This window comes from Pygocentrus nattereri, chromosome 21 (genome assembly GCF_015220715.1).
Source record: "Pygocentrus nattereri isolate fPygNat1 chromosome 21, fPygNat1.pri, whole genome shotgun sequence".
Classification (NCBI taxonomy): domain Eukaryota; kingdom Metazoa; phylum Chordata; class Actinopteri; order Characiformes; family Serrasalmidae; genus Pygocentrus; species Pygocentrus nattereri.
In genome coordinates this window covers 31,794,080-31,866,168 of record NC_051231.1, presented here as the reverse complement: position 1 = coordinate 31,866,168, position 72,089 = coordinate 31,794,080, and the positions used below count along the sequence as shown (strand labels likewise).

At 39.9% G+C, this 72,089-nt stretch overlaps 4 protein-coding genes and 1 long non-coding RNA gene across 8 annotated transcripts; 3 read left to right on the top strand and 2 right to left on the bottom strand.

Annotated features, from left to right (window-relative positions):
- Nucleotides 1-6,580: 6,580 nt before the first annotated feature.
- On the bottom strand, nucleotides 6,581-8,461 carry LOC108440526. The gene is made up of 2 exons (XR_001858858.2): nucleotides 8,365-8,461; nucleotides 6,581-7,309 (listed from the first exon to the last, which is right to left on the bottom strand). It is a non-coding gene; the product is annotated as an uncharacterized LOC108440526 (long non-coding RNA).
- A 12,133-nt stretch (nucleotides 8,462-20,594) lies between these two features.
- On the top strand, nucleotides 20,595-22,963 carry LOC108440525 (aerolysin-like protein). The gene is made up of 2 exons (XM_017719420.2): nucleotides 20,595-20,725; nucleotides 21,711-22,963. Exon 2 carries the CDS (start codon nucleotides 21,729-21,731, stop codon nucleotides 22,680-22,682), a length of 954 nt encoding a protein of 317 aa, XP_017574909.2. The 5' UTR covers nucleotides 20,595-20,725; nucleotides 21,711-21,728; the 3' UTR covers nucleotides 22,683-22,963.
- Nucleotides 22,964-28,141: 5,178 nt separating this feature from the next.
- LOC108440515 lies at nucleotides 28,142-36,478 on the bottom strand. 3 transcript variants are annotated; one of them, XR_001858854.2, is made up of 11 exons: nucleotides 36,366-36,478; nucleotides 35,287-35,574; nucleotides 34,902-35,204; nucleotides 34,176-34,238; nucleotides 32,967-33,014; nucleotides 32,764-32,814; nucleotides 31,471-31,551; nucleotides 31,314-31,332; nucleotides 29,354-29,417; nucleotides 29,121-29,188; nucleotides 28,142-28,366 (listed from the first exon to the last, which is right to left on the bottom strand). XR_001858854.2 is itself a non-coding variant. In XM_037532471.1 (10 exons), exons 1-9 carry the CDS (start codon nucleotides 36,418-36,420, stop codon nucleotides 29,387-29,389), a joined length of 939 nt encoding a protein of 312 aa, XP_037388368.1. In that variant the 5' UTR covers nucleotides 36,421-36,478; the 3' UTR covers nucleotides 28,142-28,366; nucleotides 29,354-29,386. The 3 variants fall into 3 exon arrangements, 1 of the variants encoding a protein (XP_037388368.1); XR_005129298.1 differs by lacking the exon at nucleotides 34,176-34,238; XM_037532471.1 differs by lacking the exon at nucleotides 29,121-29,188.
- A 22,031-nt stretch (nucleotides 36,479-58,509) lies between these two features.
- LOC108416907 (aerolysin-like protein) lies at nucleotides 58,510-65,968 on the top strand. Of its 2 annotated transcripts, XR_005129272.1 has the most exons (3): nucleotides 58,510-58,583; nucleotides 60,512-64,166; nucleotides 64,333-65,968. XR_005129272.1 is itself a non-coding variant. In XM_017719402.2 (2 exons), the coding sequence occupies exon 2, from the start codon at nucleotides 60,534-60,536 to the stop codon at nucleotides 61,500-61,502; it is 969 nt and encodes a 322-aa protein (XP_017574891.1). In that variant the 5' UTR covers nucleotides 58,510-58,583; nucleotides 60,512-60,533; the 3' UTR covers nucleotides 61,503-65,968. The 2 variants fall into 2 exon arrangements, 1 of the variants encoding a protein (XP_017574891.1); XM_017719402.2 differs by having other exon boundaries at nucleotides 60,512-65,968.
- Nucleotides 65,969-66,755: 787 nt separating this feature from the next.
- On the top strand, nucleotides 66,756-69,211 carry LOC108440524 (aerolysin-like protein). The gene is made up of 2 exons (XM_017719418.2): nucleotides 66,756-66,855; nucleotides 67,819-69,211. Exon 2 carries the CDS (start codon nucleotides 67,837-67,839, stop codon nucleotides 68,788-68,790), a length of 954 nt encoding a protein of 317 aa, XP_017574907.2. The 5' UTR covers nucleotides 66,756-66,855; nucleotides 67,819-67,836; the 3' UTR covers nucleotides 68,791-69,211.
- The last annotated feature ends 2,878 nt before the right edge of the window (nucleotides 69,212-72,089 follow it).

The window sequence follows — 72,089 nt, the reverse complement described above, 5'->3', positions numbered from 1 at the left end:
TACAGCATCAGCGTTAAATCTAATGTTCAGGGAAGGGGCACTTTCCACACACATTTAATCTGACTCAACATGAGAAATATGTGGGGCCATGCCCTGACAAGTTTTTACGGCTATGACTGAGTGATGAGGACAAAGCAGTTTGAGTGGTATAGCACAGTCTCTGGTGGTGGTTGATTTCAAAAAGGAGTTTGTTTATGGCAGGAATGTTTTACTACGTGAAGCTTGCATTAAGTATCATGTTCATTGTGTACAAAGCTAGACCCATTTCATTATACAACAGTAGCATGTACACATGCGCAAGACGTTCTCAAATGTTTCAATTGAATGGCTTGTATGTTAAAAGTACCAGAGGTGTTGACGTGCACCACGCGCTAACTCATGGGGAAATGAAGTTTGGTATGTGGACGGGTATTATGAAAAGGATGGTGTACGAAAAGCCTTGGTTTAACAGGTGTATGCATCACGGTCATGAATGACGTTGCAGTCCGAACCAGCCCCATCTGATGTCAAAGGTGTTGCACAGCGATTTGCGAAAACGGTAACCCCAAGGTAGAGCTCCTTGTTCAAGCATATGGTCTAAATGCACTACAGAGCACCACAGGAAGTCATTCTTACCGGTGGCCATCAAACTCTTACTCCTCCCTCAGTGTGTGATTCACAAAACTCAATACCAAACTGTTCATATGTGCAATAATAACAATTGTGTGCAATAACTCAGAGGGACACTAATATTTTAAATAATTGTAATTGCTTTATATCTGATGTTTCACATTACTAACACAATCACCGCCACCTTACTATATTCTTAGTACTTAAAGTACTTAGTACTTAAACTATATTCTTAAGTACTTAAATCTGGTGTACATACTGTAAATTCTCTATATTGTCTTTTAGTAAAGTGTTTATTTTTACATAAATGGCTGCAACTGTAACAACTGCAATTTTGCCCTGGGATCAATAAAGGAATCTGAATCTGTTAAACAGCTTGTGGGGTCGTTTTTCAATGAGAGGGAAAACTTGCCAGTGTCCGAGTTGTTGACCGATCCAGAACAGTTTTCAGTGCATATTTGGCGATGGGTATGATGAACACTTCGTTTGTGTCTGATGCCACAGCATTGATTCAGTGGTGCTATTCTGCTGGCGACAGCTGCCCAACACGTGATCATGTGTTTCTCGGTGCTTTTTACATCGGCGCACGTTCGTTTAGAGCCATACAATCTGATGGACAGATTAGGTGACGGACTCTTGTACAGCGATACTGACACTGGGTTTTGTTTGTTTTTTTTTTTTTTTTTGTTTTGTTTTTTTTGTTTTTTCCTCCACTCCCTTATGGATACTAAAGCTGTCAATCACTATCATGGGATGCGAGCTGTTGAAGGGTTTGATTTTTGGATTACATCCTCTTCCTTGTGTAATAAGTGGACAATCAAATTCTGGAAACTTTTTGTAAAAGTTGATCGAACACACTGAGGAGTATACATTTATGGTTGTGGGCAACTGCTTTTATATTTTTAAATATTAATTTTGTTCGATACTAAATGACTACACACTTCTGCCACTTATAAGAAATGATTTATGAAATGCTAGCAATAATACTGAGGTGGAAAAGGTAATTACGCAGTATACACACCATCGAAATTCTAAGTGTCATCTACCTAATACATGATTTATTTTAAGGAAAGTCTAGTAGGACAGTTTTGAACACAAATTACCTTGTTGTTCAAAAATCCAAGACATCAGGTCGGTGTGTTGGGTAGACAGATGTACCCTGGTAATAAAGTTTTTCATGAAGTGCTCTCAAAATGCTGTAAGTAAACCATTGTCATCTTATTGAGTGTGTGTGGGGTTTCTATTTTATTTATTATTATTTAGCAAAAACTCACTTTCGTCTCGGAACAGATCTGCTTTCAAACAGTCCTGATGGATCAATGTCAGACTGACTATGTAGAAACCTGCAACTCCTCAAACTTGTATTTAAAGCTAAGTCAGCACAGATGTGTCTAATGAACGTATTTTAACTCTGAAGTGGCTCTTAACAGATTTTATGGTAACATACCTCTCACATCGACACAATACCGTGTTAAAGAAGAAAAGATCTGAGATTTTTTTGCTTATTTAATAAGATTGATCAGAAAGGGGCTTTCTTCTACTGTTAAGTATTGCTTTACTGTTTATAACAAGTTTTGATAAACAAATAACTGAAGTGGTGGAGTTTTTGGTGCCACGACACCAGTTGGACAAGTTGGAGCGAGAACTCGCAGGGGGCTGTCAGACAAATGGTAGAAAATGACCTGGATCCGTCTGTTAGAACTACTTTGGGTAGGAATGATCTTGACGCTCATGAAGGAGCAAGCTTTATGCTGCTGTTTAGCAGAGATGTTCAACCATAGCTAAACAGGGGGATGTGGAGACCAACACGGTCGTTACCACCTGCGGATCATGTTAATGGAAATGTTGACCAGACTGATGACAAATCATTGCTGTTCTTAGAAATTTACCCTCATGAAGCAAGAGGTATGTTTTAGATAATGTCTAAATCAAAAGGCGTGTCTTCTTGAAATGAATCGGGAGAATTTGTCTTGCATGGAAGACCAGGAAGTCCCTAGGTCTTCCATCACAGCACCCCGGCGGGTTGGTGGTGATTGTAGACCGCTGGGTTGGGATGCCTCTTTCTGCCATACCAAACAGACACGTAAGACAAATTTTGTTAAAGAATGAAGTCTTGATGTAGCATAACCAACAGACATTTCACAAACACCTGTTAAGTGTTGACCCCCCCCCCCCAGCATTTACCTCCCCCATTCTAGACAGAAGTAAATGGTCATTTCTAAAATGCTTTTTCATTTATTTTAACATGTACGTTTTACTATGTAAATACATTTCACAGAATAGTGTTAAATCAATGTCTCTCACTGATGTTACATATTTGTAAATAAATGAGTTTAAATTCTTGGTTGGTTTTTTTTTTTTTTTTTTTTTTTTAAAAACAGGGACACAATTATGCACCCTCTTTGAACATGCTGCACACATTTAAACATTCTGTTCTTACATTTTTATATATTTATTTTTATGTATTAACTTTTTTTTCTCAAGTTTTTTTAAAATTTTTATTGTTAGATCAAAACTATTTAGATATCACTACTACAGAGCACGCCCCATTAGCCATGTGGTGTAGAAAAATATTTGGTCACAAGTGGTTGATTGTAAAATCTTGTACTTGTCTTGTTGAATACTGTTGTTAGTGATAATGATTTTTCTTAAAACATCATGCATGACATCATTTTAGGGAACTTGTCATAATCTGGACCATTTCCAGAACTATCAAACACACACAATCTTTACTCGTGTAGGTTGCAAGCCAATGTTCTCTGGTATATGTAAAATATTAGCTATTACACTCCCATTAACTACATGGGAGAACCCAGTCAATGATGGATGAAAGGAGGCCACATACAAACACCAAATGCAATGAAATAAACGCAGACAATGAAGTGTAAAAATCTTTACTTTTTGTAAGTGTTGGGTGGACAATCAACAGAATAAAAACACTTTAGCCAATCCATTCAAATCAAAGATTCAGTTTTGGATACCATAATGTCACTATACACTGTTACTTCCTATGGAAAGCCTTTACAATAAAGCAACCTACTAAATATGTGCCAATGGTTAATATTTTTACTTAAACACCTGCAAGGTTAACTGACAACTAATATAAAAGCAATCAGAACTGATCTTGAAGGAATGTATTAGATAAATCAATGCATCTTCACGTTTTGTGAAGAGCTGATAGCTCCAGCCTTCATAACTGAAAGTTCAACTCAAAGAAACCTGTCAGGCTTTTACTGAGCTGATCATTATGTGCTGTTCCTCATATTACTTCACTGTCATGTTTTGAGGAACGGTGGGGAATCTTTGGGGGGCTGTTAATTGAAATGCCACACAAACTATTTATTGTCCTAAGCCCATCATTGTCTTCATATGTGTTGTCATGAGTCCATTATCACGTGTGTTGTCCATCATTGTCACACTCTTGGATATAAAATGAACCATAAGGTTTATCGAAAGGAGAAAACCAAAGTAGATAGGCGGAGCAAGGGTCGAAATCAAAGAACCAATAAATGGGTCATCTTAGCCAAAGGGCTAACTCTGAGAATCACCAATGAGAAACAAAACAAGGCCATCAGGAAATGCAGCAAGACAACAGCTCGGTATTCTGACAAAACAGTGGCAATGCTTTGCAAAGAGAGTGAAACAGGCACATATACACAAACGGGTGAAAACAATCAGTGTTTAGATTAATTGGATCTGCTGATTTATGGATGATTGGCTGGTGGAGTCACATGCAAACCAATGAATCTTGGGAATTGGAGGTTGTGATATAATTAAAATCGAAATGAGGGAAGTGAGAAAGTAGCCCCTCCACGGAGTCCGAGATGGCTGAGGAACAAGGACAACCTCAGCAATGACCACCTACGCTTCAGGAAGCATCTCAGGCCAAACCCCTGGAGCTTTTGCTGCGCTGGACCGAAGATCCACTCCAGGAATGACCTCTACAATGACCAACAGAAGGACAGACTGGACAGCTTCTAGGACAACCTCTGGGATGTGGTGCTGGATGGTCTGGATGATATTGGTGGAGCTCCTCCACCAAATCCAGATCCAGTACATCGTTAGCAGGAACCCAGCTTCTCTCCTCCAGCCTTACCAGTTCACCAGGTACTGGAGAATCCCCCCTCTCCTGCTTGTGTTTAGTCACCTGCACACAGCATAGACTGGGGAGCCTCTCCTCCTCTCCGACACGGCCGTCAGTGAGCCCAGCTCTGCACCCGCAACATCACCAGTCTTGCGGATCAGTTTGTTGAGTCTGTTGGCATCTGCCACCCTCAGCCTGCTTTCCAGCATGGGTGGAATGGATGGAAGGAGCATTCAAAAGGCTTGAATTGACTATGTCAACAACATGACTACATATTTGTAGTACCCCCCCTAGTAATGAACCACTAGAGACACACAAGAAACCAGCAGCTGCGGGTGAGGTAGAAGGATTAATGAACCCCTACGCTAGAGCATCCTGAATATACTCCTCCATTGCCTTTTCTTCCTCTTGAGTTACAGGGTATACTCTAGATTTAACGGGAAAAGCCCCCTCAATTAGTTCAATAGAGCCATCATATTCATAATGAGGGTGAGGTTTTGGGGCTTTGCTCTTAGTAAAAACCCCTCTAAGGTTATCATATTTAGGGGGAATAAAAACAGGAAGGTCTGAATTGGGACTCTGAATGAATGTAGAGGTTAAAATCAAACTGGAGAACTCAAGACTTTGGTTATGACATAACCAGATATGACATATGATAAAGGGGATCAACTGAGTATTTTATGATCTGACCAAGAGATATTGGGGTTATGCTTATGTAGCCAGGGAATTCATAGAATAACCGAGTAGGCAGAAAAGTGTGAAGCAAAAAAGCTACTAAAGCTAAAATATTCTCCCCATGGTGACATGGTGGAGAATAATCCATTCTCCAACACGATCTCCATCCACAGCCAACAAACGAAGAGATGTTTAAAAGGTTTTGACAGGAATCTGGAGTTGATCCACAGGCAGCTTATAGATTAAATTTCTCTCTGCTCCAAAATAGCTGAAAACACATAGACAGAATTGAGGTTGCACAAGGTCACTGAACTGACTTTGTAACTAACCCCTTTGTGGGAACACTCACCACATTAGAGTGTAGTCCACACACTTTCCAGGGGACAGCGCCAGAGATCGATGTGGACATGCCTGACGGTGAGAGACGAGTTCAATCACACTGCATGGGTTCTGTTTGGACTGAGTCCTTGATGGAGACTCTTCCAGGTCATGGTAGATGCAGTTGTGGATGTAGTGATGAACTGTGTTCACAGACAGTGTTTTTTAGAAGTGTTTCTGAGCTCATGCAGTGATTGCCTCTACAGCATTGTGTGTGTTTTTATTGCAAAGCCTCCTGAGGTCCCAAAGATCTTGGCTAGCCAATTCTGGTTTTTGTCCCTTGCATAAAGAGAATTCTCTGGATTGTCTGAATCTTACAATGATATTATGTGCTGTATATGATGAAATTAGATAGAAAGTTTTTTTTTCTATTTTTACATGGTAAAATAAGTCAAAATAAGTTGGCACTTGAAACAGCTTAACTTCACACAACTCAAATATGACACTTTCTGCACATTTGACCACTCAATATACATTTATTTTCTGACTTCAACATATTTAAAAAATATTTGACCTCGAATATTAGGTTCTATTTTTTTTCCAATGTGCTAAATTCAACAAACGATTGTGATAAAAAGAAATTATGCAGATTATATAAGTGTGTTCTTTGTAGAGGATGTGTTAAATTACTTACACTTAGGAAGCATAAAAAAAACAGCATGTCATTTAATCAGGGGGTGCTCAGACTTTTGTATATGGTTGTATTTGTGTATTGTGTGTCTGCAAAAAAAAATATTAGCTTAGCTTTATTAATTGTCTTTAGATTTTACAGCTACAGAAAGGTGTAGACAATCTTCTGTGAATGCATACTGTACATAAGACGTGAGAACCACATTTAGTCATCAAATCAATTTTTATTCATAAAAGCATAAACCAGTGATTTATCTAATAACACAACACACAGTTTCCGTTTTAGAAGAACTTATTTATCAGTTTGCAATAACAATTGTTTTGAAAAGTTTTTTTATTAATACCATTGATGGTTCGTTCCATCGTCATCAACCCAGACGTTTTAGAAGATGTTATTGAACAATGACATGGAAATCAAATGAAACGTCCAATTATTTTTTAAGTTTCATTATTATTATTATTATTATAATTATTATCCAGAATGGTTTGTTCCATCGTCATCAACCCAGACGTTTGCACCGTACTTCTGGAGCTTGATGTTTTCACTGCCCGTCACAATGAAGGATCGGTCACTGGGAACATGGAAGTTCATGCAGATGTACTTGAGGTAGACCTCTGGGTTGTCTTTATCTTCCACAAGGACGCTGGCAAACAGCTCCCCTTCCCCTGCGAAGTTAGTGAATTCTCTAGGAGGAAGGCGGAGGTAGCGCACTCGCGAGTCAGGTTTAAAAACCATTGTGGTGCTGGTGTTCACCTGTGCCGAGAAGCTGAAGTTTGAATAGCCAAGCCCTGCATCTGCTTTGATCACAAGCTCTTCAAGCGTCATCTTAGTTGTCTGATAGTAAATTCTCAAGTGCTTATCTGTTGCATTGGCCACATGTGTATTAGATCTTGATTGTGTATCCCCCATTTCCTGCTGTATCCAACAAGGACCTGGAATGAAATGATTGAGGAAAAAAATGAATTCCCATGATCTTTGATCTTTGATGCAAATGCCAAAGGGCATTTTCACAATTGCATGTTGGCCAACTTGTGTTAACACACCGTTGCCTCCTAACTTTGTGAGTTTATAACACAACATTTTGTAATTAAAAGCTTTATCTTTAAATAAACTTCATGTACAAACTATGAGAAAAAATTGGTTGAAACTTTAGACCTTGATTAAATCCTGAAACAGGCTACGGGCTGAAACAGCAGAAGCTTCATTCAGATCTTAATAATATAGTTATGATAGATAACTAAAGATTTTTATTAGTTGTGAAAGTCATTGTGAATGGACAATATGCAAATGTGTGGAAGGAGTGACATAACCTCACAATAAAATCACAAAGCTCCTTTCATTTTAATATCAGAAGTAAGACGTGAAGGATTACACGATGCATAATCCCAAACATAAAGAGTTATGGCAATGAACACAGCATAACTGTAAGATGTTTACACTTATTTCACTTCATAATGGTTTAATACTACATGTGAAATGTTTTTTCCCCACCTCACAGACTCTAACCGGAGTTATTGATGTTTATTTTGATTTAGCCGTGAAATGAGTTGCTGGCTTATTTTAGAACACAGAAGGTTTTTAGGGACAATGAATGACAACTGAACTAAATCAAGCCCTGGTTCATCCTGATATAAGAAATAAAGTGCTAAGAAGCTGGAAATGAAATCTGGTGGGTTCTTGAGGTTTTTACTGCGGTAGTTTGGACAGAGCTTGTTTTTCAACGACTCCAGAGAAAGTCATAAATAACCTGTCCAGTAATGACATTGATTATGCATATACTATAATATACAATGCTAGTAAAATATGAGCAACCACAGACCTTCAGTTCATCACTTTTGTTTTAGTTTTTGTCCTGTGGCTCTGCTGTGTTTCAATCCTGCACATTTTTTTTCTGACAATATCTTTGAAAATTTTGCATCTATTTTGTTAATCTGGCTAAACATTTCAGGCACTTTTACTTGTTTTAGAAATGATCAGAGTAACTTACCTTTGTGTCTGCAAGGATTTCAGATTAAAGTGAGGGTGTTAAAGAGCAGACGGGTCGAGTCAAGAACGAGAGATGGTTAATACACGCAGGCTGTGTATTTAAGGCCGAAACGGAGAGGGACGTGGTGGAGGCAAAAGTGCTTATTGGCCAGTCTCGGAGGGCATCGCAGAGGTGGGGGGGCGTATCTGGAGGCATAAAACGTTTTATTGAAAAATTCCTTTTCATGGACCATTTATTTCTGTGATGTATTATGTGCAGTTTTGCCGTTCATACGGTTTATTATGTAATGTCTGAGATCAAAACACACAGTTAAACTCATAAATTCCTGCTCCAAACATTGTATTAAAATGTAAATGCCATGAATCAGAATCTGTCAGCAATTAAGACTTTTTACAAGCCAGATACAAAACAAGAGGAATTTCTTTTGAAAGGACTTAACAATGATGTTTCTTAGTAACCTAGTAAATATACACCAACAGCTTATTAGCAAATATAGCAATGTTCTGTAACTAATAATGTGTTATGCTTCATCACTCATGAAGGAGGAAGAATTGGTTGTTCTTGCAGTAGTTAAGACTAAATAAAGTACATTTACAGAATAACGGACATATTGGCTAGATTAACAAATACAATAACTGCAATGTTAACTGATATAATAACAAATATTGGCTAATATAGGAGCAATCGGCACAGATCTTGAAGGAATGTATTAAATTAATCAACACATATTCAACAACCAGCTTCATGTGGAGAGTTGACAGCTCCAGCTGGCAGAGCTGAAAAAGTTCAAACCAAAAGAATCAAACAGCCGGTCAGGCTTTTACTGAGCTGATCGTTCTGCGCTGTTTCACATAATTACTTCACTAACTTGTTCTCAAGAATGCTCGGGAATCTTCAAGGGTTTTCTAAACTGAAATGCCACAAAAACTCCCTTATAAATCAATGACTAACCAAACTACTGGCAAAGTGCTTTTTACATGTGTTTTACCTGGACCTGGAACTGACTCCACACATCCTGTTTTATCCCCAGCCTTTTTATGATATTGTGCTGTATGTAAACATTACATACAAGTCTTTCGGGTTATTGACTCCAACAGCCGTATTTGGTATCCCTTCAGATGAACAGATGCTTTCCAGGGTCACTGATGATGGTACATGCCCTACTGAGGCAGCGGTGAGTGGCTAAAGATGCAATGATGCGAAGGGCAGTGCCAATCAAAGGCGTTTAAAGGCGTTTCTTTAGGGCTCCCGAGTGGCGCAACCGTCTAAGCCTTGGCTGTGTGATCAGGAGATGGCGAGTTCAATCCTTGGTGATGCTGCAGCCATTCCTAGCCGCGAGTCCAAGAGAGCACAACTGGCATCGCTCTCTCAGGGTGGGTAGGATGGCCCCCCTTCTCCCCCCATCACTCAACACAATGCTCGTCAGCGCAGGTGCCTGTTAGCTGATGTAACAGATCAGAGCGTGTTCAGCTGTCCGATGACGTTGCGTGAGCAGCAGTTTGAAAAGAAGCGGTGGCCTTCACAGGTTTCAGAGGAAGCCTGTGCTGGGCTTCAGCCTCCTTGCATTGATGGATTGTGATTGGAGTGTGATTGGGGTCCTAACTAGTGGGTGAAATTGGAGACAACTACACTGTATTGGGGAGAACATTGGGTAAAGATGTAAATGTTTTTTGTAACATTTCCAAACCACATGTTTTCAAGGTACAAAACAAGACGGGATATTGATCTTTGATCTTTGACAGTCACATTTACTACATGGAAGAACTCATGATAGGCAAAAGGAGGCTGCATACAAGCACCAAATGTGATGAAACAAATGAAGAGCATATTTAGCATGTTTTTCAATCGCTGGGTGGCCAGTTGAGGAATTAAATACACCATTCAGAAGAGATTTAGCTTTAAAGATCTTCTCATACCTCATTTCTTAATGTGACTGTTGTTAAATTAATGTCACTGTATGCTAATGTTACTTCCTTTGGTAACTCTTTACAACAAGGTTCCTTAGAAACCTCGAAACTACTGTACGCACCAACAGGTCATGAACCCACATGCAATTTCAGGAAGTCTTCTTAACTGAAGTACCACTTACACTTGCTTGTGAATGAATGACTAACTGAACTGTTCATTACTCACCAAGTGCTTTTTATTTGTATTTCACCTGCAGGTCTACAAGAAGCCAGATTCTTGACATTTTAGCATTTTAGTGATTTTTTTTTGTGAAATTTTATTGAAAATCAACAAACAAACAAAGGATACAAGTTTATATATAATTCTTTAATTGCCAACAGTGACAATCGTTTTTCCTGTATTATATATGATCTTTCAAGGGTGTGACTGAGATTTTGAATAAATATTCCTTTAATCAGTAATCAAAAATATTAGATATTGTAATCAATAACCAAATAGGTAGTATTGCCTAACAGAGGATATTAATTCTCTCACAGAAGGGTCAGCCTTAGCCTGTCTGCATAGGAGATTCTAGACACTGGAAAGCCGCTGGGTTCACAGAGAGGCCTGTGTGTACTTACTGACCCAGTGAAGAGGGACAGGATGATGTTGAAAGATACAGCAGGATGATAAAAACCTGTTGAAACCAGTTTTTAGGAGTGAGCTCATCATGCGATGGCCAAAGTGATGGACGAAGAGATACACCTATTAGAGAATGAGCTGATATCAAAATTTGAGAAGTAAGGCGAGGGGATATCGCATTACCCCAGATAAATGATATATAAACTGTTGTTTGGAGGTGGGGTCTCTCGAGATCCTGTGCCACCTGATGCTGAAATAAAGAAGTCTTTTTCCCTCTTTCACAAACTCAGCGTCTGAAGGGTCTTTGCTCTTTTGAGAACTTGGACTTGAAACAGTTATTTGTGAAAGTGTTTAGGTGGTATTAAAATATTTCTTTTTATTCATAATATTATGTTGGAGGCCTGGGGTTGAAGGGGATCGCCTTTGGTCCCGACAGGTGTTTCTTTTATTCTTAGTAGCATGAGTGTCCTCATGACAGTAGGGTCTGGAGATCATGTGTATAGAGTGAAATTATGTGTACAGAGTAAGAAGAGTTTGGGGCTCAGGTAGCAGCCCTGAGGAGATCCAGTGCTGACAGCTATTGAGAAGAGACCCTCCTCTCCACTCTCCAAATCTGTGATCTGCTGGTTCAAGAATGTCCAAGATCCAACTGCAAGTGGGAGTGACTAAACCATCGCCAGCTAGATCCCTGATGAAGAAGTTTGGAGTGGTCCTCTGTAGATGATCAATAAACTCTCAAAAGGGCTATCAAGAACATATCAACAAGTGTGTAAATTTACAGTAATGAAGAACATAAACATTCAAATGAATATTTTCTTACAGTTTGTAGGCAGACTGCAGTTATTTGTAATTAATGCACTGACATTAAGTAGATGTGGTGTTGATGTGTTACTTGACTAGCAATAAGTAGATGATTTGTTGACATTACTCACATTAAGTAGATGTTTTCTGGACATTACTCACATTAAGTAGATGTTTTGTTGATGTTACTTACATTAAGTGGATATATTGCTGATGTGTTTCATTATGTTGATATATTCTTGTTTAATGAACAGCTTGTTGAGCACCTAGAGATGACATGTATTATACCTGTTACATGTTCAGTAATGCAGGTAAACATATACAGTTATGAAAGTGGACACTCCAAATAAAGTGAAAAATAAGTGCATTCAGTAAATCATTAACAGACTTTAAACAACGGTTAAACAAAATATTTACATACACAGTTCAAAAGGGTAACAGACCTTCAATGTGTTGTCATTTCAACAGTTCAAAGCAAACAGAAAGCCTTCTGCTCTACGGCATGAAAATGAAAACCTTAGATAAAAGATACAAAACAAAATGTGTCTCTCTGTCTCTCTCTGTCTGTCTGTCTGTCTGTCTGTCTGTCTGTCTGTCTGTCTGTCTGTCTCTCTCTCTCTCTCTCTCTCTGTGTGAAAGAGAGAGGGGTGGTGTGTTTGTATTAGTGTAAATATGCAGATATCATCAACCTCACTTTCTGAATCTGGTAAAAGGAACGTCCACTTCACTTTGGGAGGTTGAACAGCAATGTTTCATGTCATCGATCTTCTCTTTCAAATCTCCTGCGATGTTCTCTTGGCATTTGGTGGCAACTTCCGCTAGTTTCCCTGGCTTGAAGGGGACTGACTGAAACTGCGGTTGGTTAGCAATATACAGCTCAGCTACTGAAGCCAGCTGGGCCACTGCATTTCGGGATACTTTTTCCGTTTGGAAGGCTCTTGTCATGCAAGTCCCTTTTCGGTGTGTTTCAGCAGCCTCCAATAACGCTTCACCACATTGTCAATGCTGTTTGCTGAAAGAAAACAAAACAGACAGACAAGAATATATTAAAGCAATAAGCCATGAAAGGCGGTGCCAACAAAAAATAAAATGCATTTCTTTCTCCGGAAAATAATTTACTATTATTATTAATAAAGAAACTAAGTTCCAGTTCTAAAACTGGGTGCTGTTAATGGACCAATCTTTGAATCTCATGCTGCTTGCATGGACCACCTAATGTGTGCTGATGAAGTAAGAACCTGTTTGTTTGTTTGTTTTTTTTTAACTGAAGGGCTGACAACTTATCTTCTTAACTAGAACTGCGCTGGTCAGCTTGCTAACAGTGTCATCATTAATTTTGGGGACTTGAATGAAAATACTTTTGATATGATTCACTGTAAAATGGCAATATACAAGTCTAAAAATGCTTCAACATGCTTCAAATGTTGCCTTGAGCTTTTTTTAGTGCTTTTCTGTTAGGAAATTGCCAAAATAAGAAAAAGAAGCTCGAAGTGAGCTGGAGCTGCTGCAACAGGCTGCCACTCACACGGCGACATCGTGGAGTCATCTGTTTGTAGTGCTCTTTGCAAAGTATTGCCAACCATTCATTTCTTTGTCTGTTCTTCCCATACTTATGACCTTTTTCTGGCGTCTTTGGATTCTCCTTTTGGTATTGTTGCCTTGGGCTGGTTGCTGTTTTGTCTTTGAGCCACACAGGTAATTGACCTTCTCTTTTCAATTAGCGCCGGTGTTCGCCCGTCTGCTCTTCTGTCCTGACCTGGTCTGGCTTTGATGTTTTTTTTAAGCCACTCTTCATTAATAAACACGCTCTGAAAGCCTTAGAGCAGGAGATGCAGCAAAAAATGCATACAGCAAAATAAATGCAGCAGCTGAACCCCTGAAAATAAACCACATATCGAGATCAGTTCTGTTGATAAAGGCCTCTTAGGAGTCTCACTGGTGTCTGTGTGAAAAGTTCAGCTGTGGTTTTTTCTGACGCACCATGAACCACCTTTATAGAGCAGTGTCAGACAACAGAGCTCCCACTTAACCAAATCACATCAGCTGAACGTTCTCACACTGTCCAGCTGAAACTCTTCCATTTCACTGTCAGAAAGTAGAAGTAATTTTACTTTAATGCCACGTGATAATATTGACAATCTCAATTGCACATTTGAAATATTAAAATATTACATTGTTTATTATTAAATGTGTGTTATTATCAATGATCATCCATGATGTAACTGTAAACTTAATTCTATGCAATGACTCACAACACAAAACTGTATCATACACACAGTTTCAGGAATGATGAAATGATATCAATTCAAACTTTACCTGGAGAGTAAAGTTAGAGCTTGGTTTATATCTCTACTGCTCAAACTTCCACATCTGCTCCACTCCACTCCACATTTTCTGGCTGGTTTTTCTCTACCTCTGTTCTGTCTTTACGGTTGTAGCCTCATTTCAAGATCCAGTCCATGTTTTTAACTCAACACTCGCTCCAGTCCATGTTCCAGTTAAGGCAGGTTATGACATCATCAGGGTGGGAGAGCAAAAGAGGCCTCCTGGTCTCCACCAACATCTCTGCGTGTTTGTTGCCTGTGTGGTTTAATCTCTGACTGCTTTGTTTTGACCTCGATTCAGCCCATTTAAACCGGTTAGCTTGTTGTATATTTTTATATAGATCCACGGTTTTGTAGGTTTTTATAGAAGCTTCGTCAGGTGTAGGTTGGGCTTTGTTTTGAGTTGTGTGTCAGTTGAGGGAGTTGGGTAAGCTGCTTGTCTTTTGTTTATTCATGTGTTTGGTTAAGGATAGTTAGTATCTGTGTTGGAGTCAACGAGTGGACCGTTCTTTCTTTCGGCCAAACCGGAAGACGGCTTGAGACGGATTTCAGTTGAGCAAATTTAACCGGTGCTGAATTTAAAAACTGCCTCTTCTTGCTGCGTCAGATTCTGTGGTTGGTAATTCGCCCTCCTGTGTGTGGAAAGCAGGTGCAGCTTGTAATCTAAATAATTCTAAAGCAATTTGACATGTTGAACTTCTAATTACATGTTCAAATTAATTTAATTGCTAACAGATTTAGCTTTTAATCCTATCCTGGAGTTTAGTTTACTGGTGAAAATTCATTTCTACAGTCAAAACTGAATTTTACTGGTCAAAATTTCATACGGAATCTGCAGGAAATACTGTGGAACTGATTTTTGGACACACGCCACAACACATAAGACGGTGACTTGTGTTATTAGACTTGTACTGTAAGATATTATACACTCACCAGCCACTTTATTAGGGACACCTTGCTAGTAAAAGGTTGGACCCCCTTTTGCCTTCAGAACTGCCTTAATTCTTCGTGGCAGACTTTCAACAAGGTGTTGGAAACGTTCCTCAGAGATTCTGGTTGGTTATTTGAGTTCCTGCTGCCTTTCTATCATCTGGAACCAGTCTGCCCTTTCTCCTCTGACCTCTCACATCAACAAGGCATTTTCGTCCACACAACTGACCGCTCACTGGATATTTCCTCTTTTTCGGACCGTTCTCTGTAAACCCTAGAGATGGTTGAGCGTGAAAATCCCAGCAGATCAGCGGTTTCTGAAATACTCAGACCAGAATGCAGTGAGTTGCTGCCATGTGATTGGCTGATTAGCTATTTGTGTTAACAAGCAATTGAAAGTGGCCGGTGAGGGTACAAGCTAAGCTCGTCTTGATTTTGTTTCAATATCACCATCATTCCATGTTGTAACTGCACTACCTGCACTGCACGCTTGTGAATAATGTTAAATGTCCTCGTGATTGTGTCCATGTTGAACATCAGACAAAATCGAAGCTGCTACTATGCTGTGCACAGTATAATGGACACTTGTTTAGGTCCTCCTTGCTGCCGTGCAGTTAGAGACTGCAGCTCAAAGATCGATACACAGTTTGTGTTAGTCGTCCTGTTCACAATCCTTCATCATTACGCAGTTTCTGACCAGAGGTTCACTCTCAATCTAGCAGTGACACTGAGGTGTGTGAAAACTCCAGCAACTCCACTGTGTCTGATACACTTCTATCAGCACCACACACACAACCACATCAGTGTCACTGCAGTGCTGAAAATGAACCACCACTCAAACAACATCTGGACAACAGTGATCCTGGAGTCAGAACTGACCAATGATGAATGTAGCAGACATTTTACAGCATGATATAAGCCTATATAATGGAGTGTTTCTAATAAAGTGGCCAGCAGAGGTAGACAGTAACTAAGTAAATGTAATTAGTTTCTGTACTTTAGTATTTTTGGTGTATCTGTACTGAAGTTTCTTCGTTCTGGGCGTCTTTTTCCTTTCACTCCACTACATTTCAGAGTCTAATATCCGACTTTTTCCTCCTACATTTTGAGAAATCTGTCGTTCCTTTTGGTTTCTGTGTGTTTAAAAACGTCACATGTCAAAACGAAAGAAGCGCAAAGCCAGAGCACCAATCAGGGCCCAGCGGTCACTTTGTTTAGAGCTGGTTTTGACCTGTTGGTCATACCGACCCAGTGCAGCACGCGGTTCAACGTCAGCGCAGCAGCGTAAAACTTTGGGAGAGTCTGTTCAACATAAATGATGAACTAACCTAACTTTGTGTAAATAGAGCTCAATATAGAAATATGTCCACATATGCAGTCGAGACTGACGCGGCTTTTTTCTGAATTTCTACAAACACCATTTCATTTTATAGTAAATGAGTTTGGGCTGGTTTATGTTTATGAACAGACGCCTACAGATCAACACAGTAAAGGAGCTCATCTGTGATCCTGAGTTTAAAGCCAGTTTTTATTCAACTTAAACTTGGAACTAAGTTGTAAATAAATCTGAAACTGAAACTTTGCTTGTGTGTAAAAAGTGATTTCAGAGCCACTCGGTTCTCCCTGATGGAAACTGTTTACCTTCAGTGTTTTGTGCTTCTGATCATTTTAATAGACGTCAGCGTCACTAATTAATGACGTTCTATTAAAAGACTGGTTTACCAAGAGAAACGCTGGAGGACTTTCACCTGAAATGAGTTCATGAAGCCAGTCTGGTTATAAAAATGATAACAGGACATCAGAGCCAGAATTACTCTTTTAGTACTTTTACTTTATACTTAAGTACATTTGAAGGGAAATACTTTAGTACTTTTACTCAAGTGGAGGTCTAAAGGGAGGAACTTCTACTTTTACTGGAGTGATATTTTACCCTGGGGGTCTCGACTTTAACTCAAGTATATGATTTGTGTACTTTGTCCACCTCTGGTGGTCAGTGAGTGGAAGCACAAGTGTTTCTAATAAAGTGGCCAGTGAGTGGAAGCACAAGTGTTTCTAATAAAGTGGCCAGTGAGTGGAAGCACAAGTGTTTCTAATAAAGTGGCCAGTGAGTGGAAGCACAAGTGTTTCTAATAAAGTCATGTCAAGCTTGTCATGACAACTGACATAAACCTGTATTAAGATTTTTTATAGTTCAGTTTTGATTTGATGATGTTAGAACATCATGATATTTTAAGGAGGTATAAGCCCATAGACCTCTGCAGGTGAGTGCGCAGTGTATATTGACCATAACAAGGCATTTTTACTGACTGCATTAAAACCCCATAAAGAGCAAGGACAGTGTGAGACATTTACAGCTTTCAAAATGAAATTCATCAGCTCCTCTGTAACATGAGATCATCTAAAAATAAGCACGTCTAGAAGACACAATACCACTGTGGTAAGAGCTTTTAAACCCCTGTGTTAGGAGACCCATCGCATGTTGGTGTGCAGGACTTGTTTTCAAAGTATTTAAAAGACCATTCATAGTGAATTTTGTTAATCTTATACAAAATCACCTCATCGCACAGCTGAAATGGAGGAAATCAACATCTTGGAGAGACGATTTCAGTGTTTATATAAGTAACAGTCACTGCTAAGGCTAATACAATGAGATGGGATAGAAACAGGCTCTACCTGAGCGCTGTCTCATAGTCTCTACAATAAAAATCAACATCTGCGTGAAACCACAGACACTGATCAACAGCAGCACCGTAATGTTAAACACACTGCATTTTATTTGAAGTATTACAGTTTATTTACAAAGATTAAAACATCAGACTTCATGACATAAATATTCAAAACAGGGAAGACCCCTAAAGACACACTGAGTTCATGGCTTGTTTAAATACACAGTGGTGCTGAATCAGCTGCAGGCTGTGGAGCTAAGAGTCTGTCACTGTATCAGGACGACGTCCTGCACAGACAAAAGGCGACGTGTGAAATGACAGATGGTGCAAGGCAAAAAACGAAAGTCAGCAAATCAATACGGAAGTTAAAGCACGTGAAAACAAACGACACAATGAGAAACGCTCGGTAAGGTTCAGTGGAACAACACTTCGCATTGTAGCTGGTGAAAGTCTGGGCTTAAATAGCCCAGCCTAAGAGTCCCATGATTTCTATCGCAGGTGTGCATCTTTAACAATCAGGAGATTGAGATCTCCGCCAGGAGAGGGGTGGGAAGAAGGCCGTCAGGTGAGACTCCAAGGGACTCCCTGTGGAGTCCCTTGTCTTCCGTGGCTGGAGTCGAGCATGTGACAGTACCCCCCCAAAGAGTCTGGGGGGACCATGGGACAGGGACAAACCGGATGACCCCTCCTCCCCCGGAACTATGACCTGGTCCCGGTCCCATGGATGTCCCTCAGGTGGGCAGGCAATGAACTGGGAAGTTGCATATGTGAGACATGGAGCTGCCCTCTCTTGGGTCCTTGGCCAGTACCCAACATTGTTCCTCAGGACCGTAACCCTCCCAGTCCATGAGGTATTGAAGCAGCCTGCCTTGATGTTAATAATCATGTGCCCATTAAGCAAAATGCTTATGTGTTAACCCCTTTAAACAGGATATGATGCAAATGAAGTGAAGCATTTGGTGGACAATGGTTTTGCGATACCCAGCCTGAGTTCATGGTGCTCTCCTAGTATATTAGTGCCCAAGCCTGATGGGTCTGTGCACTTCTGCACTGAATACAGGAGAGTAAACGCCATCATGAAACCTGACTCGTTTCCCCTCCCTGGAATGGAGGATTGTGTCGATAGAATTGATTCTACTACTTTGTTGCTAAACAAGACTTGCTTAAAGGCTACTGGCAAGTTCTGTTGACTCCCTGTGCATCTGACGTTTCTGCCTTCGTAACACCTCACAGTTTTCTACAGTTCACAGTTCTGCCTTTTGGTTTACAAAATGCCCCATACCATTTTTCAGAGATTAATGAAGTTAAAAATTGTGAAGCGTACTTGGACGACATGGTGATCTAATCAGGGACTTGGGCAGATCATTTGCAATCTCTTTCTGAGGTGTTTTCTCATTTCTCAATGGGGGGGGGGGGCTGAATAAGGCGCCTCACGTGGCATCCCAGTCCCGGTGTCTCAGTCCGCAGGGTGTTATGGCGATAACACAGCAAATTGCCATGGAGACAACCTTGATTGGGTCCCAGGCAGAGTCAACAATCAGCAGGAATCCGGGGAAGTGGGGGAAGGGATAAAAGAGCATCTCGCTGCAGTGATCTTCTGGAGGAATTTGATGTTCCAGCAGTGGCCTTGGCCAAGGCCAGTGCTAATACGGGGAGCTGAAAGCAGATTAAGAAAAGGGTTACAGGCTTCGGGCGAGTAGCCGCATTTTCACGACAGTTCACCAAGTTCATTATGGTCACCCAATGATTCATTTTCCTTTGCAAAGCCACCAGCTTCTCCACAATGTTATCCAGGGTGCAACTTATGGTCACAGTCTGAGTGTTGACAGATCTGCCCACCACATCAATCATGTCAGGCAGCTTTTTTTTGTTGAGAGCCAAAAGAAGTTGTACTTTAACTTTTACTTTATTTGTTGAATGCACTGTGTATTTTAGTTGGATTACTGTATTGGATTGTATTGCATTGCATGGCACAGAGTTCTGTGTTCAACTCTGTTCCTTTTCTCTGGTTATCTACAGTGACTTTTGTATCTAGCAGTACCTGAGCTCAGGACTGTCTTTTTCTCTAACCTATTGGTAACTAGAAAAGATACTTCACTTCTTGTAAGTCGCTCTGGATAAGAGCATCTGCTAAATGCTGTAAATGTAAATGTAGTAGTAGTGGTGGTGATAATAGTTGTAGTGGTGGTAGTAGTGATAGTAGCAGTAGTAGTAGTAGTAGTAGTAGTAGTGGTAGTGGTAGAAGTAGTAGCAAAGGTGGTAGTAGTCATGGTAGTGGTATTAGTAATAGCAGTGGTATTAGTAGTAGCAGTGGTAGTAGTAGTAGTAGTAGTGGTAGTAGTGGTAGTGGTAGTAGTAGTAGTGGTAGTGGTAGTAGTGGTAGTAGTAGTAGTGGTAGTGGTAGTAGTAGTAGTGGTAGTAGTAGTAGTGGTAGTAGTAGTAGTGGTAGTGGTAGTAGTGGTAGTAGTAGCAGTGGTAGTGCTGGTAGTAGTAGTAGTAGTGGTGGTAGTAGTAGTGGTAGTGGTAGTAGTAGTGGTAGTATTCTATCGTCATGATGAAACTTTTCAGGTTTTATTTTTTAATACCAGTAGAATACGGCAAGCATTGTCTACATTGTATGAACATTTCATGATGAATGGACCAAAAATGTCCTTCCATTATCTTGCATAAAAAAGGCTTTTGCCTTCTGTTTAACCTAATCAACCTGGCTGAGTTTAAAGCTGATAAGAAATAACCGAGATAATAAAGTACAATTGTTCTTTGTGAGCTGGATGCTGTGTTTTGTATGAAATCTGTTTCTTTTTAAATTGAGTCACATCTTGTTTACTATGGCTGATTAATCTTTAACCAGAATAGTGATATCCTGGCCAGGATCTGAACAGACTTTCAGTCAAATTAACATTAACTAGACATGAAAGAAAGCCTCCATTTCTCAGGAAAGGGCTGCAAAGGGTGGTGTCTGATACACCTTTGTGTGGAAGTGTGAACCAGACACCATCCTGCATCTGAGAGCTATTTAAGAGATTGCAAAGACTTTGCAAATCACTGAAACCTGCCACACATCTTCCTTGAAGAGATTTGACAGCTGTTTTCTGCACAGAGCTCTTTGTCGTAAGTGTCTTTGATCTTCTTGATATAAAGTTTGAGCATAATAATTTCAGTTTAGAAACTGCTGCATTTGTTAGTGTCACTGCAGAATATGATCATTTCTTGTAGTGCTTTGACTGTTTCAGCAGACTGAATAGACAGTAATATGGTCATGTGCAAAAGTTTGAACACCCATGCTCAAACTACATCCTCTACAGAGGACAAAATTAAATATGCCATCGTTCTGCAAATGTTAGTGCACAACTTCTGTTTATTTGTTTAACATGTACGTATGTAAAATTCAGCAATTAAACAGTAATCCTGCATTAATATTTTGAGGAAGTGTAAACTATTATTTTTCACTCAATCGGTCATTTAAGGATCGATGTGACCACATAATAAACATTAATACACAGAATTATTAATTCATCTTTATTTATCAACTAAAGTGCAACCCCACTGACAAAGGTGTTAGAATTAACAATGATGATTGTCCAGATTTTCCAGTAAGGGCCATTTAACCAAATATGAAAGTGACCACATGAAACAAGACCAGTTGTTTTACTGTTGTTGAACATTTTCATTTTTGGGTTTGTAAAACTAATAAGCATGTTTTTGGTCACACCTTATGTGGGTGGTCCCCTATACAGATCTACAGATACCTAAATCACTAACAAACTTTCTGGTGATATTCAGTTGATTATCAACAAAAGTATGGTTATGGTTAGGGTTAGGAGTAGGTGTAGGTTTTGCCTGAAGGTTAAGGTTAGGGTTAGGTTTAGGTTTAGGAATAAATATAATAAAATCTTTCATACTTAACTTGAAGTTCAGTTTTATTTAATAGATATTTAGTTGAATGTTACTTAAAGACACACTGAGCATTTACAAAACATCTACACTGGACCATCCAAATAAAATGTTACCATGTTTTTTAATCCCTATATTCTTTTTCCCATTGGAATGATGAAAAATAATAACATGCATGCTGTCTATATATATATTATTTCAGGCTTCAAAAATCTACACCATGTCTTACCTGGCACCTATCCTTGAAATTGGTGGACATGGAGGTAGCGCCTTCAACTTCAATGGCATTGACTGCGGAGCAACACTGGAAAAGATGGGTGTGTGGGCAGGAGGCTGGCAGATAAAGGCCATCAAGATTTGGCTCACCAATGGTCAGTCCATGCAGTATGGAAATCCTGGTGATGGGCCTTATTCTGAATACACATTTAAATCAGGAGAACATATCACCTCTCTTTCACTGTGGGGGAATGGAGCTGGAACCCGTCTAGGTGCCATCAAGTTTACGACAACTCTTGGCGGTACCTTTTTTCCAAAGATGACCTCATGGGGCCTGAAACAGGAGTATCCGATTGATATCGGCTCTGGCATCTGCATGGGAGTCATTGGACGCTCAGGCTCAGACATCGACTGCTTAGGGTTCATATTCATCAACACCATCAAGTCCACTGTCCTTACCAAAGTCAATTATCCCACCCTTCATAACATCATTCCTCAGGTGGCTACTGAGGAGCTGAAATCCATGACTTACCATAATGACACCACTGTTGATCAGCAGTATACCCTAGAAACTACAAAGAAAATCATCAAAATGTCCTCCTGGTCTGTGACCAACAAGATAGAATCGACCTTCAGCATATCAGTGAGAGCAGGAATTCCAGAAGTGGCAGAAATTGAGAGTGGATTCAGCTTCACATTGGGAGTCGAATCTACATACTCTTTAGAGTATTCCGAAGAAAAAGAGGAGAAGTTTTCTTTCCCTGTTCAAGTCCCTCATGGAAAAACAGTGGATGCGAAGATGACCATCGGCCGTGCTGTTGTAGATCTTCCATATACTGCTACGGTGAAGATCACCTGTTATAATGATTCTGTGCTGAAGTTCAACATCAGTGGAGTCTACAACGGCCTCACTTACACCACTGCAGATATACATGTAAAAGAACATGATGAAGCCTAGTTAGGCTTCCCCAGCAACTTAAAGAGATTCAAATGAGGGAAAAATCTGAATAGTTAAGCTCTTTCTTTTCTGTCTGATACATTCTTCTCTATACTATAACACTTTTCTCCTTTTTCTATGCTAGATTTGCTACATTGATCAATGAAGGCTGTTGCTTGGTTGTTATAAAATTACTGACAGATTAGAATAATGTAGCCTATAACAGCTTTAATATCAGCAAAAATAGATGAAAAAGCTTTTAATTGGTTTTTTAAACATTTTATTGCAGTAAAACTTTTTTGTTTGTTTGATCAGTTTATTAGTGTTCATTACTCACTGGTTCTTCATGAATTTCACTTTCTGCACTGTCACTTGTTGAAAGTATTAAATGCTGTGTATGTGTCTTTGCATTTCGCAGTAACTTTACAGCAAGATTTTCCTCAATAAAATGAAATTTTCACTTTAATTTGTTTGATTATTTATGTGGAAAATAAGACCTACAGACACTTCAGCTGTACCCTGTGTGAGAAGAACAAAACATGTTTCTCATTGTGGTAGAAATGAAAAAGGCCAGCCTCTCAGTCGGATCTCAACTTAGACTTTTATCACCATACACACGCGCACACACACACACACACACACACACACACACACACACACACACACACACACACACACACACATGTTCTAAGCCACTTCTCCTTCTGGGTTGCTGGAGCCTATCCCAGCTGTCATTGGGCAGAAGGCAGGATACACCCTGGACAGGTCACCAGTCCATCGCAGGGCACTTTTATCACCAGTACTATAAAATCAATTCTAGTCATATAAAAAGATGTGAATGGTCTCTTTTCCACTGTACATGATTCAAAACAGAACACAGTTTCCTCAACATGCTTATCTAACCATGTTGAGGACTGCAGACCTGTTTGGTGGGATGACCTAACGTAGCTAAATGTCAGTGTTGCTCCACCTCATCTTGCCCTATTTTAAAACCCAAACAAATAAATTCAGTTTGCACACAACCAATTTTGGTGAATATCTTAACCTTAAACTTGTGTGGATTTTTAATATCAGAGCTTTTAAATAATAAGCATGTTCCTCATGCATAGCTTGTGTCTTCCATGCATGCTGTGATATTTGTTCCAACTGTGAATGGTTTTGTAAGGGTTCAGCCTGCACCGCCTACTGCCAGCAGAGGGCGATGGCAGCATGGTGCCACAGACTAATCAGGCTAACCTGATACACCTGGGAGTTCCCCTATTTAAGGTTGCAGCAAAGGCCAATGTTTGTCACACCTTTGTAGAGGGGTGACTGGTATGGTATTCAGTGAAAAGAAAAGGAAAAAAGAAAGGAAAAGAAAAGAGCTGGAGAGACAAAAGAGGGAAACTGCCCCCAAAAGTACTAAGAGCTCAAAAGAAGGCTCCAAGCCCTGCTAAAGTGTTTGCTCTTTGAGCAGCAAACCTGCAAAACCTAAGATTCAAGATTCAAGAGTCTTATTGTCATATACCCAGCAGAACAGGCAGTTACACTGTACAATGAAGTTCTTACTTTGTTGCTCTTCCATTCACCAAATATAACACTAAGAGAATAAAAAAAGAAAACATAAGAAGTCTAAAAACAGTTGTTAAAAGTAAAAATGTACAGTGTGTGAAAGTTGAAGTAAAATTAAAGTTACATGTGCGTATGTGCAAATATGTAGAGCCGCTGTCAAAGTCCATCAAGTAACAGGTGTAAACAGTAAACAATGTTGTTCTGTGCAGGTAATAGATGTAAACAGTATTGTTCTAACAGCAGCAGTACAGTCTAGGTAAGGTGGAGTTATTGAGTGCAAGATTAAACCAGTTCAAAATGGGAGGAGGGAAGAGGTACTAAGTGAGGTATTCACCAGTCTGATGGCGTGTGAATAGAAACTGTTGGTCAGTCTTGTAGTCCTGGACTTCACACTCCTGTAACGTCTGCCTGAAGGTAGGAATGTGAACAGTCTGTGCTGGGCGTGTGTACTGTCCCTGATGATGTTGTGGGCCCTCCTGATGACCCTGGCATGATAAATGTCCTGTAGTGAGGGGAAGGCTGCTCCTGAGATGGACTGTGCAGTTTTGATCACATGGTGGAGAGCCTTTCCGTCCTGAGCAGTGCAGTTTCCATACCAGACCATGATGGAGCTGGTAAGAACACTCTCGATCGTACTCCTGTAGAAGGTGCTGAGAATTTTGGCTGGCATGCCAAATTTCCTCAATCTTCTCAGAAAGTACAGTCGCTGCTGGGACTTCCTGATGGTGAGGTGTATGTTGTGTGACCAGGTGAGATCCTCACTGATGTGGATGCTGAGGATGCTGCTACAGGGATGTGTGCAGCTCCCGCTTCCTCCTTGGATCAACAATCATTTCCTTGGTCTTGTCTGCATTCAAGGAAAGCTCAGCCACCTCCTTCCTGTATGCTGCCTCGTCCCCGCCATTGATCAGCCTAACAACAGTAGTATCATCAGCAAACTTGATGATGCTGGTGTTGTTCTGGGAGGCCATAGAGTCATAAGTGAAGTGTGTATAGAAGGGGGCTCAACACACAGCCCTGGGGGACCCCTGTGCTCACTGTTCTTGTGCTGGATGTGGAGCTGCCGACTCAGACTGACTGGGGTCTATCCGATAGAAAGTTCAGCACCCAGTTACAGAGGGCAGGTCTCACTCCGAGGGTAGGGAGCTTTTCTGAGAGTTTGTGTGGGATGACCGTGTTAAATGCTGAGCTGTAGTAGATGAAGAGCATTCTGACATGCGTGTCCTTGCCCTCCAGGTGTGTGAGGGCTGTGTGAAGGGCCGTGTTCACTGCGTCATCTGTGGACCTGTTCCGACGGTATGCAAACTGAAGAGGGTCTATGGTGTTGTCGTCTCCTGGATGTGAGTCATGACATTCTCTCAAAGCACTTCATCACGATTGGGGTGAGTGCAACAGGGTGATGGTCATTTAGGCAGGTCACAATGCTTTCCTTTGGGAGGGATGCAGCATGGCAAGCACATAGCATGGACCGAACTTCACCATTTGTCCAGGGTTTACCCCAGAAGCATAGTCCTCTAGATGAATGGTACAGTCCTCTCTCATAGCAGCAGTTCTGAACACATCCCAGTCTGTACTGTCAAAGCAGTCCTGAAGCTCTTGGTCAGTTTCTTCATTCCACACTTTGATAGTTTCTCACTGGAAGTTCTTGCTTGAGGAGTTGTCTGTATGCTGGGTAGAGGAACATGGAGATGTGGTCGGACTGTCCGAAGTGCAGCTGAGGCACGGGCCTGTAGGCCCCCCTCATGATGCTGTAAACTTGGTCGAGTATGTTACTCTCCCTCATCGGAAAGCTCATGTGCTGATGGTATTTAGGTTTTTACAGTCCTCAGGTTGCAGTGTTTGAAGTCGCCAGCAACAATGAAAACAGCATCCGGGTGAGTGGTCTCTCGTTTACTGATGGCATCATGCAGCAGCCCTAGCGCTGTCCCGGGATGTAAGTAGCCAGTATAAACACACAGCTGAACTCTCTCAGCAGATAAAAGGGTCTGCACTTCACCATCAGCAGCTCTAAGTCAGCTGAACAATGTTTTTCAACAGTCCATACACAGACCACTTTTACGTCCGTACACCACCTGTTGCTCATGTAGATGCAGACACCACCGCCTTTGCTCTTCCCTGATGCTGCTGTGCGGTCCCTGCGGTGGACGGAGTGAACTGGATCGCCGAGTCTGGTGTGCTGTGTGAGAGCCAGGTTTCTGTGAGGGTAAGAGCACAACACTCTCTGATCTCACACTGAGTTGTTATTCTGGTCCTCAGCTCATCCAGCTCATCCAGCTGCAGGGCCTTGCCGGCTGGTGCTGGTGGAGTGCGAGTGTAAAAAAGTTGAAGTCTGAGAGGCTAAAGTTAAGTTCATGAGGAACTTTACCGATCTCCAGGAGTGCCTCTCTGCTGTAACTAACTGTACCGTAGATGTTCTGTACATTTAAAATAAATGCTAAAGTTAAAATAAGTAACAAATAGGTTGCAGGAGGAACACACAAAGACGTCTGCCACAGTGGGTGCCGTCTTGATTTTTTCTATTAAATATTATTTTACTTTATTTGCTTTTATTACCTTTGTAACTTCTCTTAAACCTTCTTCTGTTTTCCTCACCTTTTGTATTAATCTCATTTGCATTTTGTATGTCTCTCTTGGTTGATGTGTTGAGGCTGTGGAGAGGAGTCCCTTTGTCGTGTGATGACCTCCAGTGGTCAGCCTATTTTACATGTGGTTATCTATAGCTCCCCAATCTAGCAATGCCATTTGTTGAATGGATATCTGACATCCTCGCTCCTAGATGGGGGAGACTGTAAATTCCTGGGTGGGCCTCAACACCTAATTTAATTACAAAGGTAGAGGCAGTTACCCGTCCAGTATGGGGGTTTCTGGGTCGTTTAGACAAAGGGACAGCTAAAGGGTGTGGATTACCTGGTTGACTATAAGTCCATCGTTTTGGAAGCTTAGTTAGACTTGCTTGGTTGGGAAGATGCGCGTTTATTAAACTTCTTTTTCCTCAACAAAGTCTCCACTTCTGTTTATTCAAGAAACCCATGCTTGCCAGCAGACGTCAAGAAGCCAAAACTGAGTTTTACTGGTCACAATCACAATTTTACTGTTAACAGTCCATCATCATTATTCAATTTCCGTGCACAGATCCACAGTTGTCTGGATATTTTTGGGTGGCGTTTCACTCTCAATCTAGCAATGACCCTGAGGTGTGTGAAAACTCCTACCAGCACCACACATACAACCACATCAGTGTCACTGCAATGCTGAGAATGGACCACCACTCAAATGATATCTGGACAACAGTGGACCTGGAGTCAGAACTGACCAATGATGAATGCAGCAGATGGTTTACAGTGTGTTGTATGCCTATATAATGTATGTACAAGAATTTCTAATAAAGCAGTGAGTGGAACTACAAGGCAGGTATTTCTAACAAAGTCATGTCAAGCTTGTCATGACAACTGACATAAACCTGCATAGGAGGTTTTTTTATAGTTCAAGATTTTTTATAGTTCAGTTTTGATTTGATGTTAGAACATCATGATATTTTAAAGAGGTATAAGCCCATAGCCTTTTGCACAGTATCACCTAAAAATAAGCACGTCTAGAAGACACAATACCACTGTGGTAAGAGCTTTTAAACCCCTGTGTTAGGAGACCCATCGCATGTTGGTGTGCAGGACTTGTTTTCAAAGTATTTAAAAGACCATTCATAGTGAATTTTGTTAATCTTATGCAAAATCACCTCATCGCACAGCTGAAATGGAGAAAATCAACATCTTGGAGAGACGATTTCAGTGTTTATATAAGTAACAGTCACTGCTAAGGCTAATACAATGAGATGGGATAGAAACAGGCTCTACCTGAGCGCTGTCTCATAGTCTCTACAATAAAAATCAACATCTGCGTGAAACCACAGACACTGATCAACAGCAGCACCGTAATGTTAAACACACTGCATTTTATTTGAAGTATTACAGTTTATTTATTTACAAAGATTAAAACATCAGACTTCATGACAAATATTCAAAACAGGGAAGACCCCTAAAGACATACTGAGTTCATGGCTTGTTTAAATACACAGTGGTGCTGAATCAGCTGCAGGCTGTGGAGCTAAGAGTCTGTCACTGTATCAGGAATGCTGCAGTAAAATGATACACGACGTCCTGCACAGATAAAAGGCAACGTGTGAAATGACAGATTAGGAATGAATTACATGCATTAGCTCAGTCTTAAGTGTCTCCACTGGGGCCTAAAAAAACAGATATTCAGTACAGTAATTTTATTGCTTTTATTTACAGGAGCAGCTCAATGGTCAGAAACTTCATTGATGAAGACAATAAATCAAACAAACTGTGCATTAATAGAAGGACAACAGTGTCTAGTTGCACACCAGCAAGGTGGGCGATGGTTCATAAAGCTGCACTATGTAAGATGTGAGAATTTGGAGACCTCTCTGGTTGAAATGAGTAACTGCACGCAACCTGGCGAAGAACATTTTGTAACATGGGTAATGCTTGGACCCCTTCCCTGAGGGGATGAATCTGAAGATTGCGAGCGAGTTGAGAGAGAATCCAAAGAGAACTCAGTCTAAACTTGGTGAAGGAGTGTCTTCTGAGGATGTGAGTGAATTATTTACTACTGTCATCACATCTTCATCTGTATCATGTTGATTTTGAGGCCTAAACATTGTTCCGGATCTTCTTTCTGAGTCTATGCGTGTGACGCTAATATGTAAAGACGTCTGACGTAGTGTGAAAAATTCCTGAACTGACACCTCTGACTTTTAAATGATTATTTTGGGGTTTTCTAGCGTGACTTGCAGCAGCACAAACACTGTATTTCTGCCTGTATTTATCATCATCAGTCAGTAATAATAACACTTTCAGTTTTAAGAAAAACATCTGACAAAAAACTTACATAATGCCCCTTTGAAATAAATCTCTTTTGATCTCAGACTTGGAGTGTAATTTCTCCTGAGGAAGTGACTGGAATGAAAGTTAAAGGTAGGTGATGTTATGGTTATTTATTATACATCTGCACCTTTACACGCTGGCTCGTCCCCAGAATGGACCATTCAGGAGACATTTTTATTCAAAACGTACTGTGAAGTTGACATAATCTGAGTAAATGTATTGGTAAATATATCTTACCTGAAGGCTGAGATGGCGTGGGCACAGATTCAATCACTGAGAAGTTTCAATTTGGGACGCTGTTCTAAAGGATGGGAAAACATACTGTACTATTTGTAACAATTCAGTTCTGTTCATTTTTTGTTCTACTCTGTAAAATGTGTCTTACCTTGAACTCATAAAATTGACAGTCATACCATAAACATGTCACAGCAGGTGTAATACACTGCTATTAGTTGTTGTGACAGATGTTATTCAGTTACATAATAGTCATCTGACCATTACCGGCAATTGCTGTGACAGATATAATATTATCCATAATATTTCTGTTCAAACAGTTTTTGTGGCATGATCATTTTGGCTGTGTACTCTATTAAGGATGCACTCAAACTGGAAATGTGAGTCAATATCCTTTTTTTTAGTGTATGAACCTACCAATGCATAAACGTTTAAAAAAACATAAAATTTGGGACTAAACCAAACTGCATTAGCCTTTTAAAAAAAAACAATCAGGCCTACAAATGCAGTAAACTGACTGAAATCTATATATTTTTGCTTCTGGGAGTTTTTGGAGCTGTGTCTAGCAGGTATGACATCCAGGCCCCCTACTGGCAGCTGGTGTTGTGGCTTGACCCCTTACAATTGGCTTATGTAAAGCTTTCACATAAACATATTAAAATATCATAATATAATGGAAAATACAAAATAATATACAAAACATAATAATGGCATAAAATAAATATAAAATAACCCAAACATCGGCATAACACACAAAACAAAAACATGTCTATATAAGCGTTTGTGTGTGTGTGTGTGTGTGTGTGTGTGTGTGTGTGTGTGTGTGTGTGTGCGCAAGGACATGCAGACATGAAATATACAGATTTGCCAAAATATACAGTAACTGTCGATACGCTATAATTCCGATATTATCGTGCGACTCCACACTCTACTTAGCTATCATGACATAAAGCATTATAACATCTGTTCTGACCATTGCTGGTAATTTTACCCTTCTGTATTACTAGATATGATCTATAATGGTAGCTCATAACAGCATACCTGCCATAACATGTTTATGATGTGGTTATGTCAGTGTTATGTAGCAGAGTTCATGTAAAGTGTCATGAAAAGTGTTTAATGTTTCATTGTTGATCTCATGTATTTCACCAGTGAGTGTATCCATTACATATGTTATCCACTGAGCTCATACATAACGCTAATGAGCTCAGTCTGACAGTAAACAACTCAAAGGTACTTCAGTGGTTCCTGAATGAAGTATAGCACAAAGCTAATTAATCCCACTGGGTAACATCAGGAATACTGAAATAACAGTGAATTAGGCAGGAAACGGACATGTCTCCTGCAAAACCACACCATCAGACCTCAGCCCCCTTTTGATTTTTGTTTTAGTAATTTGCAGAATTCATTTGGACAGAAGTATCTACGTATTAAACATGCCTTTAGTGCCACTGTTTGAGTTGACCTTAAACAATCTGTTGAATATACACATTAAAAATTCCAGTTAACTTTATTAAGATAGGGGCTAAAGTTTTACTACACAGTTCTATAACCTAAGAATAACTCCATTAGTTTGCATACAGTCCCTGTAGCATAAATAATAAGCCTTAGTATCTAATAAGCCTGTAATGTTGAGGGTTTAATCAGAAAACTGATATATAGACATGTACATATTGCTATAGATTCAAATTATGCTTTAACATTTTTATCTGCCATGCTTTATTTGCATGGTCCCCAATGGAAGCTTAAAGCTCTCTGGTGAAACTCATAACTTTCAATAAAATTAGGTTTAGGGTCGGGTTTAGAATTATTTTAGAATTGGGTTTAGATTTTAGGAATGAGAAGTTTACAGTTAGAGAAAGTTTGGGTGAGTTTAGTTGTTGTTGTTGTTGTTGTTGTTGTTGTTGTTGTTGTTGTTTTTGTTTCGGCCACTTTAATTAAACGTTGTTCTGGCATTTCTCACCTCACTGTCCTCTGCTTTCCTGAATAACAAGAAAGAACAAGTAAATCAAATGTATTCAAAATATGAAATTACAGTGATATTAATACAGTTTCCATAACGTTGAGCTGCTTTGTTCTTGTTCTTGTCTGTATGAGTGAATCTCAGCTGATAGACTCACTGATAAATCTGCGCAGACAGACGATCACTCCAGCCAGTAAAGCGCTGACACAGGTGGTCAACATCAGTATGAGAGAAATTCCTGAAAAATAACAAGACTAATTTAGATTTTATATTATATTGGTAAGATATTGCATTCTGTGTCTTACTTTGCACATACAATTACATATTTGGTTGACTTTTGAAGTAAAAGAACCCATCCTCTGCAGCAAACTATTATTCATGGTGAATTTTGAGGGATGTTTAGGTGTACTATATATATATATATATATATATATATATATATATATATATATATATATATATATATAAAATGTTTTTTTTTTTTTTAAATTAATTAGTTCACAGCATGCATTTCCAAAATGCCTTTGGCTGATCTATAAGTTGTTTCGCATACTTCAGCTGTTGATGTTTGCAATGAGATTGCAGGTATAGTTTCCTTTTGATGACTCTTCCATGCAGATCATGTTCGTTAGAGCAATGCTGCACAGTAGAACACTGCACCACCACTCCTGTGTCAGCTAAACCTTTCTGCACATCTTTTGTTGTCATATTGGGGTTTTGCTTTGCCTATCTAGCCAGTATACAAGCAGATCTATCTGAACTTTTTCTTGGTCTTCCAGATCTTTCCTTGATTTCCACATTTCCCCTTAACTGCCTTTTCTTAACGACATTTCAGACAGTGGAAATTGCCAGCTGGAATGACTTTGATATATTTTAATGTTCTTATAATCTTATAATGATCTGCTGCTTTTAAGGCATCAATGATCAGTAACAACCATGGCTGAGTGTTAGCACAAAGTTTGAAGAAATTATTATGCTCTGAAATTCTCCTAACAAGTCAATTTAAGGCCTAATGAGTTAAATAAAAAAAGTACTGAAACTAAGTACTGGAAGGGTGTTCAAACCTGTGCACATGACATTACAATTACTGTTTTTTTCCCCCCGTATGCATTAACATTAGCAGAAAAATATATTTCTAAATAGTTTGCTATAGAGTTTGTAGATTTATTTGGCAAAAATATTGACACATTGTATAGAATACTTTGATATTTTTTATATTTGATATTTTACATTTGATGCTTATTGTAAAGGTCAGTTCTACTGCACATAAGCAGAAGGAATCCCTAGTCTGAAGCTCGAATGGAGAGCCAATCTAGACTAAGATCTCTTCAGCAGGGCTCAAATGTAATATCATGTGACAAACTGGAATTTGAAGCAAACTCTAGAAATAAGAAATATGAATAATACACAATATTGTTTGTTTAGCAGGCAGATGCAATCACTCACTCACTTCTGAACAATTTTTCGATGTGATCATCTTGTTTGGGATGCGTTGTTAGAGCTATAAAGGGAAAAGCATTCTGTTATTAGCTACCAAAACCTCTATTAACTATGATTTGTAGCTAATATGCAGTCAATTCTACTGGTTTGAATGTTGTTTATCATGTGACCAGATTATTCATTTCAGAAACACAGAACAACGCAGAAGCTCACCGTCTTTTGTGGTTTCCCTGGGGCGTGTGGCCACAGTATCTAAAGCTTCTGAGAATAGAAACAGAGAACAAGTAGCAGTCAGACAGCATGAAGAAGAAAACTCATGTAAGCATATTCTGATATGTTGTGTTGCAGGTGCTGTATGTTAAACAGCTTTACAGCTTTGCAAACACTAAGCATTACATGTTTTAGGAAACATTATCTACATGACATGACATCACTGTTCTGTGACTTGATGGTCTGTTATGCACGTCTTTACTTCAAAATGTGATTGTATGAATTGTGGTTGACTAACTGGAACTACTATATAGATCATCTATAATACCAATAATAAGAACAGAACAATAATAACACTAATAATTTGTGCTTCCTGACGATTTACTACTTGTTTTACGTGTACACTGGTATAAACAAATGCTGCTGTTATTCCAATTAGACATATAACACTGTGCTTCCTTTGTTTTATACTGCTCCACCCACAAAATAAACAGTACAAAACAGCTCATATACTGTAAAAAAAAAACAATATTTAAATGTTATTTTAGGGAAAAATGAAGCAACATAATCACTTCATCCTACTGCCATAATAAAAACTGTTTATTTCACATTTTATTCTTTTACACTAGTTGTAATTTTAACACCATATAGTCTGGTCAACCTCAGACTCCACCTACAAGCACAGTCATTGGCTCATGAGCTGCCAAATGCAGTCATTTTATTGCCTCCCTAAATATCTGCATGAATTAGTGCTTCATCTAAATGATATGTAAATTGGGTGCTGGTGGGCTGGCGCTTGATTTCACGCACTGACGCTGATTCATCATTTGCACTCAAATCTCCGCTCGTTTCTGCATCGTATGAAAGTTTAATGGATCAGGCAGAGAGTGGTTGGTATTTCATTATGTAAGAAAACTCACACCTGTTGCTACATTTGACTCAATACTCATCTTACAATAGCACCTGAAATCACTCACAGACTTAGGACGAACAGATGAAGCTGCTACCAAAACGTAAAGCTCAGTTTAGAATATATCAACTGATTTTTATACTGCTACAGTTTATTATGTCTCTAATCTTGATTAGGATGGTGTATGTTCAAGTAAAATCTGCCTTTTTATATGAAGTAAAATAAAACAAAAAGCTTAAAAATATAGATAATAACTGATAAAGTAAAATGATATATTATGTGTAGGATAAAGACAGACTAACCTGTAGTAGATTTCGGTTTTGTTAATTGTGTTGTAGTTTTTGGAGTTGGTAAAGGAGGAAGTTCTGGTGAAAAAGAAATAAACCCACTGTATGGTTCAGCTTTGAATAACAGACTTAATGCATAAAAAGAAATGTGCCAGTTAACAACATAGCTCAGCAAAGCATCCATGGAAATATAAAAGTAAATGGTAGTGCTTTATTTGAAGGCTGTATACATAAAGACTTCATAACACAAGAAAACGTATGAATAACAAATTTAAAAAGCAGTACTTCAGTATTTATGAACACTTCATGTCAGTATTCGCAAAATAACATGATGATTTTTTAAAGTAAATGACACTAGATTGACATAAAGGACTTTGAATTAAAGTGACGGACGTTTGTTCCACTTTTAACGATGTTATAAAGCATCATTCCCAGGTAATTTAACTTATAAGGCAAAGGCCCAATAAAGAACACCATATACAGCACCAGTTCCCTGAGATGTTTTAGTTTGAGGGCATCTTTCATACAATTGACATGGCGTTCTTAAAAAAGGCCTCTAAAGTTCATTACTTGGAAACAAAGCCAAATGACAATGTTATAAATGAAACAACTGTCCATCAGAACCTTGTGTCATTCGACTATAAGCTGTTTAAGTATTGCTTTTAAAGTCTCTATGTACATATCCTTTAAATAAAGTGTTACCAGTAACTGTAACAGTGCTCTTCAGTCTAAGACACTCACGTGTGAGGCTGTGTGAGTCACTGAGTGGAGACTGGACGGTTTGGTCAGAGATCAGTGAATAATCACAGCTCACTTCTCTGCTCTTCGCTGATTTCATACGACTGAACAGAAAATCCCTCTGAGCTGTAAAACTACAAGCCAGTGATCCAGATCTGGTCCTCTGAGACATCATCCACTTTATCTTCTCATCTCCAATGTAGAAATCACACCCAACATCAGCACCGAGTGACAGTGATATTTCACACACAAGCCTGGACTCGTGACGTCGATCATCATAACTTACCGTCATTGTTGGTTTCTCACCTACAGAGAGGTCAGAGAAACCGTGAAGCTCATTCATATGATTCCCAGCAGTGACATTACAGTCTTATAAACAGTGACCTACCCAGTGTTCTCACTGGAGCTGGGAGAGAGTGAGGAGACAGACGCTGTCTATCTGATATTTTCACAGAGTAATAGCAAATAACGTTGACGGGTTGGAGTGAACTGTAACTGCGTCCAGCCCATGCGGTCAGTTCAGCTCCAGTGAGTGAGAGCTGACAGGATGGAAACTTCAAATTTCTCTCATGTCCTTCTGGATAGAAATAACACTGAGAGAGTCCAGCATACGGAGGTGTGCAGTTCAGCTGGACTGAGCTTCTCCCTGAAGTGGACACTGAGAGCTGAGGAGCATCTGTAACACACAGACAGATCCACATTCAGACAGTGGACTGGACAGATCACTGGATGTAATAGTAAAGAGGTCATGTTCTACAACATCTGCAACACACAAATCCATCCATCATTCACTGAAATGATTTCTGAACACAGCGTCACAAATCATTACTTTCTACTGTAATTTTACCGTATACTCTCAGAAATAAAGGTGTTAAACTGTGACTGGGTCAGTGCCCCTCATGTCACTAGGGTGAGACCCTCAAGGCTCCATCTCAGTGCCTTTAGTCAGGGAACACAACTGAACCATAATCCACTGAAATGATCTGTTCTAAGCTGTACTGACTCCACACACCCCGCCTCGCCTCGCCTCCAGGCTTTTACTCTACTGCTCTGTTTTAAAACATTCGGTTATGAAAAGGAACAAATACCAACTTTTCACCTGGAGCAACTGATTTAAGCTCCACAATCAGACCTTAAAGCCACTGTGGAACCTTTGAGGGAACATTTACACTGCTTGTACCTTGATGAAGGAGAAATGAACCTGAACAGAACCTTCATTACTAACATTGTACCACTAAATACACAAGCATTCTTTCAAAATCAAAAATTACAGTTCAAGAATTCACAATATGCATCATATAGAGGTTCTCTCAATACCATCACTTTATAAAACACTACACAATTCATCCATTCCAGCGATACTGGTTAGTGTTCACTACATTTAAAGCTCTCGGTTTGAAGTTATTTGTTCCCCAACAAACACAAACACAGTCAGTCAAAACCTCTTGTTGCTAAAATGAAACTCACTTTGCGGCTGAACTTGCAGAATCAGATGGAAAGAGATGAGGATGAACAGAGCCATTTCACCATCACCAGATGAAGAGAGAGCATCGAGACGCTTACTTTAAACACCAACTCAGAAAGGAGGTCACTAAACAACAGGAAAACCACACCTGTGTGCTTATGGCTTTCAATAGCAAACGAAACCCACTTCTGGAACAATTTCTGCTTTTATTTCTTTCTATTTGCCACGTACAAAGATGCCCATCATGGCAAAAGCCAGAACTGAACAATAAGACTTTTCATTTGACTGTATCTTTGATTTGGGGACCTTCCATTTCATTATATCAGAACCACCACATCTCTGAAAAAGTATATCAGTGCTCATGTTGTCCACTAGGTGGAATGTACTGCTGTACAGAACATTGAATTTTCATACAGTTCTCCTGTCGTGCTCATGTAGTTCCCCAGTTCTGGTCCTGGACACTAAAAGATGGTTCTTCAAGGGTTCTTTAGTAAAGACATGAACCTGCATAGAACCATGAACACTCAAAGAAGGATCTGCACGATTATCTGCAAATGCAGTAACACTTTCTGTGAATGCCATGTCTATAAGTACCTATGAACACATTCATAACACATTATAATGCATTCATAAGGCAAATTTGTTCACTTCTGCAAATAGCTTGAAATTGTGAAACTTTACAGGCATGCAAAAAACTCAGAAGGGCTTCAACACTTAGGACCACTTTTATGATAGCAGCCACTGATCACTGCCTTTTTATTTACTCTCCAAGACCACCAGTGAACCTACACATGTCCTCTGAGTTTATATGGTAAAATAGTGGAACATCTGAAAGGTTTTCTGGTGACTTTATAACTTAGAATGCCCTGCATGTTCCCCTCCACCATTACAGGACTGATGAAAAGGTTAAAATGATCTTAGAACTACCGTGAAATAATATTGTAGGCATCAGGCAGTGAATTCATAACCATTTCTTCTTCTAACCTTCTGTGAGGAGCTTTTAGAGGTGGACGTCTGGGTCCTATCACCACCACTGTGAACAGTCCTGACTCTAAGTTTCTCTAGAACAGAGCGTTTCACCCCAAACTGCCCTGAATGACTCTGTTTACATATTTTATTACATAATCATGCAGAAGTTTGAAGAATTGGTGGAAATCCCCTTTAAACCAACAGTTCATCACAAGCTTTGATGTCATATGATGCCTTACATCCTGTGGTAATACCCTGTAATACTGTAATACATCTATAAACAGATTACACATTATTAAGTTATACTTTCATGAGCTATAATTTTATTTTTAAACAACAATTTAATGATCTATAATTACATAATGTAATTATTATTAAATATTATTATTTAAATAATGAATTATTTATTGCAAACTTTATTAATTATTATTATTAATAATAACATCTATAATGACACATATTATTTTATTATTATTATATTATTAGAAATTAAATAAGTAATCAAATAAAAATAAATATTAATTAAAAAAATGTATATTGTTATTCATCATTCTAAATAATAATTATTAATAAGCTATAACACTATACGGCATATTATGTTATACGTTCCACATCAACAGATTAGTATAAGCCAGGCTTAATGCCAGAAGTGGCACAACATGGTCAAACCTGGATGGGGCTCCGTCGATACTGATGTATTCATTATGCCAGGATCAGCTCTGATATCGATCTGGACATTTCAGTTTTTTCTTTTGATTATTGGTAAACTTTGAGAAAAAAAATCATATTTTCCATTGTTATGTTTTCTAAGTGCATCACTTGTTCTTTCGGGCTCCCTCTAATGTCTGGACCCCTGAAAGCTTATGGGCAGCCCTGCATCTTGAAATCCATGACAATTAAATTTTACACAAATTTATCAATAAAATGTGACGTCTGTTTTGTCTCTTCTCTGTTGCAGAGGAAACACCTTCTCTTCTGCTGCCTGTGGTTTTAGCTGCAGCTGTGAGTAGATGCAGCTTTTTTGCTGGGATTGCATTTCCAGTTGGCACCACGCCACGGATCAACCGTCTCAGAAGGAAACAAGAAGCCAAAAGATCATGAAGATGCCACAAATGACTCTAGTGAGGCATCAACTCCACATCTGTGAGCACATCTTGAGTGCTGTGTCTAGTGATTTTTAATTTCAAGTTAAAGGGATCTGTCGGCAAATGTAGTTAATACACACTAGAAGTCAATAGTCACCCAAATCTCCTCTGGCTCAAACCTCATGTCGGTCTTTATTAAAGGGGAATTCCACACATTAAAATTAAAATGAAAGCCATACAGAACGGTTTGGTGTGAAATGGTTGATCGTAGAGTCACCGACCTCTTTACAGTGGTCGTGATAGGAACCAGGGGTCGCCATGACTACAACACACAAATATAGCCATTTTATTTACTATCCAAAACCACCACTGGACCTGGGTTTTTATATTCAATGTTGAAGATGGTCAAATAGTTCTAAATTTGAAAATACACATTTTCTTTGGGGGCTATTTTACCTTAGAACATCCTGCATGTCTCCCTCCACCATGAATGACTTCTAATGAACAGGCCAAAAATCGGTGTCTCAGACGTCAGGCAACATTTTTAGAATTACTTCATGTAATAACTTTCTGTGACGGAGCCTTTAGAGGTGGACGTCTGGTTCCTATCACCGCCACTGTGAAAACTTCAGACTCTAAGTTTCTCTAGAACAGGAAACCACTCTGAATGACTTTGTTTACAGATTAACTATTTAACTACTCTCTGCCCCCAGACCTCGACCCCCACCAGTTCGCATACCGTGCAAACAGGTCAACAGAGGACGCCATAGCAGCAGCTCTCCACTTTGCACTGAGCCACCTGGAGCAGCAGCACAGCTACGTCCGAATGCTCTTTGTGGACTACAGCTCTGCTTTCAACACAATCATCCCGGACATTCTTATCACCAAACTGGGCACCCTCGGACTCCCCCCCCTCACATGTGCCTGGATCAAGAACTTTCTCACTAACCGGCCCCAAACTGTGAGACTTGGCCCCCACCTCTCCTCCACTCGTATGCTTAGCACCGGCTCACCACAAGGCTGTGTGCTGAGCCCCCTCCTGTACTGCCTCTACACCTATGACTGCAGTCCGGCCTGTGACAGCAACCTCATCGTCAAGTTTGCTGACGATACCACAGTGGTCGGACTCATCTCAGAAGGAGACGAGACAGCCTACAGGAAGGAGGTCCTGAAGTTGGCAGCTTGGTGTTCAGAGAATAACCTGGCTCTGAACACCAAGAAAACAAAAGAGATCATCGTTGACTTCAGGAAGCACAGCACTGAGCCAGACCCCCTGTCCATCAACGGCGAGTGTGTGGAGAGGGTCCGCACCTTCCGGTTCCTTGGAGTCCAAATCTCTACCAACATCACCTGGACAGACAACATCACAGCCGTCATCAAGAAGGCTCAGCAGCGACTACACTTCCGGAGAGTCCTCAGGAAGCACAACCTGGATTCCAACCTGCTGCTGACCTTCTACCGCTCTTCCATCGAGAGCCTGCTGACGTACTGCATCACAGTGTGGTACGGCAGCTGCACCATGGCAGACAGGGAGAGGCTTCAGAGGGTAGTAAAGACAGCACAGAAGATTATTGGCTGCCCTCTCCCATCCCTGATGGACATCTACACCTCCCGCTGCGTCAGCAGAGCGAAACGCATCACAATGGGCAGCTCGCACCCCGGATCTGTACTGTTTGACCTGTTGCCCTCAGGAAGGCGGTACAGATGCATCAGATCAAGGACAAACAGACTTAAGTACAGTTTTTTCCCAAAAGCAATAACACTTCTCAACTCACAGATGCACTGATAGCCTATCCCCAGACTTCCATCACCACCTACATACCAGTCTATTCCCAGACTCCATTACCAGCTACTGTGCAATACTCTGCATACGGAAATGTGCAATCATACTGTACATGTATGTACATTATACAGGAATATGTGCAATACTTAGCAATGTGCAATATTTATTGTACATACAATACAGCTGTAAATATCTCCATATTTATATCTTGTAAAAAACATAGTTTTTATTTTGTTTCTATATTTATTTCATATACATATATATACAAAACGCATAGAACTGTGCACAACCCCTCCCCATTCTATTCCGTGTCATTTGTTTACATTGTATGTTTGCACTGAGATGGAGTTGCTCTTAATCTCATTGTACTGTGTATAGTGACAATAAAGGCATTCTATTCTATTCTATCTATTCTAATAATTCAGACATTTTTAAGAATGGGAGGAATTCAAATTTAAGGTGGCCCAGAATTGCTGATGTGGTTTAGGACACAGTGTGACTTACTGTGAGCTATGAAACTGAACAAAGTCGTGTAACTGTACATTGTAAAAAATGAGAGGTCAGCTCAACTTAAAATGATTCAGTAACTGATTACATGGCTCTTCTTCAGTTGAGTCAACTTGAGGACACCAGAGCTCACACAACTCAAAGGTCTTAGTCAAGTCATAAATTCTCCAAGCTACTGTTTATAGATCTGCATCTCGGTTAGATAAACTAAACTGAATGTGTTTTTACTCAGTTTCCCCATTAGCTGGCGCTCCTTCTATCACACAGTCCCATCTGGCATATTCTCCTCTTGGGTTTCCAGACAATGGACCACTGTGGTATTGTTGGGATTCAAACTCACAACCTCCTGATGTTGGGATGAATTATTAGACAGCTGCACCGCATGAGATGATGCCACACTTCAAAGTCAAAACAACAGATTTTGTTTTTCTCCAGTGTATTAAACATTTGTAGACACAAAATCTGAGTTCCTTCATGTGTTCCTGAGTGGTGCGGTGGACTGAGCCATCTACCCAGCAGGAGGTTGTGAGTTTGAGCCCCAGCGATGCCATAGCCATCCATGAGTGTGTACTCAATGTCTCGCAGGATGTTGTGATGGAGAGATTCTTGGCTGGTGAGGAAGTATAAAAAAAAACAAGTTCATTTTATTTATATAACTGAGACGCAGAACTAAAAGCATTAAGAGAACTTGCTTTTGACATTCAACACCAGACATATGGACACAGTTTAGCTGCTGTTTCTATTTATAAATAATTATTAATTTTGACTTTAAACTGAAAATATGTATTTATATATGGAAGCAACTGAAATAGTGTCCAGATAGAGTCAATATTTCTGAGCACCTGTTGGCTAAAGTAGCTGGCCAGTATGTTCAGCTACACCAAGACGTTTTTATGTTCATTCGTTCATCATTGTTGTAGCTCACGTTGAGGCCAGTCTAGCACTGGCTGAAGGTACTGCTTTTCCAGAGAATAATATACTTGACAAACAATAAGTTTAATTAATTTTTTTTGCACTTTTAAAAAATACACAAAGATAAACAAACAAATAATATAGAATGCAATGCAGGGAGAGGCAGAAAACGTAATAGGTGCACGGGGTCAGGCCAGGACGTCATACCAGGCCAGCTGCTTGACACAGCTCCAAAAACCCTAACTCCCAGAAGCCCAAGCGCTAATCAGTACCATACAGTTTGGAATATCCATGGAAATATAAAAGTGAATGGGAGCGCTTTGTTTTAAAGTGTACATATGAACTTCATAACCCAAGAAAACGTATGAATAACTAATTTAAAAAGCAGTACTTCAGTATTTATGAACACTTTGTCAGTATTCACAAAATAACAGTGTTTTTTACAGTAAATGACACTAGATTGACAAAGCACTTTGAATTAAAGTGACGGACGTTTGTTCCACTTTTAACAATATTATAAGGTATTAAATATTATATATTAAAATACCACCATTTCCTGTCCAAGAGAGCTAATTCTTCTCTTGACATTAAGTCTGCCTTTACTGCAGTTTCGGTTCCTGCCTAACTATTGCGAGACATTTTCCTATCCTATATGCTGCTGTGCAGAATACATGTTTGCGTATTCATAAAGTTCAAGCCCTCTTCGTGACTCTCCTCTGCATGAGTACATTGTGTAACTTCTGCTATATGTCACGTAGGCGAAACAACTCATGAAAGCATTTACTTGTTGCATAGAAGCTCTTTAAGCAAAACCTTTAATTGTAGAGCAAAACGTTCCTTCACAATCCCCCCTTTAACGGTTACGCTAACTTTCTTTTCTGGGGAACATTTACACGTCCCCTTCATCTTCCGAAGCCGAAACAGGGTAGGGGAGATTGTCTGGGTCATAGGGGTCGTAGTCTCCACCACTGCCCAACAGAGGCAGGTGGACCATTTGAGCTGAGACTGATTGCTCAATAGAGCGAGCGATGAGCTGTCTCACGCACGGAATGGTACAGCATCCGAACAGAGCCAGCACTGGAGAACGACTCCCACCTCATGCGTGAGACTGGCAGCACTGGGCAGTTCCTTCGGTGACCGGCTCCTTCACCCCAAGTGTGTGAAGGAGCGCAGGTCCTTCCTTCCTGCTGCTGTGAGACTGTTCAACCAGCACTGCTCCCAGTAGACCACACACACACACACACACACACACACACACACACACACACACACACACACACACACACACACACACACATTCAGAATGCAAACATTTGTCATTGTGCAATATGTTCTTAAGTGCAATACAGATCTTATGCAGCTCTTATTTTATTATTATTCCTATTTTGCTGTAAATAGTCTTTAGATTTAGCTTTAATTTTTATTATTTATAATGTTTATAATGTTTATACTGTTTCCCGTTTCTATTACTGAGTGCCTTACTTCTATTACTCTACTGCTGATGTACTACTGTGGATTTCCCCACTGTGGGACTAATAAAGGATTATCTTATCTTATCTTATACTCCCCGTCTCAGCCAGGAGCATGTTAGGTGCTACTCTAATTTGAAATGCCATCTGTGACGTTGCACGTAGCTGCTCCCCCAAGGCGCTTAAGGCCTCCTTGGTATAGTTAGCTAACCTCTGTGGGTTTTCATAGATGTAATTAATCAGTCTACATTTTTGTTTGTCTGCACCCAATGGATAAGAGAGGCGAAACCCACCGCTATCTGATTCATGGCTCTGTACTCATCTGGCACCCCCCCTTGGCACCCTAATAGCATCTATATACTCTGGTGATTCCTTAGTTCCCACCTGGAGGAGATCTCTCAGTGGTGATCTCTCAGGGGGCCACCCCCACTAGGGCTACCATTACTTTTATAATCAGTACGTTCTTCATGTCTGCTATGTGTTTGACCGATAATTCAATACAAAGGTGTGGTCTTAGTTATTGGGTTCAGCAGTGTCTTCTCTTCCTTGTCCCTGAGTTTGCTGGCGGTGGTTCTACCAAAGAGGCATTTAAATATCTGGAGCTGCTCTATTCTGGCCGAAGCCTCAAGAGTCTTACTCTCCTTGCTGCTTCGGAGTGGGTGCTCGTTTTCAGTGGTTCACGTGGATCCAGGGGGCCCGCTCGGCTACCTTCACCGCAGTCTGGGTAGTTAGGAGTACCTGATATGGTCCCAGCCACCTCTTGTCTCTCCACCCCTTCCTTCTGTGGTCCTTAATGACAATCGCCTGGCTTCAGATCATACTCTTTCCCTCTTGGTGGCTTCATTCCACCGTTGGAAGAAGGCTGCCCAATTCACAATCTCAACATGTTTTTCCCCTTTACAGCACAAGCAGCACTTCTTCTTTCTATGCCTTTTCCTTTCTCTCTGTGTTTTCTCTAACTGCTCCAGCTTTAGCTGCAGCAGCTTCAACTGGTTAATACTGAAACTTCCTCCCTTAGGGAAGCCTTCCTCATTAACCCACAGACTCCTCTGACTGGGGCTCTCTTCATTGCTGCAACAGCAACCCATTATTATCTTCCTTTTGACACACCTAGTGACTTTCACTATTATATGAGATAGCAGTCTTACCCTAGGAGCTCGTCAGCTCTAATGTCAAAACTGAGATGGTCTGCCTGGACGAGGAGCTTTCCGCTTCCACTTCTGCTTTTGGTCCATCTAACTGCAGCATTTCCCAACACAGACCTGCTGCAGAAAATCAGGCATCTGGCCTCAGCAGGACTTCACCGTCTCTTTAGGAGTTGTCCCACTGGTGTCGGATAAATTCTGGACCTGCTAACAGCGCACAAGGTATCCTGGACGAGCCCCTAAATTGTCATGGAAGTTTTTGTGAATTTCCTTCTGCTCCTCCCAGGCAGAGCGATGATCTTTTGGACCCGGGGAGGTGAACGAACTCACACAAACACAAGTTTTCAGTTCACTCTCGGTTTATTGTCTACTGAGGCACATATTTATACCCAGACATGCAGCTCAGTTACCAATATGTCTTGTCCAAGTGAGTTCATTCTTCTCTTGACATTAAGTCTGCCTTAACTGCAATTTCGGTTCCAGCCTAACTATTGCGAGACATTTTCCTATCCTATATGCTGCTGTGCAGAATACATGTTTGCGTATTCATGAAGTTCAAGCCCTCTCCGTGAATCTCCTCTGCATGAGTACATTGTGTAACTTCTGCTATATGTCACGTAGGCGAAACAACTCATGAAAGCATTTACTTGTTGCATAGAAGCTCTTTAAGCAATACCTTTAATGTAGAGCAAAACGTTGTGATTTTTCATTTTAAGTGAAAGAGTTTAGCAAATGATCTTCAAGGCAAATGTACTTAAACACTAGAAGTCAATAGTCATCAATTTTTACTGGTGGAAATAAAATTTTCTTGTGTATAAACTAAATTCCTGATGTCCTTCTCTGTGCTTTAAAGAACCAAACTGGTTAGAGCTCCTCTCCAGACTTTCTCCACACAGTCCATCAGTCTGATGTTGTGTGTTATGACCAGTAAGCTACTTGTCTAGAGGTCACTGAGGTCAAAAAACTAGGACACACGTTTAAAGTAAAACTTTTTTTTAATTCACAGCAACATTATAATTTCTTTAGCTCGGCTCAGGACAGATGAGACCAAAGTAATAAAAAAACTGAAGTCTAAGTAGGAGAGGTCAACAAAGCTAAACGACCTGACAAAAGAAAGAGACAGGCTGTCCCCTGACTGCCTAGCTGGCCCAAAAACAGGAGAGAAAAAAGGGAATTTTAACAGAAATGGCACCAAAACCAAGATAGTCACTGTAATCAGGTAAGAAAGGTGTACAGAGCTACTGTGCTTAGTCCTAGTACATAATAACTTTTTACTAAGAAAAGAAAAGTACAGCATTTTTCTGTTTTTCTCTCAATCACTGTTTTCTCTCCAGTGAAGCTCTAGTTATCACTGAAGTAACAACAAAGATCAGAACTTACTTTAATAAGATGTTCATCTAAATATTTATTAATGTCTTTATACTGAAGGAAAAAGCTAATCAGTTACATCTAAATATGCAATGGATGTGTTGACTGTGTGAAAGTGTTTAAAACACAGTAATATTGAGTAAAAGTGTACTGAAAACTGAAGCATAGAAGGATGAGCTTTCATTTAACTAAATATTTGGTGCTTCTTGGGACAAATCCTCCCTCCTGGGTGGGAACATTCTGTTCCAGGATATTTTTCCTGCATTTGGAATATCAGCACAAAACACTCTGGAACATTCTCTGGTTAACAGTTTTTTACTTTCTTAGAAATGTTTTAACATCCAACTTTTTTAGCACTTTAATGTATTTGAACGGAGACTCACATGAGTCATAATCACATAATGCTGATGATATGACACACAGCTCATCAACAAATCAGCAACTGCTATGATTTACTGAGTGTCTATTATTAGTATAATCTATACGTTAGGCATTTTGGACAGTGAGGAACTGAAATGTGGCTCCACATTCAGTCTCTCAGGGTTTAAGAGGTTAACAGCCAACTGTAGTATTAAAAACATTTTCAGATTTAGAAGAAATTATTCATGAATTTGAATGTAATTAAAAAGGAAAGGTATTGGAAAAATGCATATTAAGAAAAACATTTTTATTAATATCTTTAATGTCTCACTCCATTCTCATCAACCCAGACTGATGCACCGTACTTCTGGAGCTTGATGTTTTCACTGGCCGTCACAATGAAGGATCGGTCACAGGGAACATGGAAGTTCATGCAGATGCACTTGAGGAAGACCATTGGATCATGCTTGTCTTCCACAAGGACGCTGGCAAACAGCTCCCCTTCCCCTGCGAAGTTAGTGAATTCTCTAGTAGGAAGACGGAGGTAGCGCACTCGCGAGTCAGGTTTAAAAACCGCTTTGGTGCTGACGTTTCCCTGTGCTGAGAATCCTGAGCCTGAATAACCAAACCCTGCATCTGCGTTGACCACAAGCTCTTCAAGCGTCATCTTTGTTGTCTGATAGTAAATTCTCAAGGCCTTATCTGTTGCATTGGCCACATGTGTGTTTGATCTTGATTCTGCACACCCCATTTTCTGCTGTTTCCAACAAGGACCTGGAATGAAATGCATGAGGAATAAAATTAATCTTTAATAAAAATTCATTTGAAGTAAAGCAAAGGGCATTTTGAATATTGCTTGGTGGCAAACTTGCATCAACACACCGTTGCTCCCTTTTTTCCCTAAGTTCTTACCAGCTGGTCAGAGCATTCTTGATCACTGACTTGACATAATATTGTCCACTGAGTGGTACAACAGGGTTGTGTTCCATCAGAGAGACCTGAGTCTAAATCCAGTGACATGGTCATCTGTGGCCAAGAGCTCAGTTGGTGGCATTTAACAAATGACCACCACTATAGACAACCTGAGCAAAACTTTGAACATGAAACATGTCCTAATAACAATATTTTGTAACTAAATAAATTAGAATGAAATTAATTTTGTACAAAATTGCAGCTTTCTGCGAACTGAAACAGTAGATGTTACAGCCCAAGTGATGTACTTTGTAGTTATAATAGTTAAAACTTCATATCTAGGTGGTCAAAGGGATTGTGTATAGAAACTATTAAAAATACAACATGAGCAAGTTTACCTTGAGCATAATCTCACTGAGACTGAATTATGCAATGAATGAGCACAAGTTTATTGATGTCTCACATCCCTCTGGTACACTACAAGAACCTGAACCGAGTACAGAGTCCACTAAGAACAATCGCACCACACCGCTCTGTCACTCATCTCCGCTCCAGATCACCAGAGTTCTGATTACGGGCAGCTGTTTCTCAATAACCACCTGTTTTAAAGCTCAGTCGCATGTGCTACGTCTCTGTTTTGCTACTTTGTGTATGACCCATTTTTGTCTCTTTGTTTGCCTTTGAATTGCCCCTGTATTGTTTGATTTCTCCTGCTGGGATTTGACCGTGCTTCCCATTTTCGACTTCGCCTTAGCTTTGCCTTTTTGTTTTTGTCTGCTCTGTTTGGTTTTGACCTCCACTCATTTGATGTCCATGTTTTTGCCTAGCCCCTTTCATAATAAACACTTTGCTTCATTTTACCTACGCCTACCTGTTCTGTACAGAAGCCTCCCAACTAACAGGAATTTCATATAATTATTCATGATACAGCTATGAAGTTGGCTTTTTTAGAACATATAAGCTATAAATGACAACAGAACTACATCAAATGACTACGTCACACCCCGATTCATCCTGTTATAATAAATAAACTACTAACTGCTCACTAATTCAATGGGAAATCATTTGTCCAAAAAAATTGGAATTTCTTGTGGAGTCCCTCAAGATTCCGTTTTAGGGCCTTTGCTTTTCTCTTTGTACGTGCTATCTCTCGGTGATGCCATTAGGAAGCCTAATATAAATTTTTATAGCTATGCTGATGACACTCACTTATACGTGTCCATTCCTTCTGTAGACAGACTGACCAGCTGCGCATCAGATGTTTTCTACAATTAAATCACGAAAAAACTGAAATACTGGTCATTGGTACAGAAACTCAGAGAAAGCTGCTTTCTGAGAAACTTTAGCTTCTTTAGCTTCATATACCAAACCTGCAGTAGGAAACCTGGGTGTGATCTGAGACTTTGAGTTCTGTTTTATCCTGGATGTAAATGACCTTAAAGCCCCTGCTTACATCACAGAGTATCTATCTGTTTAGGTTCCAGACCGGGATCTTATTATTATTATTATTATTATATCTAGATAGAAACTGAAAATGACGTCTGGTTTGCACTTGAGGATTCTTACTTTGGTAGCTTGGATGGTGCTTGTTTTTATTTGGATCAAAACTGACATATAAACAGTCACATTTACAGTAATGACAACTGCCAACTCCCTGTGACAGTAGGACATATATGAATAGACTGAAAGATCCAAGACCTTCAGTTCATCAGTTTGATTCTAGTTTTTGTCCTTAGCTCTGCTGGGTTTAAATTCCACATGAAATGTATTTAGAGTATTTATTTGATTAACCTGGTAAAACATTTCAATTGCTCTTACTTGTTTTTAAAAAATGATCGGAGTAACATACCTTTGTATCTGCAAGAGTTTCAGATTGAGCTGAGGGTGTTAAACAGGCAGGTAGTCTGAGCTAAAGGCTCACACTGGCTGTGGCTTTAAGGCTACACCAGAGAGGGAAGTGCTGATGGTTAAAGTGCTTATTGGCTGGACCTGGGGGGGGTGGTGGGCATAGGGGGAGTGTATCAACCATACATGTATCACTTCTCATGGACCATAAAAACTTTTGAGGTCAAAACACACCGTTGAACTCAGGTTCACAGTGAAACAAACCAAATAATGAATCAAATTCTAGTCAGCATTAAAGGCATATGTGCTGTGATTGAGTGTTTAGTCTCTTTATACATTCAGTTCAATAAAACAGCCTAGTTATAAGATTTCATGAAGGTTTCGTCTCAAAATGTCCATCCAAATAAATAAATAAATAAATAACTTTGGCAGGAATATTGATCTTCAAAAGCCAGGTTAGCGATTTGGTGCTATGTAGACGGTTTTTTTTAAAGGTTCTTTAAAGAGCCATGCTCAACAGGCTTTGCGTCGTGGAAAAGAACCCTTTAACGATGTAAAGAGCCACGTAAAACATTCAACTGGTTCTTTAGCCTGTCTGGGTTCCATATTCACATGGCCATGGGGGCACAGGAGGTGCCACATTCCTGGTACGGAGAGACTTCAATTGTTGCTGTTAGCCTAACAGCTGTTTACGTATTGTTAGTGTGTTATTGCATCCGGCTGTGGGGAGGATCTGGGTCTGTGTGTCTACTGTGGACTAGAGATATGTGGCTAGATGTGACCTGCCCCTGTTTCCAGTCGCTTACTGTCTGTTCAATAAAAGAGCATTTGCCTTCGAAGCCCAGTGTTTCCCATGTCTCCTTCTTCTTCTTCACTGCCACCAAGTCTCCTAACAACCACCTGGAAGACCGGGTCATCAGATAAACAGCACTTAAAGCTTTCATCTGTGTAGCTTCTCGCCCATAGAAACCCATTTCTTGAAGCTCCCAACACACAGTTCTTGTGCTGATATTTCCTCCAGAAGCAGTCTGGAACTTTTAGACTTGATTTATTTATACTGGTGCAAAAGGCACAGGTGCAATAAAGGGGCATGGGAGGTGCATGGGAGGTGCATGGGAGGTGCATGCCCCCCCCCTATTTTACATTATATAAGACATTTTTGAGAATTGTGAGATGATTGTGAAAAAAAGTACACGAGTGGCAAAAGAGCTGTCACACATCAGTTTTTATAGAGCTAACAACTATTCGATTTAAAAACTAAGCCAAAGCAGATTGAAGATTTTGTTTATAGTCAGTAATGACTGTGATTTGTAGACTTTTGCCATGACAGTTAATAATTCTCGGTAGAGGATGCATAAGATAATTTTCACTTAGCAAATGAACAAAACATGTCATTTGACCAGGGTATTCAAACCATAGGACTATGTATTAAATGTGCTTTATTATTATTAAATTTGCTTTATTAGTAGCAGCAGTAATCATAGTAGTATAAAAAACATGATCTTACAATTGTGTGAAAATGTCATGCTTGGGGTTTTTGGACAGTGGCAATATTTTATAGGGTATTAATGAAAAAAGGTTTTATCGTCTTAGACACTGAATATTAGGTGGTGGTGTTTAATATTTCTGAGGAAGTCAGTATCAGAAACCACACCCTGCATCTGTGACCTATTTACGCAAGCTCACAGACTCTGCCAAATATTTCCCTGAAGAAATTTGACAGCAGTTTTCTGTGAACAGCTCTCTTTCCTGTAAGGGTCATTAAACCTCTTGGTGTAAAGTTTTGGCAGAATAGAGTTTTGCTTTTGAAATTGCTGTATTTTTTAGTGATACTGCAGACTATAATGATGCTTTGTGTCACTTTGACTCTGCTTTCACTGAATTAACAGAAATGAGTAAATAGGACAATGTTATTAACTCATATAACAAACAGTCAGATACAACAGTTTACTGATCAAACTACATCCTCTATGGAGGACAAACTTAAAATGTGTGTTTTATTTTATTCCCCCAATATGTTAAATTCAGCAAATAAGTAATTGCTTTTCCAGTATGTTCCAGACTGTTGTATGTTGTATACAAGATTCATGATCACATGCCGCAACTATATTGTCCAAAAATATGTGGGCACGTGACCATCACGCCTATATGAGCTTGTTGGACAAAAAGTGATATTGAGTATATTTGTGGCTATAACAGCCTCCACTCTTCAGTTTCTAACAGTTTCAGTGTTAAACTGTTTTCACTTCGAAAATCAAAAACATGTCATTTGACCAGTGTATTCAAAATTTTCCATATGTCTGTTTGTATGAAATATGCTTAAGAAATCATTATTATTATTATTATTATTATTATTATTATTATTATTATTAGTGGTAGTAGTAGCAGTGGTAGTAGTAGTTGTTGTTGTTGTAGTAGTAGTGGTTGTAATAGTAGTAGGAGCAGTGGTAGAAGTAGTGGTGGTGGTAATAGTTGTGGTGGTGGTGGTAGTTGTTGTTGTAATAGTGGTAGTAGTAGTGGTATTAGTAGTTGTTGTTGTAGTAGTGGTAGTAGTAGTAGTGGTTGTAATAGTAGTAGGAGCAGTGGTAGTAGTAATGGTGGTGGTAATAGTTGTGGTGGTGGTGGTGGTGGTAGTAGTTGTTGTTGTTGTTGTTGTTGTAGTAGTGGTGGTAGTAGTAGTGGTTGTAATAGTAGTAGGAGCAGTGGTAGTAGTAGTGGTGGTGGTGGTAGTAGTAGTGGTTGTAATAGTAGTAGTAGCAGTGGTAGTGGTAGTGGTGGTGGTAGTAGTAGTGGTGGTGGTGGTAGTAGTAGTGGTAGTAGTAGTGGTTGTAATAGTAGTAGGAGCAGTGGTAGTAGTAGTGGTGGTGGTGGTAGTAGTAGTGGTAGTAGTAGTGGTTGTAATAGTAGTAGTAGCAGTGGTAGTGGTAGTGGTGGTGGTAGTAGTAGTGGTGGTGGTGGTAGTAGTAGTAGTAGCACAGTAGCTTAGTATTGTATGAACATTTCATGATGAATGGACCAAAAGAAATGCTCCAGAATTGCTTGGAGCAAAATGTCCTTCCATTATCTTACATAAAAAAAGACTTTTGCTTTCTGTCTAACCTAATCAACCTGAGTGAGTTTAAAGCTGATAAGAAATAACTGAGAATGCAACAAAGTGCAATTGCTCTTCATAAGCTGGATATTGTGCTTGTAGTAAGTATCTGTTTCTTTTTAAAGTGACTCGCGCCTTTTTTTTTTTTACTATCGTTGATTCTACAATCTTTCTCCAGAAAGGTTGTGATATCCTGGCCAGGTCTCTCTTGAAAAACATATATTAATCTCAAGGGACTTTCTGATCAAATGAACATTTACTGGAAATAAATCCTCCGTTTCTCAGAAAAGGGATGTAAAGGGTGGTGTCTGATACTTCTTCTTTGCTTGTGTGTAAAAAGTGATTTCAGAGCCACTCGGTTCTCCCTGATGGAAACTGTTTACCTTCAGTGTTTTGTGCTTCTGATCATTTTAATAGACGTCAGCGTCACTAATTAATGACGTTCTATTAAAAGACTGGTTTACCAAGAGAGACGCTGGAGGACTTTCACCTGAAATGAGTTCATGAAGCCAGTCTGGTTATAAAAATGATAACAGGACATCAGAGCCAGAATTACTCTTTTAGTACTTTTACTTTATACTTAAGTACATTTGAAGGGAAATACTTTAGTACATGTACGGTATGGCATCTGCATGGGGAATCACTGGATGCTCAGGCTCAGACATCAACTGCTTAGGGTTCATATTCATCAACACCATCAAGTCCACTGTCCTTACCAACGTCCATTATCCCACCATTCACGATGTCATTCCTCACGTGGCTATTGAGGAGCTGAAATCCACGACTTACCATAATGACACCACTGTTGATCAGCAGTATACTCTAGAAACTACAAAGAAAATCATCAAAATGTCCTCCTGGTCTGTGTCCAACAAGATAGAATCGACCTTCAGCATGTCAGTGAAGGCAGGAATTCCAGAAGTGGCAGAAATTGAGAGTGGATTCAGCCTCAAAGCGGGAGTCGAATCTACATACTCTCTGGAAAATTCAGAAAAAAAAGAGTTCCTCCTAGAAAAGTAGTGGATGTGAAGATCACCATCGGCCGCCGACTTTCCGCAGAGTCAATCTCTACAGACCTCCAAGCTTCATGTGGCCTTCAGATCAGCTCAAGAACAGCGTAGAGAGCTTCATGGAATGAGTTTCCATGGCCGAGTAGCTGCATCCCAGCCTTACATCACCAAGCACAATGCAAAGCGTGGAATGCAGTGGTGTAAAGCACCGCCACTGGACTCCAGAGCAGTGGAGACGTGTTCTCTGGAGTGACCAATCACGCTTCTCCATCTGGAAATCCAATGGATGACTCCGGGGTTTGGCTGTTACCAAGAGACGGTACTTGTCTGACTGCATTGTGCCGAGTGTAAAGTTTGGTGGAGGGGGGATCATGGCGTGGGGTGGTTTTTTTAGGAGTTGGGCTCGGCCCCTTATTTCCAGTGAAAGGAACTCTTAAAGCTTCAGCACCCAGAGATTTTGGACAATTTCATGCTCCTTTGTGGGAACAGTTTGGTGACGGCCCCTTCCTGTTCCAACATGACTGCACACCAGTGCACAAAGCAGATCCATAAAGACGTGGATGAGCCAGTTTGGTGTGGAAGAACTCAACCCGATAAAACACCTTTGGGATGAATTAGAGTGGACACTGCGTGCCTGACCTCACAAATGCTCTTCTGGAAGAATGCTCAAAAATTCCCATAAACACACTCCTAACCCTTGTGGATAGGCTTCCCAGAAGAGTTGAAGCTGTTATAGCTGCAAAGGGTGGGCCGACATAATATTCAACCCTATGGATTAAGAATGGGATGTCACTCAAGTTCATAGCCAGACCAGCAAATACTTTTGGCAATATAATGTATCATTACCGACTAATTAGAATAATGTAGCCTATAACAGCCTATAACAGCTTTAATATCATCAAATTATAAACAAACAAAAAAGCTTTTCATTATTTTTTTTAAACATTTGTATGCAGTAAAACTTTTGCTGGATTGATCAGTTTATTAGTGTTCATTATCCATTGGTTCTTCATGAATTTCACTTTCTGCACTGTCACTTGTTGAAAGTATTAAATGCTGTGTATGTGTCTTTGCATTTCGCAGTAACTTTACAGCAAGATTTTCCTCAATAAAATGAAATTTTCACTTTAATTTGTTTGATTATTTATGTGGAAAATAAGACCTACAGACACTTCAGCTGTACCCTGTGTGAGATGAACAAAACATGTTTCTCATTGTGGTAGAAATGAAAAAGGCCAGCCTCTCAGTCGGATCTCAACTTAGACTTTTATCACCATACACGCACACACACACACACACACACACACACACACACACACACACACACACACACATGTTCTAAGCCACTTCTCCTTCTGGGTTGCAGGGGTTGCTGGAGCCTATCCCAGCTGTCATTGGGCAGAAGGCAGGATACACCCTGGACAGGTCACCAGTCCATCGCAGGGCACTTTTATCACCAGTACTATAAAATCAATCCTAGTAATATAAAAAGATGTGAATGGTCTCTTTTCCACTGTACATGGTTCAAAACAGAACACAGTTTCCTCAACATGCTTATCTAACCATGCTGAGGACTGCAGACCTGTGTGGTGGGATGACCTAGCGTAGCTAAATCCCTTGACTGGTTCTATTGTTTATGTCAGTGTTGCTCCAAAACACCAGTAAATTCAATGCGTTTACACGGTGGACAAATAACTGAAAGTGTACACATTTTTCAATCCATCATTCAATGAATGTGAAACCATCAGTCTAAAAATTGCTAAATGTTAAGTGGTGCTGTCATCAAGGAGAGGTTACCATTAGCTTAGCATGCTAACAGCTCTGCTGGCTGTCTAAAGCTAAGCTGATGCATGTTTACATGATAATGATCCAAATCTGAGTCACACACACACCACACTTGTCCGGAGTGGTGGGCAGCCCAATCCGCAGCAGGGATCAGGTGGGGGTGAGGTGTCTTGCTCAAGGACACTTCAGTCATGTGCTGTCGGCTCTGGGAATCAAACCGGCGACCTTCCAGTCACGAGGCTGGTTCCCTAACCTCCAGCCCACGACTGCCCCCATTTGCATTTGTTACTATATTTCTCAACCGTATGTTGTGGACAAAGCTTACAGAAATGGCACTGACTTCATGTTGTGCATTGTACTTTACATCAACCGTGTACGTCTGCAGTAAGACACTCACACACAGCCCCAGATAGCGAGCATATATTGGTCCTTTTATTCTGGAAAATACACTTAGACAAATATTACAAACAACTTAGAGGAAAAAAATAATGGCTAGGCCTGATATAAAATGATTTCATACGAAATGTTTTCGGTTAAAATTATTTACTAAACTAATAGAAAAGAATAGAATAGAGTAGAATAGAAAAATCAGTAATTTGGACTGTGCGTGGAAAATGTGCGATGATAAGTGGAATTTTGTCTAATACTCTGCTTAAACACTGGTGGGCTGCCCACGCAATGCTGAGCAAAGGGTCAGTGGACTGCCAGCTTTTCCATCAGTGGGCCAACAGTGGCCCACGATCTTTCTGTTATCAGGGAATGTATTTCAAATAAACAAGATATCAAATCATAACTGCGTTTTCACAGAATATCAACACCTACAATGCCTCCTTTTGCCATATTAAAGGTTCATTTGCTAATATTTAAAATTAAGATGCTGGAATGCGATTTTGAAACGTATTTGAGAAACACATTTACAAACATTTATTTCTGTATTGTACATTTCTGGGTATAATGGCAGCGTAGTGGTGTGGTGGATAGAGCTGTCGCCTCACAGCAAGACGGGCCCTGGTTCAAAAATACTGTGCTGGATGACCGAATGACCCATCTGTAAGCCATCCTCAGGGACAAAGCTTGATTACCTTGGATCATGAGAAGCAGAAAGTGCAATTAACTAAGACTGAACTTTATATGTGGATAAATCATTTGTAGAAAATGATCACACAGGCACATTTAGAATAGTCTTAAATGAGGCGCCTCTTACACTGTTATTAAATTCTATGGTAATACTGTATGATGCATTAGTGCCATCTACTGGCAGAGAATGGAATTAGGTATAAAGAGGCCAATCTCATGATTGAGTGTTCACTCTCTTCACACAAGTTCAATAAAGCAGTTCAGTTATTTTCCTTTAAGATTTCATGAAGAAGTTCATGAAAGATTTCACCCAAAATGTGAAATAAATATTTCAATAAATTAATAACCCTGGCAGAAATATTGATCTTCAAAAGCAATGTTAGTGATTTGGTGCTGTCAGAACCATTTTTTAAAAGGTTCTTTAAAGAATCCCGAACGACAGGTTTTCTGTCTTGGAGAAGAACCCCTAACGATGTAAAGAGCCACTAAAACTTTCAAATGGTTCTTAAACTTTTCAGGGTGCTATATTCACACAGTCATGGGTGTGTGGGAGGCACCACGCACCTGTGCAAATTCTCCTAACAACCAACTGGAAGACCTGCTAGACACCGACACCAGATCTGTCCCCATCAGATAAACAGCACTTAAAGCTTCCATCTCTGACAGAGAGGAGAAAATCAAGCTGCTTCAGATCTGAAAACATCCACAGGTATTTCTGTCCATCCTTCCACTGTGAGAAGACCACTCAGCGTTGTGGGTCTGAAAGGACGTGTAGCTGATCAAGAAGAACCTCACTAAGAAAAGGTGGATCTCATTTTCAACCACCCTAAAATGTTATTTTACATTGTTCAAAATGTGTATAAACAAACATTTACCTCACATACACGGTTAGAAATGAAGGTTCAGTGCAGGTACATTTCTCGTTAATCAAGGTACAAGCAACGTAAACTTTCATTCAAAGCTCCAGCAGTGGTTTTAAGGTCTGATTGTGAACCTTAAATCAGGTTCTCCAGGTGAAAAGTTCGTATTTGTACCTTTTCATAACCAAATGTTTTAAATCAGAACACTAAAATAAAAGCCTGGAGGCGAGGCGAGGCGTGTGGAGTCAGTACAGCTTAGAACAGACCATTTCAGTGGATTGTGGTTCAGTTATGTTCCCTTGAGGGTCCCACCCCAGTGACAAGAGGAGCACTGCCCCAGTGACCGTTTCATACATTTTTTTCTTATATATTTCTTTCTTTTTTCTATTAAATGTAATCGTTCATTGGTCTTCAAGGACTCATGTGTTAGTGCACCTTGCAAGAATCTGATCTGTCCCTCTAATGACCTGATGCTTCATTTTCTCAAGACTAATAGTCATTAATCTGTTGTGATTAACATTGGCTTGAAACTGGAGTCAAAGAGCAGGGCTTTGTAGAGTAATAAATTATTGATAATCATGAGTAATAATGATCATTGAACAATGATCATGAATAATAATGATAAATGATCATGAATAATGATTGTTCTCTATATAGTCTCTAGAAATGTGATTAAAGTTTCACAAGTTATCTGGCTTATCAGTGAACAGTTTACATGCTTGTATGGGAGCAGCATATTGATTCACAGTGTCTCATCATTGTCATCAATCTGAAATTAGTGGAGGAATGTGAGACCCTCCCCATCACTTCAGACTGTATGCTCATATGATCTGATATATAGCTGGGTGTTTTTTTATGGTTTCATTAGCCTGCTTTTGGATGTTGGTTCTCTGCAGCTTTAAATGAGTAATTCCACCAGTAGTTAAAAAAATCAAATGGATGTATTCTTTATTATTTCTACACAATATAATTTGGAAGGAGAAGTCCCCGAGGGTATGATAGCACACCCCTCTGCCACGTTATATTATATTCTGGTCAAATAATGGAGTCAAATATATGGATACCACAACAACAGCCTAGCAAACCTTAGCAACCACCTGGGATAGCACATCAATGGCCTAACAACCCCTTAACAACCACCGGAGATACCATAGCAACTGCCTAGTAACATCTCAGCAACCACCTCAGAATTCCATTGCAACTGCCTAGCAACACATTCGCTACCACCTGGAATAGCTCAACAACAGCTTAACAACACTTTCGCAACCACCTGGGCTAACACAGCCATGGTCTCACAACACTTTATTACCTGGGACAGTATAAAAATGGCTCAGTATCATTGTAACAACCACCTTGGATACCCTAGCAACAGCCTAGCAACACTTTAGCAACCACCTGGAGCTCCATAGAAACTACCAAGCAACACCATAGTAACCACCTGGGATAGACAGTAATGGCTTAACATCTTAGCAATCATCTGGGACAGTATAGTAGCAGCTCAGTTACACCTTAGCAACCTTCTAACAACAACAAAGAAATGCCCTAATAACGGAATGCTATAGCAATTGCCTGGAATAACTATGGAAACTGGCTTTGTCAAGCCAACTTTAGTGATAACATTACTAAACTTTTAACAACACTCAATGCCTTTTTCATAATTTCAACATGTAACTTTCTAAAGACAGTGGTCATAGTCGCAGTGGTAGAAAAAGAAATGAATCAAAGGAAGAAAATTAACATGATGACCTGTAACATTTTTAACTCATGTGTCAGGTGATTCATTAGTCAGCTGTCAGGTTGGGCTCTTGTTTATGTGTTCTGAGATCATGAAAGTGTCAAAAAAGGGTGTATTTGAGAGGTCCTGTTACCCAGTGCATTAGTCCAGCTATTGATGACGCACATCAGCTGATTCCTCTGCATTCGAGAACTATTTAAGGGAGCGTACAGATTCTGTCAAACACTGAAACCTGCTATCAACAGGAAACCTGTTCCCTGAAGACCTGAAGAATTTTCTATCTACAGCTGTCTCACAGATTTATTTTGTAAGTTTTACTGATTTTCTTCATGGAAAGATGTTTATGCTGGATATGAAGGCATTTTTGACTAATCTGTATGTTAATTAAAATATATGGTGAGGACTAAGAGGACATATCGAGAACAATGCTTATCAAACAGGTTCACTTTATTGTATAAATTTATGGTACCATATCAGAGGGAAATGTGGTACTACGGTGATTCTGGTCACAGAGCTCCATTTTTATTTCGTCAATCCTCAGTTTCCAAATGCTTGAGGCTTATCTAAATTTTGTTTTGCACCACTAAAATGTCACAGGTAACGTCTCCTTCTGAAAGGTCTGATATCTCTTCCATGCCCATCATATTTGTGCAAAAAATCTGTATAGTAGAATATTCTGCCACCTCTCCTGTGTCTGCCAAACCTTCAGGCAGGCCGGTGCTGTCATGTGGGTGTTTTGCTTTGCCTTTCTACCTCTAAATTTGATCCATTTTCAGATCCTCCACCAGCTCCTTAGAAAAACCTACTTAGAGATGTTTGTTGAGTGTTAGTACAACGTTTAAAGAGTCAAAGAATTTATTAAGGTATGGAATTGTGATCACTTGTCTTCACTGACCATGCCTAAGGACAATTCTTGACCTGCCAAATCAGTCCCCATGAGTCATTTAAGGCCTAAGGAGTTCATTGCGTTCTTAGAATTTACTGGATGGGTGTCCCAGTTTTTTTGCAGGTTTGCACATTTTTCTATTTTTTAGGTTAATCCAATATATAGCAACTATGCATTAAAATGAGCAGAAATGCATTTTAATAGCTTGCTGTTGTTTTTTCACTTCAAAAGCAATAAATTGCATGTTTCATTTGCAAGCATTAGACAGATTTTAATATACAAACTCTTCAAAGTTTGGTTCCAGAAATTTTCACTACAGCAACAATAGTCCACACTGAATAAATAATTACTCATAAATACTCATTATAGGCCCATGAAATGTTAATAACTCCTACAGGAAATACATTATTCATTAAATTCAGTAAATACAGTATTCATTAAATTACTCAAGGCTAAACTGTATATGCAAGTATAATTATTTGTTTATTTCCAGGAAGAAAAGTATACCTGTATTTATTGATTGGCTAAAGAGGTTTTAAATAAAGAGCAAAAAGAGAAAAGAACAGAGCGCAATCACAGATTATTCTGTTAACTTAGTATTTGATGTTTGCAATGAACTGAAAAACTGAAAATCCACATTACTTCTATAAATTAAAACAACCAGCCATTCTGGGATGTAGGTAAAGTACCATTTAACCAGGGTGGCTGCAAGCTGAGTGGTAGGAGAAGTGAGCCCACAACCTGATGGTCACTGGTTTAAATCCCAGGACTGAGTGGGTATACCTGGCTGTGCCCTCAACTTCCACCAACTACCAGGTTATGGTAGTTCCTAGGACTGACTATTTATACTGGGCAAGGCACTCAACTTTCTGCAACCAGAAGGTTGTGGGTTCAAATGCCAGGGCTGATTGGGTATACTGGACAAGGTACTCAACTTCCTGCCACTTGAAAGTGGAGTGTTCAAATACCAGAGCATACTGGGTAAACTGGGTAAGGCACTAAATTGCGTGCAACCTGAAGGTTGTGGATTTAAATACCAGGGATGACTGGGTATACTGGACAAGGCATTCAACTTCCTGCAACTGGAAAGTTGTGGGTTCGAATACTAGGACTGACAGGGCATGCTTGGCAAGACACTCAACCCTGCTACCCCAAGTGTTCTGCTGATCTCCTGGCAATGCTGTGCAGCTCCCAGATTAGGCATTGTCATTTTTTCCTTATTAAAGAAAATATTCTTTTTACTCAACTTTCATATTTTGATCATTTTGATGTTTCTTGCTTCTATGTTCTTCAATCTGAATTATGAATCATGAGCCCAATTCATATGTTGCTTGTTGCTTTTATTTTAGTGTTTGCAGTAAGATCTACACCATGTCCTACCTGGCACCTGTCCTTGAAATTGGTGGAAATGGAGGCACCCCATTCGACTTCCGTGGTACTGACAGTGGAGCATCACTGGAAAAGATAGGGGTGTGGGCAGGAGGCTGGCAAATAAAATGCATCAAGATTTGGCTCACCAACGGAGAGTACAGGGAGTTTGGGAAACCTGAAGGAGATTACTCTGAATATGCATTTAAACCAGGAGAGCTTATCACCTCTCTTTCACTGTGGGATAATGCAGAGGGGGATGGAGCTGGAACACGTCTAGGTGCCATCAAATTTACAACAACTCTTGATGGCTCCTTCTTTTCAAAGATGACCGATTTGGATCTGCAAAAAGAGTACCCAATTGATGTCGGCTCTGGCATTTGCATGGGAATCGTTGGATTTGCAGGTGAAGACATCGATAAGTTAGGGTTCCTTTTCATCAATCCCATCAAGTCAACTTTCCTTACCAACATCACTTATCCCACCCTTTATGACGTCATTCCTCAAGTGGCTACTGAGGAACTCAAATCCATGACTTACCAAAACGACACTAGTGTTATTCAGGAATATACACTAGAAACATCAGAGAAGGTCATCAGAAAGTCCTCCTGGTCTGTGACCAACAAGATAGAAAAGACCTTCAGCGTGACAGTAAAGGCAGCAATTCCAGTGGTGGCCGAAGTGGAGAGTAGATTCAGCTTCACAGAGGGAAAAGAAGATACCTATTCTCTGGAGTTTGCTGAAGAAATAGAGGAGAAGGTGTCAGTTCCTGTCCAAGTTCCTCCTGGAAAGTCGATGTATGCAAAAGTCAGCATTGGCCGGGCTGTCATTGATCTGCCCTATACAGGCACTGTGAGGATCACCTGTTATAATGAATCTGTGCTGGAGTTTAACATCAGTGGAATCTACAGTGGCCTCACTTACACCACTGCAGATGTTCATGTGGTAGAACATGTTAAATGGCAGGAGTAAGCAGGCCGTAATCTGATATCCATTAAGAATTTAGAGTGAGGTCTCTATAAGAAATGCAAGCAAATCTGATTAGTTCAGCTCTTTCTCTTTCTCTCTGATAGGTAATCATTTGTTGTTTTTTCTTTAATTTATCTTGTAATTAAACAAGATTTGAATAGGCATAATCATATTAGCGCATGACATATAGCCATATGTAACCAACATTGGTAGATCATCAGCTTGATTCCCAGTGATGCCACAGCCATCCATTGCCAAGAGTCCAAGAGATAACTTACCCCCTACAGCATCAACTGTTCATATCTGGAAGCCCAAGAGGGAAACATTTCGGATGGGATTGTATGATAGAAGGAGTGCCAGCTAGCAGGGAAACTGAGTAAAACAAAAAACAACATGATATAATTTTGTTCATCTAACTGACGTGCAGCTCTAGAAACATTAGCCAAGCATTTCGGCCAGAATTGGGCCTAGATGCAAACTGAAGTCTGGGCGGATGAGATTCAGGTTGGTGTGCAGTATTTGGCCCAGACGTGGCTCAACTGTCTTTTGTTATCTGGGTAGATGGACTCCTATTGTAGTGCTATTCATTTTTGCCATGATTCTGTCCTTGCTCAAAACAAACAGAACAAAGTAAAGAAGTCAGGCTTGACTTTTTGATTCAGTTTGTAAATTAAATATAAATAATTCATAATACCTCCTGACTTCTAAGGGTTAATATGATCTGCCATTTATATATAATGCATAAGAATGTCACAGTGTCAATGACCACAAAGGAGCTCTCTAACTAGAGTTTTGTGGTGGTCATTACAGGTCAACTGGTAAATAATGTGCAAATTCACAGAAGAAAATGTTACAATCACACAACAAGAAGTTTGTCTTACCACGTTCATCAATGCCTGCTATGCAATAAAGTAGATTTGAAAATTAACGAGGTCCTGGACATTTCCATATATCAATCCTGAGACAAAAGGAAATGGGGGAAAAACAAGAAGAAAAGGAAAAAGTTGTTGTTTCTGCTTCATCCATGCACAGAGACACACCCTCACACACACCTAAAAAAAGAGGAAAACAAGTACAAGCGGCTCACCTGGAGGTTCTGTGGAAGAATGAAGATTTCAACAAAAAAGCAACAAAATTTCTCAGTTTTAACAGTTAATGTTTTTGTACTATTTTCAAACAAATATAGAGTTTAAATGAATGACCACTGAAGTGACAAAACAACTGATCATGCTGGAACTCACAGTACCCTGGGAAGAGCATATTGAGGAAGCAAATGAGAGGAAGCATGCCAAGTACCTGGAGCTGTTGGAAAAGTGCAAGGACAGAGGCTGGAAGACATACTACAAGCCTATAGAGGTGGGCTGCAAAGGCTTTATAGGGGTGTCAAAGAAGAGGGCCATTCGATCTGCAAGCAAAGTCACAGAGAAAGCCACCAGATGGCTTTGGATTAAGAGGGCTGATCCATGGACAGTTGCTGCTGGGACACAAGTTGGGACCCGGCTGAGGTCCCAAGTTGGGGTCCGAATAATAAATAGCAGGTTTAATCAAATATCAAGTTACCTGAAAGTTAACCAAGTTACATTGATTTAAACTTTTCATTAAAAATGAATGATTAAACTCAACATTCTAGAGGACTCTTACTGTGATAACAGAAGCAGAAGAAGCAGAAGAGAATTCGGCTGACTATATGAAAAATATGTTGAAAAAACAGAATTTTCTCTCTGTTAATAATCCTCCCATACAGGCCGAAGGGGAACTGAAATCAGAGGCAGAAGTCGAACCTGGTGACTGGGTTTTCATAATAGTCATAAAAAAGAAGTCCTGGTCAGACCCACAGTGGGAGGGACCATTTCAAGTATTTTTTCATAACAACCCCCACAGCAGTAAAAATAGCTGAACATCCCTCATGGATTCATATCTCTCATTGCAAGAAGGTACGAGAACTCTCTGACCATGGTCGAAATAAATCTGCCTAAGAGTCTCTTGAGGACTAGCCCGGCTACAAAGGGGAGTGAAACCAATAGGGTCACTCATCTCAACACCGGTGAAGAAATTGCAGAGGTCCAGAGACAGTAGTGAGCAGAATCGACCATGGCCAGACTGGCACTGTACTGCTTATTCATTATCACCTACAGGCTCTTTTCTGTGAAAGGTGTTCACACTCCAATTTATCGGGGTAACCTGTACTATGGGGGCCCCCGAGGATCAATTAAGCCTCTAATAATGAAATATCAGGAGGGTGTTACTGGAACTGTAAAATTTGACTTGTGCCAAGTAATTAAATGCGCTGAACGGAGAACTAGTTAGATTTGGGCAGAGAAATATGTATGTGCAACTCCCTTAGTAGAGACTTCTGGACTCACCAAAGGTAGTTGGAGTGATAGTTGGCGCATTATTTTAGTGTTATTTGTAACTCGGGGACTTCAAAGTGGGGCTACACACTTACTCAAGCCTCATGTGGATCTGAATCCCTGATCCAATGCATGATGATCTATCAAGGCCAACACACCCACAAGCTGTTCTGAAAATGATTGTAATCCAATGTACCTCACCCATAAGAACCCAAAAGCCTCGGATGCTGGCCTATGTGTGCTCGGCGTTTATGTCTCCAGACATGACCCAAACCATTCGTTTCTACAGATGATCTACATAGCCAAAACCACCAAGGTTAGCAACTGCATAGCATGCTCTGCTAGTAGGTTCCCAGCTAGGAACAGCTCCATTAGGTTAACACAGGCCAAAGCAGCGGCAGGATTAGAATGTGCCCTGCAGCTGTTCACACATGACAGATTTTCTAATCATATATGTCAACTTCTTTCTTATTTGTTCCCAGCCACCAAGCCCACTATGCCGCCTGGTGTTCTGGCCTTACCTGGAAATTACACCTGCTTCTCTAGGTCCTCTGGTCGGAAGAACATCACAACACTTCCCTGGTGCGCGTACACCACTGACATCACCTCTAACACTGGTAGTTAATAGTCTGTGTGGTTCACCACCCATACCATGGCACGCACTGATTTGTGGTGGCTATGTGGGGACAGGAAGCTGAGGGCAGTGCTGCACCAGTCCTGGCAGGGCTCCTGTGCTTTGGTACAGCTCCTTATGCCCCACTGCGGCTTTCTCCACACTGCCTGAGAAGCTCAAACACTACCACCGTCAGAAACACGATGTCTCAGCACCGGGAGCGTTTGATAACTCCATTTATACAGATGCAATAGGGGTCCCTAGAGGTGTTCCAGATGAGTTTAAGGCTAGAAACCAGATTGCTGCAGGGTTTGAATAAATTTTTCTGTGGCCAACAATGAATAAGAATGTAGATTGGATTAACTATTTGTGCTACAACCAGCCACGATTCATTAATCACAGCCGGGACGCTTTAAAAGCTGTCCATGAACAGTTGCAGGCTACGTCACTTATGGCATGGCAAAATAGGATTGCTCTGGATATGTTATTAGTGGAGAGTGTTGGTGTATGTAAGATGTTCGGTGATTTCTGTTGTACTTTCATTCCCAACAACACCTCCCCTGACGGTAGTTTTACCAGAGGCCTCCAAGGTTTGGAAACTTTGTCCAAGGAAATGCATGATAATGCTGGTATTGATAACCCTTTAACCTCCCTGCTCGAATCATGCTTCGGAAAGTGGGGTGCACTTGTCTCTTCTGTTGTAGTTTCTATTGCAGTAGCAGCAGCTCTCATCACCACCTGCGGATGCTGTCTCATCCCCTGTGCAAGGGGCCTCATCCTGCGCTTCATCAACTCTACCGTCACGAAAGTCATGCTGTATGAAACCATCATGACCGAGGAGCCTAGTTATGAGTCCATGTTACCAATGGAGAGGTGTAATGCCGTGGCACCAAAGAGAGAAGTTGAAGAACCCAATTTGTAAAATTAAAGACAGTGATAGTGAATGGCCAATGAAGCGGCCTGCGAAAACCTAGCGGAGTGCAAATACACCCCAGATGAACACACTGTCATTTTTCTTTATCATGTATGCTCTCCACATTTACTCAATGATTAACCCTTCACATATAGTATAATCTCGAGGGATATGTTAGAAAAATCAGTATTATACTCCATGTTAATTATCATATCAATGTTGCAATTCAATGTTGAACAACCTTCAATGCTTCCCTATTCTAGCCATACAATTTGTTTCATCACTGGCCTCCTAGTACACTTCTCCTTCTTTGACTTATTAAGGGAAGTATCCTGATGAGTATCTATATTGTTCTAATGATATACTGAGAAAGGGAGACCCGGGGGGGTATGACATGTGCTGGCTCATCACGGGGTGATGGGAAGTGTCAACTCATCTGGCAACTGGAAAGGAGATGTAAATCTAAAGCGTGTAAATATAACCACTAAAGGTACAAAAGTGATATACGCCAGGTATACTTTGAGCATTTGCATCTAGACTATGTTCTGTTTGTAACTGCACCCTTGCTGCAGGAATAAAAACTTCAAAGACATCGGTGGTCTCAGGCTCTCTCAATTGCTTCCTCAATATGCTCTTCCCAGGGTACTGTGAGTTACAGCATGATCAGTTCTTTTTGTCACTTCAGAGGTCATGATTGTTTCTGGCTGAAATGATGTTACTACAGTATGATGTAGGAATTTAAGCTGCTTGCCAGGTCGACATGCAGTTGCCAGTCCGAGGCTATGTACAGGAGGCCTGCTCTTGTTTTTGGCTTCCACTTTGATGAAGAAGATCGGCTTCCTTGGGTTGGAGTCTGCTAAAACTGATGGCAGTGGCTATACTCACAGCAACCGCTTCAAGCACCTTGTCATGGCACCTATGATAACGGCCTTCTCGCAGGGCCTTTGGCCGGCTGCTGAGGAGATATTCTAAGGTTCCTCTACCAGAGCAGAGTGGGCAGGAATGTCTCTTGCTCTTGCCACAGGCGTGAAGGTTTCTTGGGTTTGGTAGTAGTAGTGGTAGTAGTAGTAATATACTAGTATATACTAGTAGTATATAAACATGATTTTACAGTTGAAAAATTTCATGATGAATGGATCAGAAGAATTGTTTGGAAGAAAATGTCTTTACATTAATTTACATTAAACATAACAAACGTTTTAGCTTTCTCTTGTAAAGTTGCCATTCTGGAGATACTTGGGACAGTGACAATATTTTTGGACAGCAGCAATATTATTGTAAGGTTTTTATGAACCAGTCTTAGGAACTGAATATTAGAGGGTGGGGTCTAATACTTCCGAGAAATTCAGTATCAAACACCACACCCTTCGTCTGTGACCTATATAAGAGAGCTCACACACTCTGCCTATCACTGAAACCTGCTACACATCTTCCTCGAAGAGATTTTACACCTGTTTTCTGCAAACAGCTTTTTTTCTCGTAAGTATTTTTCTTTAGAAATGGTTGTATTGTTTAGTAATTCTGCAGACTACAATGATGCTTTGTTTCATTTTGACTCTGCTTTGACTGAATAAACAGCAATGAGTAAATAGAACAATGTTAGTAACTCATAACAAACAGTCAGATGCAACAGTTTACTAATCAAACTTTGTATCACATTGTAGTGCACATTGTAGTGCACAATTCATATTTCGCTGATGTTGGAACAAAACGTTGTATCTCCAAAATGGTAACTTTACAGGAGAAGGGAAAAAATTTTCTTTACTTTGAATGGAAGTGAATGGAACCAGACTTTTTCTGGCCATTTCTTTTGGTTCATTCATCATGGAATTTACAGACAGCAAAAACAGCAACAGGTATTTTCAAATTCTGTGAAAAACTGAAAAATGAAAAATGGAGATATGAGGTTTTCTTCTGACAACAGTGATTTATTTGCTGAGTGTTACATACTGGCCAAAAATAAATACAATGTGTGTTTCATTTTTTCTCCAATATGTTAAATTCAGCAAATATGCAAATTAATATTATTATATAAATGAATGTGCTACTTTATTGTAACCATTAAAGGATTGAGTCTAGAAAAGTTATAAGTATTGTATAAATGTGAGCAAATGCATTTGATTCTTAATTTATCTTTATGTATCATCATGTATCAAAGAGCAACCCCACTCAGAGGGTTATGACATTAGCAGTAATGATTGTCCAGATGTTCCAGTAAGGGTCAGTAAGGGTCACTGAACCAAACAAATTAACATTTTTATTTTTGAGGTTGTGAAACTAATAGACCAAACATTCTGATAAGCATGTTGTCATATTTTATTCCCTAGATTTGTTTTCCTGTTTGATTGATAGAAAGTAATATTTATGTTGTGTATATATATATATATATATATATATATATATATATATATATATATATATATATATATAATGTTTTTTCAGGCTTTAAAAAGCTACACCATGTCTTACCTGGCACCTATCCTTGAAATTGGTGGAGGCGGAGGTAGCGCCTTCAACTTCAATGGCATTGACTGCGGAGCAACACTGGAAAAGATGGGTGTGTGGGCAGGAGGCTGGCAGATAAAGGCCATCAAGATTTGGCTCACCAATGGCCAGTCCATGCAGTATGGAAATCCTGGTGATGGGCCTTATTCTGAATACACATTTAAACCAGGAGAACAAATCACCTCTCTTTCACTGTGGGGGAACGGAGCTGGAACCCGTCTAGGTGCCATCAAGTTTACGACAACACTTGGCGGTACCTTTTTTCCAAAGATGACCTCATGGGGCCTTAAAACAGAGTATCCAGTTGATATCGGCTCTGGCATCTGCATGGGAGTCATTGGACGCTCAGGCTCAGACATCGACTGCTTAGGGTTCATATTCATCAACACCATCAAGTCCACTGTCCTTACCAATGTCAATTATCCCACCCTTCATAACATCATTCCTCAGGTGGCTGTTGAGGAGCTCAAATCCATGACTTACCATAATGACACCACTGTTGATCAGCAGTATACTCTAGAAACTACAAAGAAAATCATCAAAATGTCCTCCTGGTCTGTGACCAACAAGATAGAATCGACCTTCAACATGTCAGTGAGAGCAGGAATTCCAGAAGTGGCAGAAATTGAGAGTGGATTCAGCCTCACAGTGGGAGTCGAATCTACATACTCTTTAGAGTATTCCGAAGAAAACGAGGAGAAGTTTTCTTTCCCTGTTCAAGTCCCTCATGGAAAAACAGTGGATGCGAAGATGACCATCGGCCGGGCTGTTGTAGATCTTCCATATACTGGTACGGTGAAGATCACCTGTTATAATGATTCTGTGCTGAAGTTCAACATCAGTGGAGTCTACAACGGCCTCACTTACACCACTGCAGATATACAAGTAAAAGAACATGATGAAGCCTAGTTAGGCTTCCCCAGCAACTTAAAGAGATTCACATGAGGGAAAAATCTGAATAGTTAAGCTCTTTCTTTTCTGTCTGATACATTCTTCTCTATACTATAACACTTTTCTCCTTTTTCTATGCTAGATTGATCGGTGTGGGCTGTTGCTTGATTGCTCAGAATATATCGTTAGCAATTTATTAGAATGATGTATAACCATAATATCAGAAAGCAAGCAGGCAAAATAAGGCAAAAAGCTTTCCATTCTTTTTAAGCATTTCTTTGCAGTGAAACTTTGATTTATTAGTGTTGATTACTTATTGGTTCATTGGTTCTTCATGAATTTCACGTTATGGATGTATTACATGATGTGTATGTGACTTTACATTCCCAAGTAACTTTACAGCAAGATTGTGCTCAATAAAATGAGATTTTCAATTTGATTCGCTTGATTCTTTATGTGAACAATAACACACACACACACACACACACACACACACACACACACACACACACACACACACACACACACACACAAACAGCTTAACCCTGAGTGCAACAAACAAAACTTGGTTTTATTGTAAATGAAATGAAAACAGCCAGTCTGTAGTGTGAATAGCTTAGACTTTTATCACCAGTAGAACAGAATCAAAAATTTGTTCTCCAAATACGACAAAAATGGTGTGAATGGTCTCTTTTCCACTGTACATTTGAACGGTTCTGGGCAGGAACAGAGTAACCGTTCCAGTGGCATTTCCACATGGACCATGTGGTATCATTAGTTTGGCATGCTAACAGCTCTGCTGGCTGGCTAAAGCTAAGCTGATGCATGTTTACATGATAATGATCCAAATCTGAGTCAGGCTGAAGATGTTGGAAGGACATGAAGCTGAAATCAAACCCATTATCTCATTTTTGTATGTTGTAGTCAAAGGTTACAGAAATGACGCTGACTTCTGTGTTTTACATTGTACTTTGCATTAACCATGTACGTCTGCAGTATGACTGAACTTTGGAGGTGTATAAATCATTTGTAGAAAATTATCACACATGCACACATGAGGCACGTCTAACACTGCTATTCAATTCTATGGTAACACTGTGCGATGCGTTAGTGCCATCTACTGCCAGAGAAAGGAATTAGGTGTGAAAAGGAAAATATGTTTAATCTCTTCACACAAGTTCAACAAAGCAGCCTAGTTAATTTTTGTTAAGAGTTCATGAAGATGTTTATGAAGATTTCATCCAAAATATCAAATAAATAAATAAATAAATAACCTTGGCAGAAATATTGATCTTCAAAAGCAATGTTAGTGATTTGGTGCTGTGTAGACCCATTTTTAAACGGTTCTTTAAAGATGTAAAGAGCCACTTAAACATTCAAATGGTTCTCTAATTTGTCCATGGGTGCCATCCTGGTAAGGAAAGACCTAAATGTAAATGTTTGCAGCTGTTAGCCTAACAGGTGTTTATGTATTGTTTGTGTGTTATTGTGTCCGGCTGTGGAGAAGATCTGGGTCTGTGTGTCTACTATGGACACTATCTATTGAGGGATGTACCCTTAAGGGTCCCACCTCAGTGATTGTTTCTTACTTTGTTTCTGAGAGTGTATCAGGTCTTGTTTTTCATCATCATCATCATATTATCATTATTATTATCATTATTATATTTATTATTATTATTTTTCACTGTTTTTCAAAGACTCAAAGACTTGTATCAGTACCCCTTGAAATAACCTGATGTGTACTTGCAATGACCTGATGGTTCATTTTCTCAAGACTAATGGTCAAAAAGAAGTTCCCTTTAGATTAATACATGATCATGAATAATAATGATAAATGATCATGAAGATTGATTACTCTCTATACAGTCTCTAGAAATGTGTTTAAAGTTTCACAAGCTATCTGGCTTATCAGTGAACAGTTTACATGCTTGTATGGGAGCAGCATATTGATTCACAACACCTTCGCAACCAACCTGGGACACCACAACAACTGCCTTGCAACAGCATAGCAACCACCTCGGAATTCTATAGCAACTGTCTAATAACACATTAGCGACCACATGGGATAACACATCAATGGCCTAAGAACACCTTAGTACATAGGATGATATAGTAATGGCTCAGTAACATCTTTACAACCACCTGGGATACCCTAGCACGAGGCTAGCAACACTTTAGCAACCACCTGGAGTTCCATAGAAACTGCCAAGCAACACCACAGCAACCACCTGGGACAAACAGCAATGGCTTAACAACCCCTAAGCAACCACCTGGGACAGTAAAGTAACATCTCAGTCACACCTTAGCAACCTCCTGCAATAGCTCAGCAAAGGCTTAATAACACCTTTGCAACCACCTGACATACCACAGCAATTGCCTAACAACATATTAGCACCTGGGACAGTATCGAACAACTCAGCAGCACGTTAACAGTCACCTTGGATACCCTAGCAACAGCTGACCAACACTTTAGAAATGACCTAGAATTCCATAGAAACTGCCAAGCAACACTTTAGCAACCACCTAACAACCACAAAGAAATACCCTAATAACAGAATACCATAGCAACTGCCTGGAATAACTATGGAAGCTTTTGAAGTATTATTAGCTGGCTTTGTCAAGTTTTGTCAACTGTTCACACACTTTCTAGTTATTACAATAACTATAATAATAACATTTATTTGACCAACGAATGCCTTTTGCATAACTTCGTTATGTAAATTTCTAAAGATAGTAGTCGCAGTGCTAGAAAAAGAAATGAATCAAAGGAAGAAAAGTAACATGATGACCTGTAACATATTCAACTCATGTGTTGGGTGATTCATTAGTCAGCTGTCAGGTTGGGCTCTTGTGTACGTGTTCTGAGATTATGAAAGTGTCAAAAAAGGGTGTTTTTGAGAGTTCCTGTTATCCAGTGCATTTGTCCAGCTTTTGATGATCCATATTAGCTGATCCCACAACCCTCCCACGACATTCGAGAACTATTTAAAGGACCGTATAGATTCTGTCGAATGCCCTGTCAAAAAACCTGCTAACAGGAAACCTGTTCCCTAAAGACATCTGTCTCACAGATTTATGTTTTAACTTTTATTTATTTTCTTCATGTAAATATAATGCAGATTACTATTGATTAAAATTTTAATTTTGCTTTATGTTGCCAAATTACTTATGGTCACTGAATGCTAATATTCCAAATGCTTCTGGTTTATCTAGATTTAGATTTGTATCATTAAAAGGTTGGATATCTCTTCCATGCTCAATATATTTGTGCAGCAAAGATGCATAGTAGAATAGTGTGCCATAATTCCTGTGTCTGC

What these genes read in the sequence shown, in the direction of transcription:
- LOC108440525 (XM_017719420.2), top strand. Translation starts at nt 21,729, where the DNA reads ATGTCTTACCTGGCACCTATCCTTGAAATTGGTGGACATGGAGGTAGC.
- LOC108440515 (XM_037532471.1), bottom strand. Translation starts at nt 36,420, where the DNA reads ATGGCTCTGTTCATCCTCATCTCTTTCCATCTGATTCTGCAAGTTCAG. An exon ending in TGACTCACACAGCCTCACAC is followed by an intron (nt 34,239 to 34,901) that starts GTGAGTGTCTTA and finishes CTTTTTCACCAG; the next exon opens with AACTTCCTCCTTTACCAACT. An exon ending in AAAACCGAAATCTACTACAG is followed by an intron (nt 33,015 to 34,175) that starts GTTAGTCTGTCT and finishes TTCTATTCTCAG; the next exon opens with AAGCTTTAGATACTGTGGCC.
- LOC108416907 (XM_017719402.2), top strand. Translation starts at nt 60,534, where the DNA reads ATGTCCTACCTGGCACCTGTCCTTGAAATTGGTGGAAATGGAGGCACC.
- LOC108440524 (XM_017719418.2), top strand. Translation starts at nt 67,837, where the DNA reads ATGTCTTACCTGGCACCTATCCTTGAAATTGGTGGAGGCGGAGGTAGC.